The sequence below is a fragment of the Anolis carolinensis genome, chromosome 1 (genome assembly GCF_035594765.1).
Source record: "Anolis carolinensis isolate JA03-04 chromosome 1, rAnoCar3.1.pri, whole genome shotgun sequence".
Classification (NCBI taxonomy): Eukaryota; Metazoa; Chordata; class Lepidosauria; order Squamata; family Dactyloidae; genus Anolis; species Anolis carolinensis.
Window position 1 is genome coordinate 11,713,378 of NC_085841.1, and position 72,089 is coordinate 11,785,466.

The following is a 72,089-nucleotide window of genomic DNA, read 5'->3' on the forward strand; positions in this document are numbered from 1 at the left end:
AGGATGTTCATCACGAGGCAGTTTTTGAGAGTCGCACGGTGGCAGTTGCTTTTCCATCCGAATGTGTTCCAAATAGTCACAGGCTATACACAGCCGCATTGGGCATCCTTTGCTCTGAAAAACACAGGAGGAAAAATGTCCCACTCTTTTGGAGGGTTTATTTGTTTGCAGAGGGAAATGGGCCCCAAAGGACTGCAAGAGAATAAAATGCAAGAATATTCTAGTAGTGATGGGTTCCAAATGGCAGCGTCTTCAGGCTGAGGTTCCTGCCAGTCTAAAACCACCATCCAAAATTCTTCTTAGTGTCAAATCAGAAAAAATCGGTTCCTTTCCAGATGATAAACCTACACAATTTCAAAATCACCTCATACAGTTTAGATATTTAGAAGTAACAAGTTACAAAAAAGCAAGAGTTAGAAGTTGTCTGCAATGGTATTATGTAGTACAACCCTGATATCCACATAGGGCACATTCTAAACTTACTGTAAAATAGGAAAACATGGATAAGAATGAATCCTTTTGAAATGATTGGCTTTTGCTATAAGTTACTGTAGCATCACCCTGGAAAACCTAGGAAATGCCTACAGAGGACATATTTTGTCAGATGTGGTTAATCAAATCTCAGATCAGTTTATTTTCATCCTGAATAAAACCAGGAAGAAGAGGAACGAAATCAGTCTGGAAGAACCCCCAGTTTCCTTGTTAAAGGTCATTCTTTTCTCAATCCTAAGAGTGCTCTCACACTATTTGACTTCATTTGCATCTTTTGGGTGTGCTTTAGTTGTACAGAACCATATCTACAGTTTAACTTTCTCAGAAAATTGTCTCTCTATGAATTTGTCAAGTCCTCCATGCAATTTTATAGCATGCCAGAGTCAGAAGTCATTTTAATGGTGTTTTATCATATCCATGGTTTCAGGTAACTGTGGCCTGGGCAGGAACTTTTGTAATGTTTGTGTTTTTCAATTGCATTGTAACCCGCCTTGAGCCACAGGGAGCTAAGAAATAAATAAATAATAATAATAATAATAATAATAATAATAATAATAATAATAATATGCAGACTGTGCAAGGAAACCGACGAAACCATTGATCATATCCTCAGCTGCTTTAAGAAAATTGCACAGACAGACTACAAACAGAGGCACAACTATGTGGCCCAAATGATTCATTAGAACTTATGCCTCAAGTACCACCTCCCAGCAGTAAAGAACTGGTGGGATCACAAACCTGCGAAAGTATTGGAAAATGAGCACGCAAAGATACTGTGGGACTTCCAAATCCAGACTGACAAAGTTCTGGAACACAACACACCAGACATCACAGTTGTGGAAAAGAAAAAGGTTTGGATCATTGATGTTGCCATCTCAGCTGACAGGAAAAACTCAGCTGCTATCAGGACCTTAAGATTGAACTTCAAAGACTCTGGCAGAAACCAGTGCAGATGGTCCCAGTGGTGATGGGCACATTGGGTGCCGTGCCAAAAGATCTCAGCCGGCATTTGGAAACAATAGACATTGACAAAATTACGATCTGCCAACTGCAAAAGGCCACCCTACTGGGATCTGTGCACATCATCTGAAAATACATCACACAGTCCTAGACACTTGGGAAGTGTTCGACTTGTGATTTTGTGATACGAAATCCAGCATGTCTATCTTGTTTGCTGTGTCATACAATAAAATAATAATAATAATAATAATAATAATAATAATAATAATAATAATAATAATAATATCCCACACAGATACAGGGGTCTTACTGAATTCCTGCATAGATCTTCCAACTCTATGGGGGTGGGGGAGCAACTGGAAGTAGCAAATAAATAATAAACATTACAAGGAGCAATGCCACAAGTAGATCTTCAAACAGTTTAGTGAATAATGAGAATTACTTTTGAAACATTGTGAAAAAAAGTGGGAAGGGGTTATCTCTAAAAATTAGCTTTCTAAACACTACCTACAAAGAACACAGTTAGAGCAGGAAAACAAGCATTTGGGTTCAAAACCATTAAAAAAAAAACAAATGAGGTTTAGCTGCATAATTTTAGGTAACCCACAAGTAAGATATGAAGGCAATAACCTATCTTTGATTTTTCCTCTCACCAACTGAAAATCAGAGATACAATGAATTGTGAATGATTGCCCCACTGCCCAGGCTGCCATTACTGCAGGCAATGGTGAATAGATAGGATTGTGTTGCAGCTGAAGCCACTTACACACAGCTGAATAAAATCCCACATTATCTACTTTGAACTAGGATATATCACAGTGTGGACACAGATATTCCCGTTCAAAGCAGAGAGTGTGTATTATTCTGCCTTGATATTCTGGGTTACATGGCTGTGTGGAAGGGCCCTGAGGCTACCATGACATGGAGGGTGGGAAGGCAGGAGGGGACAACGGCTGCCATGCTATATCCTCAGGTCACCCAAGCCCAGGAAACACAATAGGTCCAAAGTTGGGGGATGGCCTTGACTTTGGTTAATGTGAGGCACAACCACATGTGACCACGACGGAACTGATCCAAGCCCACTCCAACCCGTGGTCAGTGTCGATGTGCCCCTAGTATAAAAGTAACATATTGGAGACACAAGATCAAATTACTTGAATGCACACAACAACAAGGATTGCTCCATTGAGTGTGACAAGGTTCTAGCTATGTAGTTGTATATTCTCAAATGTTCAGTCTAGTGGCCCTTCTATACAACCATATAACCCAGGATATCAAGGCAGATAATCTACAATATCTGCTTTAAACTGGATTGCCATATAAGTAAAGGTAAAGGTTTCCCCTGACGTTAAGTCCAGTCGTGACCGACTCTGGGGGTTGGTGCTCATCTCCATTTTTAAGCCAAAGAGCCGGCGTTGTCCGTAGACACCTCCAAGGTCATGTGGCCGGCATGACTGCATGGAGTGCCGTTACCTTCCCGCCGGAGCAGTACCTATTGATCTACTCACATGTCCAATTTTGGGCACCGCAGTTGAAGGGAGATGTTGACAAGCTGGAAAGCGTCCAGAGAAGGGCAACTAAAATGATCAAGGGTCTGGAGAACAAGCCCTATGAGGAGCGGCTTAAAGAGCTAGGCATGTTTAGCCTGCAGAAGAGAAGGCTGAGAGGAGACATGATAGCCATGTACAAATACGTGAAGGGAAGTCATAGGGAGGAGGGAGCAAGCTTGTTTTCTGCTGCCCTGCAGACTAGGACACGGAACAATGGCTTCAAACAACAGGAAAGGAGATTCCACCTGAACATCAGGAAGAACTTCCTCACTGTGAGAGCTGTTCGACAGTGGAACTCTCTCCCCCGGGCTGTGGTGGAGGCTCCTTCTTTGGAGGCTTTTAAACAGAGGCTGGATGGTCATCTGTTGGGGGTGCTTTGAATGCGATTTCCTGCTTCTTAGCAGGGGGTTGGACTGGATGGCCCATGAGGTCTCTTCCAACTCTACTATTCTATGATTCTATGATTCTAACAGTGGGTGCTCAAGCCGCTCCCGGGATTTGAATCTGGGACCTTTTGGTCTGCAAGTTCAGCAGCTCAGTGCTTTAATGCACTTCACCACCGGGGCTCCATATAATTGCCATATAATCCAGTTCTACATTTTATATAGTTGTGTGGAAGGGGCCTACAAAAGCAACCACCATGCAGTCCCCATTGCATAAAGGATTGTAATGGTCTTGTATCTTTTGGGATTCAGATTGCTGGTGATTACTAAATATACATGCCTCTGCAAATCGATCTCCTAAGTCAGGCAGCACCTGAAACATAGGGTTTCCAGGATGCTATGGGTTGCAGTGCTGGGAAATCTCAGCTTTCTCTCAGGCCCGGGCTGTGGCGCAGGCTGTTGAGCAACCAGCTGCAGCCAGTGCAAACAATCACTCTGACCAAGAGGTCATGAGTTCGAGGCCAGCTTGGAGCCCCGTGTTTGTCTTTGTCTTTGTTCTATGTTAAAGGCATTGAATGTTTGCCTTATATGTGTAATGTGATCTGCCCTGAGTCCCCTTCGGGGTGAGAAGGGCAGAATATAAATACTGTAAATAAATAAATAAATAAATAAATAAATAAATAAATAAATAAATAATGCTGATACAAGTAGTTGGAGCAAGACCTTGAGGTGTCTCCCTAGTTTCCTGTCTCAAAGCACGATCAGGACATTGAGGACAGTACTGTAGTCATCATTGACCAGTGCCCCAGTCTGCAGTGCTTCAGAAACCCTTCCTTCCGCCTTGCTTTTGAGGTCAGATAATTCAAGGATCACATTGGCAGAAGTAGCTTCAGTGATGAAGCTCCATCATTGGAACCACAGCTGATGATGCAGAATCTCAGCTGATATAAATAAATGTAATTGTAGAGCACTGTGATGGGACTTGTTTAGGAGAAACACCTTCATTTCCCATGTCTTGTACTTTACTTTCTAATTAGAAAATACACAAGGTAGCATGCAAATTTAGTAAAAAAAAATAACTTTGAGAATAACATTTAGAAAGTAGATTTCTTCATTAGATAATTTTGTAGCCTTCTTGTTATAGCACATTTTGGAAAAATCTATAAATCTATTTAAATAACTTTATTTAAAATAATCTCACTGAAATATGTTTCATTTTTTGGAATAAAGAGAAACACACGATATAAATTCTGGCTTTCTTATATGCTAAAATATGTAATTCCCACAGTAGAATAATAAACAAGGAGAATGCATATTCAATAGAAATCAATAGTTGGTTCATCAGTAGGGAGGCTTTCGCATTCAATTGTCTTTGAAGCTATTTTTTCCTGCTCTCTTCTTGTTACATATATTTTTTACACTTTAGGTGTGTATGCAAAACCCCATTTTGCCAATAAAGTCAACTATAACAGGTATTACATTCCTTTTCTCACAAGGTTTTAATGATAAGTCCAAATGGCACCCGGGTGCCTGCAGAATGCATTAAAAATGCAAAACTTTACATATAAGTCTTTTATTAAAACTTTCCATAATTGGGTAAAATTATTTCCCCCACTGGGTTCGCTTTCAGTGTGGCATGCAATTAGGTCGCTGTCACAAACATAATTACAGGTTGTTGGTTTGGGTTCCTTTCTGTCTTTTTTAAAGTCCTAAAAAGGGGGAAATATGGCATTTTGCAAACATAAAAAACTACAAATCTATCCATTTGCAACTATGAAAAGCAACCACAATGAAAAATTAAGCAATTATCAAGCGGAAGGGGAAAAGCAGTTTGCGTTAATTTCACTCGCAGATACAATATTGCAACTTAGCCTGAAGAAACGTTAAGAGGTACTGAACGGGAAAGACAATGTGTTTTTTTATTGGTGGCAAACACAATATTTTAAGAGAAATGCAGTCTTGTAATATGCCCAACTCCCCGACTCTCCTCCTGCTGGATGGGAAATGTTGTCAGTAACTGGAACATTTTAAGCTACAATATATGTAGCTTAAAATAAAAATAAACATTTGAAAGTTCCTCCCAGTTAGATAGATTTATAGAAGTTTTTGAGCATATTTTAGTGTGTTTAATTTTTGTGTTTTGAAATTATTTTTGTGAGAGTTTGTGCAAAAAAATATGCATATGATATGATTTAGTACTAAGATGGGCAACTGCCAGTGGGCAATATTAGTTCATGATCCCTCTATGGACCAACTCACTTACCAGAAACCTGTGTTTTATTTACAGTATTTATATTCTGCCCTTCTTACCCCAAAGGGGACTCAGGGCGGATCACATTGTACACATATAAGGCAAACATTCAATGCCATATAACATAGAATAGAGACAGAGACAGACGCAGAGGCAATTTAAACCTTCTCCAGCTTCCAGCTTCCTGAAGGTATGCTTGATTCCAGCCACAGGGAGAGTAGCTGCTTCATCATTCACTGCGACTGCAACTTCCTCATTCCATAGGAGGCTGGATGATTTTTATGGTGTCATAAATTTGCCTCCCCACATATAAGTGGTACCTACATTTCCTACTTGATAGATGCAACTATCTTTCGGGTTGCTTCGGTCAGCAACGAGCAGGGGCTATATTTTATTTTTAATTGTCGGGTGCTCACCCCGATACAGGCTGGCCTCGAACTCATGACCTCTTAGTCAGAGTGATTTATTGCAGCTGGCTGCTAACCAGCCTGCGCCACAGCCAGGTTTTCCATTGGATTTTGAGCAAAATAGTGCCCAGAAGAAATGTTGCCCAACCAGCGTGACCAGAAGCTATGCTAGTTGGGGAACTTTGGGATTTTGTATTCCAAAGAGTAATTTTTGGAAGTTGTTTGCAGGACGAGGCCTCTGGATTATTTTGGGCCACAATTTCCAGTTTTTAGAACTGATGAGAAATGCTGATCAACAACATCTGGAAGGCCACCGACTGCCAATCTTTTTGAAAATAGAATTGCAGAAGGAGCACATTGCTAACTGTACTGTTTTGCATTTTGCCTCGCATGTGCGACTGTTGAGAGTTTGCATCTCTGTGTGAAACACTGCAGGCAAGCAATGGATGATGGAACCAACAGCAGCTTTTGTTCCTGCAAACCCTTTCCCCCCAACGTTCACAGAAGCAGGTTAAACACCTGTGACACATGGGGGGTGAGGACTGCTGCAATTTGAGCATGGGTAGCATGGAGATGGCACTTCACAACTTGTCGAGTGATTAGTTGCCTCTTCACTGCCGGCGAAGCACGTAGGGGATGAGCTTTGCCTTCACCTGCAGATGTTGCTATGGCAAGAAACGGAGACACAGGCAGCAATGACAACAGAAATGGGAAGAAGGGGACAAAGGGAAAGGCGGGAAAAGAAGAGGAAAAGTCTGAGAGAAGCCCTGTCAACCTAGACTCCTGCCAAGTAAGTGAACAACTGCAGAAGGGTAGAGTGAAAATGAGACAGGTGTGGGAAAAGTCAACCATAAGTTTTGAAAACTGGGCCCTCCTCCTAAAGTTAAGGTGCTTGATAGAATCTAAACCATAGTTTTTAGGCTAATGTCTATTTTCAGCATCAGATAAGTGAGTTGGCAGTTTTGGAAGGATGGCCTTGACTTTGGTTAACATAGGGCAAACCCGCATGTGACCACGAAAGAACTGATCCAAGCCCACACCAACCTAAGTGATCAGTGTTGATGTGCCCCTAGTATAAAAGTAGTACATTGGAGACACAAGATCAAATGACTTAAATGCACACAACAACAAGGATTGCTCCATTGAGAGTGACAAGGTTATAGCTATGTAGTTCTTTGGGAGAGCCAAAGAAGATGAAAGGTAGAAAGCACAAAGTACCACCACACACCAGTTTATCATTCAAGTGGAAAGTCCCATCACTGGACATAACAAACAAAACACCTTTGGAAAAAAAACATAGTGTGTATATGTGCAAAATAGACAGGAGCAGAATTCAAAACGATCATGACAGACTAGAGAGATGGGCCGAAACTAACAAAATGAAGTTCAACAGGGACAAATGCAAGATACTTCACTTCGGCAGAAAAAATGGAATGCAAAAATACAGAATGGGAGACTCCTGGCTTGACAGCAGTACGTGTGACAAAGATCTTGGAGTCCTTGTGGAAAACAAGTTAAACATGAGCCTACAATGTGATGTGGCGGCGAAAAAAGCCAATGGGATTTTGGCCTGCATAAATAGGGGTATAGTGTCTAGATCCAGGGAAGTCATGCTACCGCTCTATTCTGCCTTGGTCAGACCACACCTGGAATACTGTGTTGAATTCTGGGCACCGCAGTTGAAGGGAGATGTTGACAAGCTGGAAAGGAGATTCCACCTGAACATCAGGAAGAACTTTCTCACTGTGAGGGCTGTTCGGCAGTGGAACTCTCTGCTCCAGTGTGTGGTGGAGGCTCCTTCCTTGGAGGCTTTTAAGCAGAGGCTTGATGGCCATCTGTCGGGGGTGCTTTGAATGAGATTTTCCTGCTTCTTGGCAGGGGGTTGGACTGGATGGCCCGTGAGGTCTCTTCCAACTCTACGATTCTATGATTCTATAGTGTGAGAGAAACAATGAGAGAGGAGCAATGGAGGCAGATAGACAAAGATGGGCAGAGTGCCTTCTTGTTCGATCCAGGTACTCTCCTCACCCTCCATTTCACCACATCCTTTACAGCAGGAAGGAAGAATACACTCTTTCCTGCAGCTCTATGTGGTACAGACGGACATCCCAGAACCTTCTTGTTCCACAAACATTGGCTGCTAAATGCCAACAACAAATATAACATGGGGGCAACTTTAATAGTGATTTCCCCTCCGCCCTTTAACCAAAAGCTCAACTCACCATATTGTCATTGGCATGGGACAAAGAACTATACGAAACTCTCATGCCATCCTTACCCTTTCATCAAATCTCGCAAAAATATCACTTTGCCCTTTAGCTTGAAATGCACATTATTTGCCTTCAAGTTGTTTCTGACTTACATGGCCCTAAGGGGAACCTATCACAAGGTTGTCTGGGGCTGAGGGTGTGTGACCTGCCCAAGGTCACCCAGTGAGTTTACATGATGAATGAGAATCAAACCCTGGTCTCCAGAGTAGTAGACCAGTGCTACGCTACACCACACCACACTACACTACACCACACCACACCATATCACACTACACTACACATCACCCACTGGGTCCTCACATCACCCACTGTTTATTTCCAATGGGAATGTAAACGGCACCTAACGTCTAGTGACAGCAAAACACACATATCTCGCAGTGTTAATCTTGACATTAGTTGGCTTTAGGTGTCCTTTGTATTCCCACTGTACAAGGGCCAAGCAGGACAATTTTGACACAAGGGATAAAAAGCCACAACATTTTAAAAATAGCAATTTCCAAGATAGGCAATCAATGAGAGAGAGGATATATTTGACTCCCAGAATTGACCTTATGGTCACTACAAATAGCTGAAAGGATTGAGAGAATGTGAGGCGGCTGAATTACAGTTTGTTAACACCTTTTGACACTCTTATCTCCTGGTCTTAATAAAGACTATGGGTGCTTATCTCCCTACCAGTAGTAATTATCTTTAATGTGGTTTTATATCTATTGTTCTCCATCCATGATTTTATGTTCTCTTATACGTAGGCTGCACCCTGAGTTCTGCAGATATCAATAGGGCCTCAACATTTCACTCTATCCTTTGACGCCAGTTGATGGGACTATATATATTCTAGCTCTGCTATCAGAGCACATCCCTTCTGTTTCCCATTGTAAAACTGTTTTATTCCCTGCATTGCACCACTGCCCATGTGGTAATATATCCACTACTTTTTCTCAATGCTTCTGGGGCTCACTGCCAATTACTTTTTCAAGATTCTCTTTTACAAGAGCTCATGTGCTGCTAAATGTGGTAGTGTCGAAGTAGACATTAAGGAAAATACATGTCCCTTATGGTTACATCACCACACACACAATAAGATTTGCTCAGAGATATTTTCCTCATGTATCAGATTTTGAAAGTCTCCCATAATAAAACAAAACATGTTAAATGTAAGATGCATATCTGAGGCAACCCATGTGCTGTGACAAACAGACAACTTCTGCTACTTGGGGAAGCACCCAGGCAAAAAACTTTGCAAAGTATATTCTCTCATTGGAGCCCCCAGTGGCACAATGAGCTAAACCCTTGTGCCAGCAGGACTGTTAAACAACAGGTTGGCGGTTCAAATCAGAGAGAGCAGGTGAGCTCCCTCAGTCGGCTCCAGCTCCCCATGCAGGGACATGAGAGAAGCCTCTCCCAAGGATGATAAAACATCAAACATCTGGGCATCCCTTGAGCAATGTCCTTGCAGAAAGCCAATTTTCTTACACCAGAAGCAACTTGCAGTTTCTCAAGTTGCTCCTGACACGAAAAAAATCTCTCATTGGAGTCTAGACTTCAGTGTTTAGATCAACCAAGCTTCATTTTTTAGACATCATTTTCCTCATAGACCCCCTCATAGCATTCTATGTCACTATCTCAGACTTCATGCATTCAACTAAGCTTCTGAACAGAGTTGCCTCCGACTCATACAAGGTGTACAGGTATGATGGGAGTATACTGCTGGTGACACCAGTGGAAGTCTCACTTACATTGCTGTAAGACCTTTCTCAATTGTACGTATGAGCAGTAGCAGACAACGACAACAACATCACAGCATTCTCCACCATCATTCATCATCCTCTGGCATAGGTAAACCAGGAAATGGGGCCTTGATTAAGTTCAATACAAGTGTGGCACAGAACCACCAATATCTGTACAGTAAGATCAGTGGACAGAGTCTTGCGACCTCATCACATTGAGCATCCCCTTTGCAGCACTTTGGGGATGGGGCCTGCCAAATGCCATTTACCCTCCAAGTGCCGACAAAGCGTTTGCAAGATGCTTCCTTGGCAACTACAGAGAGGTGAGTGGTTTTTTTTTTTTTTTTTGATAGCTCCAACAGAGAGCCCTTCCTCCCATGTTTTGCCGGCGACTGTCAGAGAAACATCACAAGGTCTAGGGATGTGTGAAGAAGTCATTAACCTTCTTCCATGCCATAGGGATAGTCAAATGAAGAGGGCTGAAGCAATCTGTTGGACATAAATATAGAGGTATATCAGCTCAATTACATCAGAGGTCTGGGATAGGAAATCTGAAATGGAAAACATCAATCTAATGGTGTGACCCTAAAAACCTCCAATCTGGTCATCAGTGGCTGCTTGAGTTAGTGGAAAGGGTAGTGGATATTGCTATCCAGCTATTTTGCATGTTGGAGAAAACCGTTGTTCAAGGAGGTACTAAATATTTATTTATTTATTTATTTACAGTATTTATATTCCGCCCTTCTCACCCCGAAGGGGACTCAGGGCGGATCACATTACACATATAAGGCAAACATTCAATGCCTTTAACATAGAACAAAGACAAGACAAACATAGGCTCCGAGCTGGCCTCGAACTCATGACCTCTTGGTCAGAGTCATTTGTTGCAGCTGGCTGCAGCTGGCTGGCTGCTCACTAGCCTGTGCCACAGCCCGGGTCCCCTTTACAAGTTGCTAATATCCCCCTTTACAAGTTGCTAATAATGTTTACACTGCTGAAACTCCTAGAGTAAGTCCCAAGCATGTTCTGACCCATCTGTTGACTGTTTCACAATGGCATGTCCATTACACATGCAATCAAATCCAACCCCGAAACTATACCTGCCACCTGTCTGGATTTTAATTAGACCTTGCCAACCTCACACATATACTGTGTACTCAGCATTTCTTGGGATGACAGGATTTTCTATTAGCATACATATACTTGTCAGTGTAAAGTTCTTGATCCTTTCTATAACCTTCTCCTGGTTACCAGCTATACCCAAAATAGTTCAATCTCTAATTAGTCCATCTATTACCTGCTAAAATGTACATGACTTCACTTTATTATGTAGAATTGCAGTTGAATGGTTGTCCGTTTTACCTGTAGCAGCAATGATTTGATGAAGACGGCTTTGAAGCAAAGTGAAATATAGACATTTCTGCTCACAAGCTATCTTCTACAGGCAAAAGTACCATGGACTTGAAGAAGAAAAAAACTCAGCCTGTCAAATCCTCATTAGGGAAAGCAACAGTAATATCATGAAATGCAGAACTGAGAGGATATATAGTCGATCAATAATCCAACATTTTCAGGCCAAATACTATATTTTAGACCAACAGTTCTCTCTCTCTGTGAGTATGTTGTGTGTCTTCAAGTATTGTTCTACTTGTTTGTAACCCCAAGGTGAAACTATCATGGGATGTTAGTGGCAGGATTTGTTGAGAAGGGGTTCACCATTGTCTTCTTCTGAGGCCAAGAGAGTGTGACTTGGTTAGGTTGCTTCATAAAGATTAAAATCCTGCTCTACCTGAAACCTAATCTAAACCATTGCACCACGCTGGCTCTCCAGGTAGACTTATTCCTCACAACACAACATTATAGGTCTCATTCTTAAGACGCTGATGATCTTGAGCATCTTCAGAAGTATAATGTATTGATGGGTTATACATTACTTATCATTTTTAAAGATTTCTGATGCACTTGGCCAGCAGAAAATTATAACTTAAATGCACCACAGGGGAAAAATAAAAGCATCCATTTACATATGTTGAAACCAGTTTAGGCATCTGTCATTTATTACTCCATATATGGTAAAAGCTTCACTTTGCTTGCATGGAAAATCCACGCAACAAGGGCCAGCGATTATGCAAAGTCCAGAACATCTGAGAGACAAGAACTTGGGAATCACTTGTGTTCTGAGAGAAAAAGTTTTCTCATTCTTATATAGTTGCTAAACAATAACTGGATGGCTTCCAGGATCAGCCAAGAGGGTCAACCCATTAATCATTCACCTGATATTGGAAACCAGGGATGAAAGAGCAGATCACAGAATCCTGCTTCTTTTTCCATAGCTGTGGAATAATAGTCAGATAGTTCATGGATTTAACTTCAAGGACAATCTGCGGCGGCCAAGAAGGCACAGTTTCACCAGAAAGGTGGCCAGCTACCATTGCACTACAAGAAGAAAGGTATTGTGAGAAAACACCTCTTTGGGCAAGATCCTCAAACTTTATATGCTGTTTATGATATAAGCCTATGACCTGAACATGATTCTGGTCTTCACAGTGTCCCAGAATGCTTCCATGTTTGAGCAGTGCTATTGCTGCTATTATCATATATCAAAGAAGTAGTCATAGAATCATAGAATCATAGAATAGTAGAGTTGGAAGAAACCTCATGGGCCATCCAGTCCAACCCCCTGCCAAGAAGCAGGAAATCGCATTCAAAGCACCCCCGACAGATGGCCATCCAGCCTCTGCTTAAAAGCCTCCAAAGAAGGAGCCTCCACCACAGCCCGGGGGAGAGAGTTCCACTGTCGAACAGCCCTCACAGTGAGGAAGTTCTTCCTGATGTTCAGGTGGAATCTCCTCTCCTGTAGTTTGAAGCCATTGTTCCGTGTCCTAGTCTGCAGGGCAGCAGAAAACAAGCTTGCTCCCTCCTCCCTATGACTTCCCTTCACGTATTTGTACATGGCTATCATGTCTCCTCTCAGCCTTCTCTTCTGCAGGCTAAACATGCCAAGCTCTTTAAGCCGCTCCTCATAGGGCTTGTTCTCCAGACCCTTTATCATTTTAGTCGCCCTCCTCTGGACGCTTTCCAGCTTGTCAACATCTTCCCTTCAACTGCGGTGCCCAAAATTGGACACAGTATTCCAGGTGTGGTCTGACCAAGGCAGAATAGAGGGGGAGCATGACTTCCCTGGATCTAGATGCTATACCCCTATTGATGCAGGCCAGAATCCTGTTGGCTTTTTTAGCTGCTGCATCACATTGTTGGCTCATGTTTAACTTGTTGTCCATGAGGACTCCAAGGTCTTTTTCGCACACACTGCTGTCAAGCCAGGCGTCCCCCATTCTGTATCTTTGATTTCCATTTTTTTCTGCCGAAATGAAGTCTTTGTTTACTATCCAATTATTTATCCATAATATCCAACACAAAACATTTTTAGTGAGATTGCACATCCAACCTTTAATTATTTTTGAAATAACATGTAATTCTTAAAGAATGATGTTTCACTTTCCATATATGAAAAAGAGCCTTCCTTATCTTGAAGGCCTCAATCTTGTATTGAAACATTCTTAGATATTTTTAACAAATTATCTGAGGTTGCATAGAGGAGCTATGAGCATTAGACTTTGACTCTGGAAAGCAACATTTTGTTTCCCACTTAGCCATGGAGACCCACTGGGTCACCTTGAGTGAGTCATGTTCTCAGCCCCGGAAAACCTGTGATAAGTTTGCCTTAGGGCCATTATGAATTAGAAACAATTTGAAGACACACAACAAAAAGCTGGCTTTAAAATTCTGGCCTTTAGTATGCAATTGAGGTTTTTTTCCCTCAAGTACATGTACATAAGATGGAAGTCTTTCCTTCTAGTTCAGTGGTTCCCAACCTTTGGGCCTCTAGGTGTTTTGGACTTCAGCTCCCACAGTTCTTAACAGCTGGTAAGCTAGCTGGGATATCTGGGAGTTGAAGTCCAAAACACCTGGAGGCCCAAAGGTTGGGAGCTACTGTTTCAGTTTGTGAGTTAAAAGTCACTACCCCATCAACAGCTATGGGGAAAAAATATTTCTAGTAGATACCCTCAGCCCAGCAAACCAACATACATCTCTCCTAACCTCATTGTATTGTTCAGATGGTATCGAAAATCAGTCTCCAAAAGTTCTTTATAGGGCCAATGAGGAAACTGTGGGGAACGAAACCAAGAAGATGCTGCCAGAACTGAGTGTGATACAACTGCTATCATCTAATGAAAAGAATGGTGTGCCAGTTGCTTTTGTGTTGGGTGAGATCCACATGTAATATCATTTTAAACCTGTTCCTGTGCCCACTTGGGACAGAGCTTTGGATCAGCCATTGGCATGTAAATGAGGTTAACCAAGCAGAAAGTATGCAGCCAGGAGCTCCATCATGGTTGGCAACACAGATGATTGGATCGTTAATTCTCTCCAAAAAGGGCCACCTCCTTGTTAGCAGAGTGTCAGACTATTGGCTTCACCTTGGCCTCTTTTTACCATAATTTACCCAACCAATGAAGTTGTACAGATGATACGTGCCAAGGATGAGCTGTGACTCTAGACAATAATGTTAAACATGAGAAAAGTGGAGGAAAGGAGAGGAGACCAAGAGAAAAATAAATAATAGACCTCCTGAAAAAAGAAAGAAAAACCTTGGCTCATATTTGTGGCTGGGCTTTTATGTATATAAAAAGTACATTATCGCTGAATGAAAAAGGCCCTCATAAAAATATATCCTTCTTGAAAAGTATTGTTGCTGACAGGAGTGACCTCTGTGAGTCGGCATGTTTACCCATAATTCATAATTAACAAAGACATTAGAACAGCCGCTGGAGGATTCTGGGCTTTATTTCTTTCTAACTGGGCAGTACTAATGTTGGAAGTGCTCCCAATCCAGCGATTTAACATTTCTGGGAATCTCGGCAAGGCAGCAGAAGCCTCCTTATATAGTTCGTACTTTAGGGGTTTGGTTCGGCAGAATATGGCTGAGATAATTATTCAGCACTTGTTATTGCTGTGGTTTCGCACCTGATCCCCGAGCCATTAGAACACTCGGCAGGTTATTACAACTATCAAACATCAAGGTCTCTTCTCTCTCTTTTTTTTTCAGAGTCTTTCGGCTGCAACATGATCATTTCCCCCTCATTTAAACCCTCAATCTGCATTACAGGAATGCTTTTGGGCAAGACCTGGAGATCAACAGAGACTTAAAATGATAATAAACCCACTCTCTCTTCAGACTAGGCTCTTCCTTTAACAACTCAAAAAGGGAGCCATGATTTAAAATTTGCTGTACATTGCACGAACAGTAATACAGTGATTGCCTGAAGTGCTTGGGAACAAAAGTGTTTTGGATTTATCTGTTTGCATATATGTACATAATGAAATATTTTGGGAATGGGATCCAAGTCTAAACACAACATTCATTTATGTTTTCTATGCACATTATACGTATAACCTAAAGATAATACTAACTTTCAGAATTGTGTCCATGTGTCCATTGGACCATCCAAAAGAAAAGGTGTCACTATCCCAGCCACCCAGGTAAGCCATTTTGGATTTTGGAATGTTTTGGATTTTGGAATTCAAAGCAACGGATGCTACATTTCCTGGATTTGGAAGACTGTTAGCTGATGCAAGTATCTAGACCAGTGGTTCCCAACCTTTTTTTGACCAGGGACCTCTTGAACAGGGATCACTTTGACTAGGGACCACTGTCCAACATAACCAAAAGAGTTATGAATCAGTTTTTGTTCAACTTTAGATTTGGTTAGGTTATTCGGGGTGCGGATTCAGAAAATTGCATTGGATATACCACATCAGCTCTAGTTTCTGATACAGAACATATGCCATCCAGCAGTTGTCATCTTCTCACCCACAGAAAACCATATTTAATAATCTAGAGCTGATGTGGTCTATCCAATGCAATGGTTAGCTCTGCGGAAAGGAACAGAAATAAAATAAGTAAATAAAGAGGAAGGAGGCTCACGGACTGGCTTTTCATTCCCACAGCCTACTGCTGGGCCACAGCCCTCAGGTTGAGAACCACTGATCTGTTGGCTTCCATGTTAGTGAGCCAGTGATTTGGTTCTGAGATTAAGCCTGAACTGTAAAGGAAATACAGCAAGATTACCTTATCCATGGGATATGACTAAAGACCATTAAATCTCCTTACTTATGGTTACACACAGGAGTGGTTCAACCATAAGGCAATTTAAGCAGTTGCCTTGGGCACCATCATCTGGGGGGCGCAGTTGAGGCACCTCTTGAGGAGGCTCCAAGTGCCCTAAAGCCAAGGGGTAGATGAGAGGCAAGAGGTGGCCGGCATGGCTCCCTCTTCCCTTCTCTCTCCCCTTCCCTCCCTACTTCTCTCTCTCTCTGAGGTGTCTGAAGGATATGGGGCAGGGCTAAGCAGCCCCATGGCGCAAGTGGGACAAGTCGCCAGAGGCCTCAACGGCTGCGGCTTGGCCCGCCTCCGCTGCCTGGCCCGCCTCCACGCAACCTCAGAGGTTGTGAAGTCTGTTGGAAACTAGGTAAGTGGGGCTTTATATATCTGTGGAAAGTCCAGGGTGGAAGAAAGAGCTCTTGTCTGTTTGAGGCTAGTGTGAATGTTGCAGTTGGCCAGCTTGATTAGCATTTAATGACCTTGCAGATTCAAAGCCTGGCTGCTTCCTCCCTGGGGGGCATCTTTGGTTGGGCGGTGTTAGCTGGCCCTGATTGTTTCCTGTCTGGATTTCCCCTGTTTTCAGAGTGTTGTTCCTTATTTAGGCTTTTCCTTAATTCCTCCTTATTATCCAACATTTTTGCTTATCCAATGCTTTTATTTTTCAGTGAGTGGGGTTTTTTTTGGGGGGGGGCAAAATTCTTTTTGCTTACACTTGAAAATTACCTAGGGCCGGCCCTGGTTACACATACCACAGAATTCCCTTGGAGAACCCAGAGATTACTAGAAAGGTATTTGCTAGGTCCTTCACCATAACTCTATGGTACCATAGCAAATTCCAAGAAAGACCGTTTCCTTTAGAGCAGTGATTCTCAACCTGTGGGTCCCAGGAGTTTTGGCCTACAACTCTCAGAAATCGCAGTTTACAGTTTACCAGCTGTTAGGATTTCTGGGAGTTGAAGGTCAAAACACCTGGGGACCCACAGGTTGAGAATCACTGCTTTAGAGTATGGGAAGTGCAACTGTGGATATTTTGTGGCTATGGGCGTCTTTATGTATCCAATATGTTGAACCCTGTTCTCCAAATAGCTACAGTACTTTTGATCATTCCTTGTTTCATCCATTAAATTCTGAGTTAGCACTTATGCAAACCCCCTTGATTATATCAGTTTATTCTACTTACTCTACAAATAAGTTACAGCAAATTGCTTCTGCTGATGGCACAGAGAAGAATGGGTGACTTGGAAGGTGCTGAATAGACTGTGCTCTGGAATCACAAGATGCAGAGCCCATTTTAAGAAATGGGACTGTAAAGAGGAGTCCATGACATGTGAGTGTGGAGAAGAGCAAACCACAGATCACTTATTACAATGCAGTTTGAGCCCTGCCACATGCACAGTGGAGGACCTTCATACAGCAACACCAGAGGCACTCCAAGTGGCCAGCATCTAGTCAAAGGAAATTAAGCATAATGCCAAGTTTTTAACTTTGTTTGTGGTTTTTAATACATTATAGCTATATTCTCAATTTGCTTCTGACACAATAAATAAATAAATACCAATAGGATTTGGGTTATAGAATTAAGTACAAATTATGTTCCAGTTTTTTTTAATTAAATGCAGAAATGGGATACAACAGATATAGGAATGATAATGTTCAAAACTGAAGGTACCAGGAAAGTGTGTGATCCATCCATCCCTAGTTTCCCCCTTGTGTATGCAAGGTCACTGTAAATAAAAACCACAAAGGGTCTTGTGGCACTTTAAAGGCTAACAGATCTATTATGTCATAAGCTTCAAGAGATAGTGGACTCTAGTCCATGAAAGTTTATACCGTAATAAATCTGTACAACTGTAAGGTGCTACCTTTGTCTTGTTTTTACTTCACCAGAATAAAACAGCTTCCTCACTGGGAACTGTAAATTAAGACCACCAATATCCACCTCTGCAGAAAGAGTAACAGAATGTGGATACTTTTGTGAAGGTGAGAGCAGGAATCCAAGGTGAGACATCTAATGATGAAACTGAGAGGTGAAATGACTGCCATCTTTAAACAAAATGGAACAAACTTTGTTTCTGCTACTCCAGAGAGTAGAACGCAAGCAAATAGATTGAAATTACAAGAAAAGAGAGTCCACCTAAACATTTGGAAGAATGGCCGGAATTCAGTAGAGGACTTGTATCTACATAAACCGTGGTGGCACAATGGATTAAACCCTTGTGCCGGCCTGACTGCTGACCTGAAGAACTGAGATCGGCAATTGGAATCTGCAAGATTGGGTGAGCTCCTGTCTATCAGCCCCAGCTTCCAATGCAGGGACATGGGTGAAGCCTCCCACAGGATGGTAACATATTTGGGCACCCTCTGGGCAATGTCTCTGTGGACGGCCAATTCTCTCACACCAGAAGCGACTTGCAATATATTTTCAATTCGATTCTGACACAGTAAAGAAATCTACATAAGTGGATTTGAATATGTGAGATTTAGAAATGAACAGTTTTATAATGTCCATATTCATCAAGGGCTGCAATGATGTTATTATGGATGATGATGATGATGATGATAAAATTTCTTACCCACCTCTCCTTGTGACTTGAGGCTGGTTACAACATCACTTAAAATACATAATCATCTAAAACATATTTCTATAAAATATTAAAATACACAGAACAAAGATTAAAATATAGTTTAAGAATCATTATTAAAATTGGCTGGGTAGACCTGCCAGAAGAAATAGGTTTTTAGATGGGTTTTAAATTCTGACAACTGATCTCTTAACTGACAGATTTCTTCTGGCAGGTTGTTCCACAGTCTTGGGGTGGTCGATGAAAAGGTCCCCTGGGTGACAGTCACCAGTCAGTTTCACCAGTCAGTTTCTGGCAGGCTGTAGCAGATGCCACCCAGAGGAACTCAGTATTTGGGATGGATTGTATGGGAGAAGGTGATCCTATAGGTAACCTGATCCCAAACAATGTAGAACAGCCAGTGGAGTGACTTTAGTATGGGTGTAATATGTTTATTCCTAGATGATCCTGCAACCGATATACCAGCCAAAGAGAGATAGCTAGTTTACTCAGAGAAGAGAACTAAGAACCATATGTTACCTTGTTTAGAACGGCTGGAAAGTGGTCCCAATGCATCTTCCCTAAATGGGCATTAACTCCCCAGTTTTAAAAAAAAGCACTGCACAAGCAAAAACAGAAATGCCATTTATGATTATATTCCTTTAAGAGAAAAGAATGATAAAACCGAGGATGCAGTCTGTACTTTCTTGGATGTGTCCATTTCATCAGTTTTACAATAGGCTCTTAACCAGGCAGCTGTTTTGTTTAAAAGAAATCTAAAGGTAACCGTATGCTATACTTATGAACAAGGGAATAGTATCTTTCCCAGAGCTTTGTTTTAAAGAGCAATATGCTGGACAGTGAAGAAAACTGACAAGAAGTAAAGTAACTCATTTGGAATGTGGTGCTGAAGGAGAGCTCTGCATGTACTATGGACTGCCCAAAAGAGGAATGAATGGCTCTGAGAAGAAGACAAGTTTGAACTATCACTAATATCCAAAATAATTAAACTGAAGCTATTGTGTTTTGGACATATCATGAGATAACATGATACAGTAATGTTGAAGGCAGAGGGGAAAGAAGGAGACTACATAACAGATGGATACATTCATGATCTGAACAAGTTGACTTGGAGGTCTCTCTTTCATAGGGCTGCTATAACCCTTGAGAGCCAACGACAACAACGACAATGACAACAACAACAACAACAACACTTGCAAACTTACAAATGGCCTTTGTCAGGAGCTTTTCATGGCTTCTTATTATTGTGGAATAACTAGGGGGAGGTGAAATTATGAATACATTACACATTCTCTTATAGCATAACTGTAACAGTTTCAGAATTTGATATGGATTGTTATCCTATCATCAATATATTTTCAGTATTGTATGCATGCATGTTGTATAACATATGCAAACATGTTATACAGTACTACCCTTGTATTCGTGAGAGTACATTCCTGGAATTCATGTGGATACTTGAAACCACAGTTAATAGCAAACCCTATTGAAATGAAGGGCTTCTGCTCCAGGAATGCCATAGAGTCATGTTGGATGACATAGAAAATGCTTTAAAAGGACACATTTTGTTAAACATGGATAAGTGAAACCATGGATACCAATTCCACAGATATGGGGGATGTACTATATTGTATTTTCAGGCATATTAGCTACAATATTATGGTACGGTTTGGTATGTGGTCCATGGGAGTTACATCACAAATTATCACACTGTGTGACACCAACCTTGGTGATGTCACTGGTCATAGGTCTGTATTCCATGGACACCACTGCATGAACCTGCTATACTTCTGCATTCACAGGGATAGTGGATATATACTTCAGGGCTGCCCTTGAAGAGAGCTCAGAAATTTCAACTAGTTCAAAGACCTGCAGCCAGATTGCTTACAGATGCTGGATACAGGGAGTGCACCACCCCCCTACTACAGCATCTCCACTGGCTCCCAATTTATTTCTGAGCCGGATTCAATGGGTCTTACATATAGATAGATAGATAGATAGATAGATAGATAGATAGATAGATAGATAGCTACTCTGGGACTTTAAGCTGAATCTGGGGATCTGGGGGAGGAGTGCCTCCCCATATGACAGCTGATGTGTGCCAATGGGTCTTTAATAATAATAATAATAATAATAATAATAATAATAATAATAATAATAATAACAACAACAACAACAACAACAACAACAACAACAATAATAATAATAATAATAATAGCTACTCTGGGACCCTAAGCTGAGTCTGGGAGAGGAGTGCCTCCCCATGAGAGCTGATGTGTGTCAATGGGTGTTAATAATATTATTATAAATAACAATAGCACTCTGGGGAAGACCAAAATGTTTTAAAAGTTGGTGGGCTAAAAGGGGTCAAAATGCCCTCTGTGTGTGGTGATTTTCACCCCTTTAGTCCAAAAACCAGGGTGAGCCTCAGAAGCCCTCCCATTGCCGGCAATGGCACAAAAAGTTTTGTGTTTTTCGTTAGCCAGACAAAAATTCGCGTCATATAGGTGCCCCATTTTTGTTAGTGGGAACCAAATATGAAAATGAGATGACACAAATGAAACGACACAAAACGAACAGCAATTCCATACAAAAGCACAACACTAACTGTCACCAAAGGTGATGTTTCAGTTTCAAATACAGTTTGTCTGCCTCGTGCAATAAAGTCCTGTTTGTGTGCTTCATGACCATTGGATATGAAGCAATCACTGCTGAGGGGAGCAGCAGGAAGGTATGGGAAATGGGACACAATTGCTCCAACCCTTTCTCCACAAATGAATTTCCAAGCAAATTGAGTACTATTTGTCAAACACTTTTCCCCCAGCCTAAATGAATGGTTCAAGGTGAACATATATTTTTTTCAAACAAAAAAAAAAGAGAGAAAGATATATATTCTTCAGAGCCCTTTGCCTCTTGGTGCTGAGCCCTCCCACACATATTAATTAGTCTTCAGCGTCACTTGTGAAAGCCGCCTCTTTGGAGCTGCTGGTTGCAATTGGTTCGTGACACTTCCCTACCCCCGTGCCCTGTTCGTTCTTCATAATTAAAACTGGGGGAAGCAGATGGAGTGAATAATTATAATCAGAGCCTCTTTTTTATTTTACATCTGAGAAACTCTCTTGTACAAAAGAGCCTTATAACGAGGGCAGGGCTGTGCATTTTGCGTCTCATGCATATGTAGTATGGTGGGAACAATGATTCAGAAATCTTCATTCTCAATTCTGTATCTTTTGTTTTGGCAGCTATGCTCCAGCTCTTAAAGGTGGCCTCCCCTTTCCCAATTTCCTTCAAAATCAACCAAACCAAAGGAAGGGACAACCTGATCCTTCTCCCCTTTCTCGCTTCCATTTAATCAATCTTAGTACCACACTTCTATCCTCCAGTCTCCTTGTAGTGGCTGCTAAAGCACAGAGAAAACTTGCTGGCACAGTCTTGCAAAGTGACACCGCAGGGCCTGGATGACTTCCAACTAGCCGGGAACCACAGCCAAGAAATGCCAATATGGATAATGCAAACAAGGGAGATTTGGGGCACATTTCGATTTCGCCATCTGATTTAATTGACAGAATAAATGCACCTGTCATCGGGTAATATTCTTGTGATTAGTTTTGGCTGCCGTGATGAAGCGATGCTCAAAGAATGTCAGAACAACCTGTCCTGAGACTGCAAAGACGGTGGTTTCGAACTGGGGAAGGTCAGCAAGGATGCAACTAGTTATGAGAAGAGAGAATTTATTTATACTTGGTTTAGAGAATGGTTTTGTTACAGTCAAAATAAAACTTTTCGATTACCAGAAAAATTTGCCTTCCAACTGTCCCAATTTGGGATTGCTTTGATTATCACACTTTTCAACTGTTGTTATAATGTCTCTGTTTTTCTCTCCTCCTTCCACTTTCCCCCTTTAGGTTAGATCTACGCTGCCATATAATCCAGTATCTAAATCCAGATTGTCTTCTTTGAACAGGATTATATGAGTCTACACTGTCATATAATCCAGTTCAAATAAATAATCTGGGTTTAGAAAGTGAATTATATAGCAGTGTAGATGGAGCCTTATACCACTGCTTACTTCAATTGCTGAAAAATGAGTTTTAAGTGCAAAAGGAGTTTGAATTTGGCTAATTTAACAGGGGAGAGTTGTGAGGAGGAATCTTGAACTTCTCAATAGTGTCAGGCACACATAAACTGCTTCAGTCACTCTGAGTTTTCTGTTCTTTCTCTCTGTTTCTGCCTTACTTCTTTCTTTCCAGATTTTTCTGAAATCTGTTTAAGTTTTTATTAAATATTTTATTAGCTTGTTTACAGGAGCCCCGGTGGCGAAGTGTGTTAAAGCACTGAGCCGCTGAACTTGCAGACCGAAAGGTCCCAGGTTCAAATCTCGGGAGCAGAGTGAGCGCCTGCTGTTAACTCCAGCTTCTGCCAACCTAGCAGTTCGAAAACATGCCAATGTGAGTAGATCAATAGGTACTGCTCCGGCAGGAAGGTAATGGCGCTCCATGCAGTCATGCCGGCCACATGACCTTGGAGGTGTCTATGGACAATGCCAGCTTTTCGGCTTAGAAATGGAGATGAGCACCAACCCCCAGAGTCAGACATGACTGAACTTAACGTCAGGGGAAACCTTTACCTTTTACAGGTGGTAACAGCACATGGGATGTTTACATGTTTTTCCTTTCTGTTCCTTCTTATTAATAAGTGTCTTATTGAAAAATAATTTGTGGCCACTTTATTGCCATTTTAATTTTTTTTCCAAACTTTTAAGAAAAAACAGCAACCCATGGCTTCTTCATTTTAGCAATAACGCTACTTCACTCAGTTGCTGTAAGCAACACCATCACCAAATACTACATCTTTGGTCCAGACTATCTGGAAGCCATACCTTCCCATATGAACCAGTTCAGGTTTTACAATCTGTGAGTAGGGTGTTTTTCTCCCATCTTAACTCTGCTCCAGACTTCAATTAAGGACGTCAGACAGAGCCTCCTTGGAGCCTGTTCCTTGGAGAATTGCCTCCCAAGGAAGGCACACTTGTCTCCTCTCTGCTTTTTTTTGTCTCACCAAGCAAATACATTTTTATTTAAGCTGTAATGTGTCCAGAGGAAGGCATCCAAACTGGTAAAAGATCTGGAGGCCAAGACCTATGTAGAATGGCTCAGGGAGATGGGTGTGTTCAGCTTGGAGAAAAGAAAGCTAAGAGGTGATATAATAACCATGTTTAAATATTTGAATAGCTGTTCTTTTGAAGTAAGCTTGTTTTCTGTTGCTCCAGAGCCTAGGACTTGGTGCAATGGGTTTAAATTACATGGAAGATATTCCACCTAAACATTATGAAGAATTTCCTGATTAGCAGCTTTTGCCATTTATTTATTTTCAGTCTTAATATTCTCAATCAAATGAAACTGAAGGGAAAGATAGCTTTTCTTAGATCTCTTAAAATATCAACACAGCTGCTAAAGTATTCTCAATGAGAGGAATTCTGAAGTTTTACACTGGCATAGCATTTCATTGTGCTGAGTGCACGAGTGGGCAAAATCTTGCTTGTGAGATACATGCAGCCCAAAATGTCAAACAAATGGGGGGGGGGGGACAACAACAAAGTGGCTCACAATTTAAAATTACAATTAAAATATACAACAAATGAGCATTAAAATAATTAAACTATGCAGAGTATTAAAACAATTCAAACTTCAAATTAAAAGAATAAAATGCAATAAAAATAAAATACTATTTAAAACAGTTCAGTTTGAAGCAAAGGTCCCCTGTGCCCCCTAGAGGGCATTAGGAAGCATGAGAGGTTTAACACACACACACTTGTGTATACATTGATTTATCTACAAAACTATATATATATATATATATATATATATATATATATAGAGAGAGAGAGAGAGAGAGAGATGGAGAAAGACAGAGAGATGGAGACAGAGAGTCAGAGAGAGATGGAGAGAGTTTTGTAGATGATACTATACATCGGGTTGTTGTGTGTTTTCCGGGCTGTATGGCCATGTTCCAGAAATGTTCTCTCCTGACATTTCACCCACATCTATGGCAGGCATCCTCAGAGGTTGTGAGGTATATGGGAAAACTAAGAAAGGAGGGTTTATATATCTGTAGAAAGTCCAGGGTGAGAGAAGAATTCTTGTTAGTTGGAGGCCAGTGTGAATGTTGCAATTAATCACCTAATTAGCATTGAATAGCTTCATCTCCTGGCTCCTTCCTGCCTGGGAGAATCCTTTGTGCAGAGTCGTTAGCTGCACCTGATTGATTCATGTCCACCCAGAGGAAAGGTGTTCTTACCATACATCAAGGGAACCACTGTCCACATAGGCAAACTGATGAAAAAACACAACCTACAAACTATCTACAGACCCACTAAGAAAAGCCAACAAATGCTACGTTCAGCGAAGGACAAGAGGGATCCTCTCACCTCTGCAGGAGTCTACCGTACACCATGCAGCTGATGGCCAAGGGACCATCAAACGCAGCATTGCCCAAACACGAATCAAGGAACACGAAAGGCACTGCAGACTAATTCAACCAGAGAAATCAGCCATAGCAGAGCACTTGATGATAGTTCTTCTGACCAACAGAATCACAGTTAATCTTTTGTTGTAGTGCCTCCACTGGGTTTTTAACGAGAATGGTAAAACAACACAAACCAGCTAGCATTTTTTTTTTAAAAAAAAGATATCAAGAAGAAGAAGAAGAAGAAGAAGAAGAAGAAGAAGAAGAAGAAGAAGAGGAGGAGGAGGAGGAGGAGGAGGAGGAGGAAGAAGAAGTAGTAGTTGCATCATCCTTTTCCTCACACCATTCTGGAAAGCTGTGGCTGAATAAGCCTGGCTCAGAACTATGGAAACTATGGAACTAAAACCCAGTGAAAAATTAGCCTGTGCAGCAGACATGTAGAAACGCTGAACCTGAATCCCAGCTCAATGTTATCCCTGCTTGCCCTGTGTTGTCTTATAATCCACACAGACAGCAAGGACATGAACTACAAGTAAGTTCTCCAGCAGCCTCCTCTGTGCTTGGATATGGAGTTGGAGACAAATTTGAAAAGTTACTATTTGAATTAAAGTTCTTAAAATCCCACAGCCTTTGGCCAAGCTGTCTGGGGGATTCTGATACTTGTTCTGTGGCAAACAGAGATATATGTGTGAAAGTCATGACAAGAGAAGAAGGCTAAGAAGATGTCATGAGAAGACTTCTGATCTAAAAGAAGGATCAGTTGGTCAGAAGACCAACCAAGGCCACATTCAGTGTGAAGGAAGGTCAGATAAGCAGGGGAGAAACTTCCAGGATCAAGAGGATGGTACAGGATATATGAGAACACAAAGGATGTCTAGATCCTTGCAAATATGTGCCTGTGGAAGATAGCTCAATGAAGAAAATATTCAACCAGAAGTTCAGTTGATTTATATGCATACCTCAAAAACCTGATTGGTTGGGATCTTGTGTCATGGAACTCCTACTAGAATGGTAGTTTTAGAATCACTGCCTGGCCGGCTGCAGTGATGGTAACAAATAACCAAATGAAAGTTGTATCACCTTTTAAACTGACATACTGAACAAATAGCAATGGGTTCAAATTGCAGGAAAAATGGATCCACCTAAACATTAGGAAGAACTTCCTGATGGTAAGAGCTGTTCAGTGGAATATGCTGCCTGCGAGTGTGATGGAATCTTCTTCTCTGAAGGTTTTTAAGCAGAACTTGGATGTCCATCTGACAGAAGTGCTTTGATTGTGTGATCCCTCATGTGTCAGGGATTCCTCTTCTTCAGAAGAGGGAGGGGAGCAGGAAAGTGTTCATGAATCTGAGGATGAGTTGGAGTCTGAGGAGGAGACTTTGCTAGTATCCTCATTCCAGGAGAGGCGAAAGGAAACAGAGCGGAGACGTTGTTCAGCTAGATTAGCTGCCAGAAATGCAGCTGAGTAATTAGGAACTGCCCTAGCAGCTGTGAGGGGATTCAGGGCTATAAAAGCAGAACCAGGTGCAGCCAGCTCTTGCTGGTAACAAACTGACTCTAATGCCTTCACTCTCTGTGTGCCTGCTCCAAGTCTGCATCTGGATTTATGCCTGTTTCTTTGTCTGAAGTAAGACTTCCTGGCTTTCTTTTGCATTATTTCACTGAGTGTGCTGTACTTTATGTTTTGCTGAAGTAAAGCAGTTTTCATTTACTTACCATAGTGTCTTAAGGCTGTTCTCGAAAGACAAAACAGGACATCATGGCACAGGGTTGGACTAGATGGCCCTTGAGGTCTCTTCCAACACTATAATTCTATGATTATAATAGAACTGTTTCCATATCCTACATTTTGGGTTTTTCATCTCAGGACCTTATGCTGAGATTCTGGTTCTCTCAAATACCATATTCTCCCTTATAAATCTGTTGTGGAGGTCCTTCTCTCTGTCCTTGTTTCCTCACAGCTTAACATGGTAAGAAGAAGCAAGAGGTCTTTCTCTGTGGTTGCTTCCAGACCTTGGAACTTCCTTAGATTAGACTGGCATCTTCTGTACTCTGTTTGTAGACAGATAATCTTTCTGTTTCAACAGCCATTTGAGGACCGATCGTACATGTCTAATCTCTGTCCCAAGACTTTTTGCCACTCAGCACACAAGACAAGATGTTATCCCAGTTTAAGACATTGCCTGGACTGGTAGCTGAGTTGATAACCAAGTGGTATCTTATACTAAACCTGATACCATGAGCTAGTTTAGCAGAGGTAGAAGGAGGAGGTATTGCAGAATAGGTACTTGTGTCATTCAACAGAGTGAAACATTTGAAGAGCTTATGATAAACAGTTAGAATACTACCAGAAATACCCCTCAATATCTGTTGTCTGAAGCAGTTGTCCTTCCCTGTCTGCCTAATGGTAGAGTTGGCTCTTTGGGTCATGTAGAAAACTTGCAAAAAGGGCTGCCTAGATAGAGGTGGTGGAACTGAGAACAATGCAGTATTGAGTTAACTTCCACTTACATGTCCATTGGATGACTTAGAAGCTGATCCTAATCAGGTGGCATCAGGGACAACCCATCAGCCACTTTCAAACTCATATGGGGAGAACTGGGATGTCAAGTGCCTTGGGGAACAGGTTGGGAGTATGGCAGTTGGCATGGCAACAAGAAATCTGAAGGAATGTATGGAAGGAAGGGCCCATATGTGGTGAGCAAATCTTCCTTCTACAGAAACAAGGGGGAAAGAAGGTTTTCAGAGCCCTGCGAAGCTGAAAGAGATTTCTATTATGTCCTCAAGAGTGTCAACGGAAATATAAAAAGATGGTTTTAAGTTTTTATTCTCTTGGTACAGAGCAGAAAAGGTGAATAGACTTACCTGCATTTCCTGAAAAATGAATTAAGGCAAGGGATATGAAAATGGATAATAATAATAAAAATCCCTTACTTAACTCAAAGACTTATGTGCCCGCTTTCAGGCTGGGTTTTAATCTTATTGTGCGCATATTCAGCGTGAATCCATTATCTCCCATTTGCCATATATCTGCCCCGTTGCATCATTAAATCCGAGAGCAAGCATGGAAATGTATAGGGTGAGATTTATCAATGATCATGTTGTTTTACTCTTCAAGTGTATACACAAGCCATTACAGAATTCACTGGTGCGTGCTCGGTAGCAATATGTATTACTGTAGATATTAGTAGATAACTATTTATAATTAATCCTGGAGGAATAGAACTCCTAGAATGAAGATGCGGCAAAGGCGGGTTAGTGGAGCTGAAAAGGAAATTCATCAAGTTCATCTGTTTCCATGGAAGTTGAAGTGGTTGGTCAACGATGGCTCAAGCCATGCCTCCCCATTAAGCCCTCAGTGCCTATGATAATATTAGCAGCTGCAGACTTTCTATCATTAAATGAAACCTTTTCCAACAGAGAATGACAAGGTGCATCCTTCTTAAGCATAGGTTCATTTATGCACATATAGCCCTCCTTCCTCTCTGCTAAATTACCTGGCATTTGGGCTACTGAAAATTATTATGTAGGGGAAAGGAGAATACTCCTTTCTTGTCACAAATAGTGACACAGATCTATCTTACAATATCCACAGTGAGGCATTTGGACAGAAGAGTCTAACTCCACCAGCCATGATATAGATCAGAAGATCAGCAAGAAGATCTAGCACAGGAATCATTGCAACTGCCAATATTCTGCATCACTGTCTATGTTGACTTGGGCTGTTGAGACTTGCAGTCTAGCAATATCTGGAAGTTCATATGATTACTTCTTCTACTTTAATCTAACTGCTACACATAGGCAAAGTTGGGCGGCATTGACATTTTGCCAAGGACATTTTCTAATAATCATTTAAGCCAAATGATCTGCATAGGCCAAATAAAGCAAACTCTACTACTACTGTAGTGTGGAGCCCACATGACATATAGCTAGTTTCCCGCAGAAGTGCTGCTTCCAGTTGAAAATCAGGCACCAGAAAAATCATAATTTACTTCAATGAAGCTCCAGAGCAATTCTTGAAGTGTGGGCAGCTGGATTGGAGTGGGTTCAAGTTGATGCAGTGTCCACAGTTCAGGAAGAACCACCACTGTTTTGCAGGTCAGAGGCAACCTCAAGCTCTTCAGCAGAACCTTGCTGTTGACTCCGCTTCTTGGAGATCAAATGGCTGGTTGCCCCATTGTAAACTCTGCTGAGGAGCTCTTTTTGGTTGATGAAACAATGGCAGAAGCAGTGACCTTGAAGTTGTAGTTTGGAGAGGCATCGCAGAGAAGTCCTTGTAAAACTTCATTTCCCACAATTCCACAGCATTTAGCCATGGCAGTAAAATTTGTGTTGAACTGCATTATTTCCTTTTTTAAAAAAATTATTGAATAATTGTGAATTTTACATATTCGGTATTTAAAACTTCTTGTACATTCTTTAACAAATTTGCAGTACAGAATTATATATATCATAGCTCCTATAGTATTCTCACTCTCTAACTATATTACATATTCATATTATTTACCTTTTGTTACCCTTCACTAGTGCTATCCCTGCATTATTTCTATAGTGCAGATGCAACCTTATCTACCAGAGAGTCTCTACACATACACGGTCTCTATCCTCATGGAGACATTCCATTCTATGAACAGCCACCAAAACCAAGACGAAAAAGTAGGCAAGGCATTGAAGTTAAGGCTAATAGATGTGGTTGCATTTTGAACAATAGATGTTAGCCCCAACTTTTAATCATAACTAACAACACAGTGGTACATTACCACCAATGTAAGCAGTGGTAAGTAAAGGTTTTACCCTGACATTAAGTCTAGTCGTGTCCGACTCTGGGGGTTGGTGCTCATCTCCATTTCTAAGCCAAAGAGCCAGTATTGTCCATAGACACCTCCAAGGTCTTGTGGCCAGCATGACTGCTGTTACACCCCTGGGCAGCGAGAGCACTGAAAACCAACACAGAGGCCAATACAATATAATATCTTTATTGAAGCAAATAAAGTTCCAAAAGAAAATAAGCAGAAAAGTTGAACAAGCAATTGACCTTTCAGGAAAGATCAAAATTAGTCCAATAAGTGAAAGTCTTATGTCCAATATTAAAGTCCAAAGTCCAGAAACCAAAACACACTCAAACTCAGCTTGAGTATTGAGTGGGGAAAAGGAGCAAGGTAGCACAGATGAGTTCTCTGGAGTAAATGTCCAAAAGCAAGACTTCAAGGCAAGGCACAAGCTGGATGTGCTGGAGCTGAAACGCAGTCCAAACTTGGGCAAGAAGGTAAACCGGCGTCCGGTCTACTCAGGAGTAAGCATGCCGTCAGACCGCTTGGGATTCAGGAGCTAGAGACAATGATGTTTCTCAGTAAGAAGTAACGTTGACACCGCAAAGGAAAGTTTTCAGCGCAATACTTTTATTGAAGTTCATAAGCTCCCCCAAGCCAGGTGCCTGACTCCCTAATTCTTCCCAAGAGAACTGAGCTTAGCCATAGTCACCACGCTCCGCTAATCTGGCGCTTCACCTCAAGCTTTGTCTCTGCAATCTCTCTGTTTTCAAAAAAGCCCTGCGATCAAATGCTAACCCGTCAGGAGAATCTGGGAGAGCCAGCACTGTTTCAAGGGCATCCTTAATTGGCGCTGGCTCGGAAATGTCAATAGAAGGCATCTGGAAAGGCGTTGAATCTTGCTGACGTGGGAGAAAACCAAAGTCTTCTTCGTCCTGGTCAGCAATGGCCACAGGGTCAGGGGCCAAAGGTGCCTGAGGTATCACAACTGCATGGAGTGCTGTTACCTTCCTGTTAGAGCAGTACCTATTGATCTACTCACATTTGCATGTTTTTGAACTGCTAGGATGGCAGAAGCTGGGGCTAACATTGGGAGCTCACTCCACTTCCTGGATTCAAACCACTGACCTTTCAGCCAGCAAGTTCAGCTGCTCAGCAGTTTAACCCACTGCGCCACCGGAAGCTTCGGTTAGCAGTGGTAGCAAGAGGAAAATGTTCATGGGTGCAACTGTTATAAGGAAAGTAAGGCATTTGGAGAAATAGGTTGTTTGGAGGTAGCTCAATTTGTCAGCTGTCCTCCATCACTACTGTACAACCTTGGAAAAATGCAACTGCTGGCATAGTGCCTCAACAGCATTACAAACAAAGCAACTAAATCAAGAAAATAACAAAAATAATGACATGAAATAACACTGAAATAACAGCAACAGATTAAACAGTTCTTAAAGTACAATGCCACCATCTCATCTATAGCAGACAGGGGAACAAAAGAACAAAAGTTTGCAGCTTCTTCCAAAAGCTTACAAAGAGGGATAGGAATATCCTTCTCCACGGGGAAGGTGCACCATAGATGGTGGAGCACCACATAGAAAGGGGGAGAAAGGCCATTAAAAGCAGTGCATTTCAGAACAGTAGCAGTTGCAGATTAAAGGCAGCAAAGAAACGTGTGGCCCTGTCACCCCATGGTGTCATCTTCATCCAAATCATCCCGAGAACTATTAAGACATGGAGCCACTCATATTGTATATCTCTCTACCTGCCTCTTGGCAAGTAATAAAAGCTTCAGAAAGGAGTGTTGGGCCTCATTAAACTGGGGGAGGAATGGTGGAGAAAGGGTGAAACCACCTCCCCTTGGCCAGTGGTCTCAATTCATATTGTCTTACCCAACTTTGCTTAATGGGAGAAACATTGGGACAACAACTCAAGGGTCAACCATGTCAAGCGGAGTTTTGTTCCCCACGTTTGAGATACAAGGAAGCCATTTCCTTTTTGCTATTTCATGGAAGGAAGAATGGGGGAAACCATAGGGGAAGATGCTGTTTTTTTAAAAAAGCCTATCCAAGAAGACAAAAAAACCTAGCAATATAGATATATACAGTATATAAAAAAGAAGAATAGGAAATACAAGTTTCTCCTCACCCTTACATCTTTTTACTGTGGGAAATACTTCCTAATAATAGAAAGATCTGTCAAGGTCACTGTGCCTTTTGTACCTCATCTTCTGCTGTCTCTTATTTTACACATCCTACAACTAGATGTAAGTACTGAACCTCTTCACACTAGGCGCTGTATGTAGGACAAGAAAATTGACATAAGAAAATGTAGGTTTTAGTGCAAGAGATTATGAGGGCAATCTGAAATCTATACAGAGAGCGGGAAAAACATATCGGCAAACGTTGCTGCTTTACTTAGCATGGTCAATAAAAGGACTTCATAGTTATATTTTGTGGTCAGCTCACATTACTGGAAACAGGTTTTTCAAAAAGCTTTCTACTGCAAGCATACAATTGAAGCCACAGTCGGGGCCAAATAGACAGAAACAGCCCAAACCGCAAGTGGTTTTCAAATTCCTAACAAGAGAAAAGGTGAGAAATCATTGTCTTTAATGGCCCCCATGCCTGTTACATCATTCTGAAACAATTGCTGTCTCTGGGCAGGAATTGGCATCAAAATGTTCTGAACATCGGTGCAATGGGTCATATTTGCACACACTGGATTTCAACTGTGCATGCATCTAAGTGTAGGTTTGAACTAGCTGGGAATCATCTAGAAAAGGAGGGACATTTGGGCTACTTTTTTAACTGTATAGGAAGAAGGGAGGGATATCAGATCTCAGGGCCTAGTCCCACATCTCCAGTTTTCATGGGTCCGCCTTGAGGTGAAAGAGGAGGGTGTGATTTAACAGTCTTGCTGGGCTCAACTCCAGGAAAGAAGAAAGAATTGTGTGCAAATCTCCAGCTTGGCTAGTACAAAAGTAGCTTGCTATAAATTTGCAAGGCTCAATTGATTTCCAGAGGTTTTCCAGAGTAGCTATGTACAGTCAGCAATCCACGTTCACTGGCATTAGGGACATAGGCCCCTTCAAAAGTGGGGGAAAAATGTGTGTTGCACCCCAAAGCTCTGAAAACCACACTTGAGCCAGATTCACAAGCAAAGCAATTTAAGGAAGTATATATATATATATATATATATATATATATATATATATATGCAAGCAAATAACGAAAAGAGTCAATAGAACTAATACTCCAATAATATTATGTACTCAACAGTTCAGTAGATAGTTCATCGAAGTCTTATAAAGTTGTAATCCACAAACAGGACTTGAATAATTCCAACAAAGAGTCAAAGTAAATTGGTAGCCAGGAGTTGCAAGGATCAGAGACAAGACACAGTAAAAACCATCAGTTATAATCCACATAAAAGGCAGTCATTGGAAAGCAGCAGGAACAAGATTAACAAGGTAAGGTATACTCAAGAGTCACAAGGCACGATCCTCAACTGAGAATTCTGGAAACAGCATGGAAACAAGGCAAGGATCAGGAAACTGGAATGGAGATGCTTCTCCCAAGGATGGCAATGTTGACACCGCAACGAAAACAGGGAGTGAGGTACCTTTAAGGAAATCTCAAGGCTACCGAGCAATGAGAGTCAGAACATTCACAGCTTCACATGGGAAAGTATTCATTAGAGCCCTTGAGAGCCAAGTGTTTGTCTCCCAAGCTCCAAGTCCTGGGGAGGCCCAAAATCCGAATCAGCATCTGAGTCTAACTCCGTCTCCTGTGGACGGCCAGATCCTGACGGCTGAACTATAACATTGTGACTGATTTTTGACCCTCTCTGGGAATCTTTAGATCACCCAGCACAGTTCTAAGGCCAACTTTGAGTAGAGTAGCTTTCTAGAGGGACCATATTAAACAAATCTGTGAATAATCCAATCTGCAAAAGATAAATCTGCAAATGTCTAGGGCCAGCTGTGTTTATTTTGTCAGCTTTCTCCTTCCTCCTACTCATTGTACTGCTGGGGTGCACCCTTCACTTTGCTTTTCATCCAGTTTCCCACTAAAAGCATGGAGATTAGATTTAATTTTCATTATTCCACTGTCCCAAGTCAGCAAGAAGGGAAAAATTATTTCATATTTAGCTAAGATTTCTGTCTTAATTTCCAAACAGGAAAGTACAAGGGTTGAATGAAAAGTAATGCCCCCACTTTCGTAACTCCTCAAGAGATGGCAGTACTGGTATGTGGCAGGTACTGACTTGTTCAGTAGACTCTCCTCTACAGCTCCATTTGGCGGGAAGCCTTAGCATTGAACAGTTGTGTTGTTAAAGTGCGAAGTATGGAACCCTGAGCAGACGGTCAGTCAATGAGACTTAAGCAACTTGCAGTCATTGAATTCTTGGCAGCAGAAGGTGTCATCCCAAAGGAGATTCAAGCTGTTTCTGGCGGTTGTGTTGATGCGAGTGCTGTGCATCGTTGGATGAGTAAGTTTAAAGATGTTGAGGTGGGAACATCTGACTTGCGTGACAAACAAAGAGTTAGACATCCTGTGACAGCAACCACCGAGTTTCACAAGCAAAAGGTTGACAGATTGATTCAGGATGACTTTTGTATCACTCAGAGAGAAATTTCAAGCATAATCGGCATTTCACAAGAATGTGTGGGTCACATTATTGCTTTGCTTGGCTATCGGAAGATATGTGCATGATGGTGTGATGACTCATGGGCCATGTAGTCCCGTTCCTAGTGCTGTTGTGACAGATGAAGAGGAAAACTTGGGTTTTCCACCATTTCGGCCAGAAAAGGAACTTTCCCAGCCAGAAATGGAGCCCTTGCACCTGCAGGAGGTTTGTCTTCCAGAAATCTGCCAAACAAGCCCTGAGTCAAAATCTCCCCCTTTTTCTCGCCGTAATTATTATCTCCAGCAAAAAGGAGTGCAGCAGGCTAATCGCAGGAGCTTGAGAATTGCAGCAAAGCATTCAGATGATTAAGCCTGCTTCCATGAGAAATTTTAGGGAGTCATACATCTGGACACAGAGATTGACTTTCGTTTCTGGTTCCCCAGAGAAGTGTTCTCTGGTGGGAAAACGAGGCCCTATTTAGGTTCCTTGCTCCCGAAGGAATCTTGCGGAGTCAATTCGTCAGCTACCGGAGCAGCGTGTGTGGACAGCTACTCCTGCTCTCAAGCCTTTGTTCCTGTTCCAAGCCTTCGTTCCCAGCCTTGTTTTCTCCCCGGATCTTGCCTTGTTTCCCGGACCTCGCCAAGTAATTACCACGGATCTTGTTCTTGCTCCTCGTTTCCTTGTTGCCTTGAATCAAGCTTTGTGTTCCAAGAATCAAGTTACTTTCTAGCCTTGCTCAAGTTCATGGACTAAAGGACCTTGTCATCTCCCCTCACTTTGCTTGGCAAAGTGAGTGTTTCGGTTATTGGATTACAACTTTGGACCTTAATATTTCATATTGGACATTGTTTCTTGGGACTAATTTTGACCTTTCCTGGAAGGTCTATTTCTGGACTATTTCATACACTTGCTTTTATTAACTTTATATATTCCTTCAATAAAGATATTAGATAGATTCTGGCCTCTGTGTATGGTTATTGGTGCTCTGCAGCCTGGGTTGTGACAGTTTGACTCCGCCACCCTAAGCACCAATTAACCTAGGCCAGAATGTCTACCGGAACCGTGCCGGGTGGCCAGCCACTCAGCTACACCATCGACAAGGACGAAGTGGACCGCATCCGTGACAAGCTCAATGTGCAGGATGGGGAAATAAGGGGTTTGAAGGAGCGCGGAATCCGTCTCCCGGCCATGGCGTTGCCAACCAAGTTTTCTGGAGAAGCTTCTAAGGTTCATGTTTTCCGTCGCCAATGCCAGGCTTATCTAGAGGCCCGTGCTGCCGAGTTTCCCCAAGAAGACATCAAGGTGGCGTGGATTTACAGTCTCCTAGACGGGCCAGCGGCCAACTGGGCGACGGCACTGTTCGACCAAGCCTCCCCACATCTAAGATCAGCGCAACACTTCTTGGACCACCTTAAGGCGACTTGGGGGATCGAGGACAATTTGGAGGCAGCCGGCCACAAACTCCGGCGCCTCTCCCAAGGAGACAGACCCTTGTCCAAGTACATAGCCGAGTTCCGAGTGCTGGCCCATAACACCGGCTGGAACGATGTAGCCCTCAGAGGACAATTTCGGGAGGGTCTCAACATTGAGATGCTGGAGGAAATCTCCAAGGTGGATCCTCCACACTCTCTTGAAGCACTCATTGATCAATGTTTACGAGCTGAAGTCATGCTTACCAATAGAAAGCAATGGATCCGAGGCCAGAGCGGTAGGGCTGGAGCGAAACCTCCCGCTCCCACCGGCGTCCAGCCGCGTCCTGTGTGGAGACCCCCGCCACCAGCCCCATACCCCAGAGGAAGCGAGGAGGTGCCAATGCAGTTGGGCAACGTGCGTCCTAGATTAGATGCCGCCGAGAAGGCCCGCCGCCAACGCCTGAATCTCTGTTGGTACTGCGGAAACGGGGGCCACTTTGCCAGAGAGTGTCCAGCCAAAGGGAAGCCCGCTGCTCGTCTGGCGGCGGCGTCCTCCACGGAGACGAAGACATCTGAGGCGGCTGGCGCGCAGCCGGCGGGGGAAGCCAGCGACCGGGCGTAGAGAGGCTCGCCAACCCGGTCAAAAACCCCACTCAAGAGCCGCCAACCGGGGTCCTATTTCTCCTAGTGGTCACCTTGTGGTCGGTGAAAAAAGGACCCGTCATGGTCCATACCATGATAGACTCAGGAGCCACAAACAATTTCATTGATAGAGAGTATGCCGACTCTCTGGGATTACAATATCATGATTTCAAGAACGCCCGTGTGGTGCAAGCCATCGATGGCCGCCCCCTCAAGACAGGTCCAGTAAGCCAGTGGTCGGAACCCACCAGAATGTGGATAAGGGAACACATGGAAGAGATTTCCTTCTTCGTTACCGAGGTACCCCACTTCCCTGTGATTTTGGGAATTCCATGGCTGACACTCCACGACCCAAGCATCTCCTGGTCCAACAGAGAACTGCAGTTTGCTTCAAAATATTGCCAAAACCATTGCCTTGTAGCCAAGGTCTGCCATGCCACAGACGCTGAACCCATCATCACCTTGCCCAAGAAGTACTCAGAATATTGGGATGTATTCAATGAAAAGGAAGCCGAGAGACTACCCCCTCATAGACCTTATGACTGTGCCATTGACTTGGTGGAGGGGGCCCCGATCCCGCGAGGACACCTCTACTCCCTGACTGAACCAGAGCAAGAAGCTCTCAGGGAGTTCTTAGAGACAAACCTCCGCAAGGGGTTTATTAGACCCTCTCAATCCCCAGCCGCTTCCCCAGTGATGTTCGTGAAAAAGAAGTCAGGGGACCTACGCTTGGTGGTGGACTATAGAGCATTGAACAATATCACTAAGCGAAACCGGTATCCCCTGCCTTTGATCTCGGACCTCTTAGACCGGCTTCGAGGGGCTAAGGTTTACACCAAACTGGATCTTCGAGGAGCTTATAATCTAGTCCGCATCAGGGAAGGGGACGAGTGGAAGACTGCCTTCCAGACTAAATTCGGTTTATTCGAAACCCTGGTCATGAATTTCGGTTTATGTGGAGCTCACACATAACGTTTCAACATTTTGTCAACGATATCTTTCAGGATTATCTAGACCGGTTCTTGATCATCTACCTGGACGATTTTTTGGTGTTTTCTAGATCGCAATCAGAACATGAGAACCACGTCAGAATGGTGTTACAACGATTGCGGGATCATGGACTTTATGCCAAGCTGGAAAAATGTGCTTTTGATCTACAAGAGGTAGATTTCCTGGGTTATCGTGTCTCGCCACTAGGGCTCACCATGGACCCGGCCAAGGTAGCGGCAGTATTGGAATGGCGGGCGCCAACCAACAAGAAAGAGGTGCAACGCTTCTTGGGGTTCGCGAACTACTACCGCAAGTTCATTCCAGACTTTGCCCGCTGGTCTGACCCAATCACCAGCTGCATCCATGGGAAACAGCCCTTCCGCTGGACAGATCAAGCAGAGAAAGGGTTCCAGCAACTAAAGAAATTATTCACGTCCCAGCCAATCCTTCAGCACCCAGATCCTGAAACCCCTTTTGTCGTGCAGGCGGACGCCTCCGATGTGGCGATTGGGGCTGTACTCCTACAACCAGTGGGAGATCATCTTCACCCTTGTGCCTTTTACTCCCGTCAATTGACCGCACCAGAGAGAAATTACACTATTTGGGAAAAGGAACTTTTGGCCATAAAGGCAGCCTTTGAAACTTGGAGACATTGGTTAGAAGGGGCCAAATTTCCCATTGAAGTCCATACTGATCATCGGAATCTAGAGCATCTAAGAACTGCCCGCAAGCTAAATCAGAGGCAACAACGCTGGGCTTTATTCTTTGACCGTTTTAACTTCCAAATCCATTATGTAACCCCAGCCCAGACCAAGCAAGCAGATGCTCTGTCACGGAAACCGGAATATGCTGCAGGGCGCAAAGAGACCTTTGAGTCCCAGCTGCTACAGCCCGAGAACTTTGCCACGCTCACAGTGGGAAACACCAAATCCACTCCCATTGAATCAACTCCCTCTACTCCAGGGCCCCTTTGTGCTCAGGAAATCAGGGCTAGTCAGCAAGCAGATGCCTGGGCACAGGACCAACTTCGCCAAGGACTACATTTCCCCTTTTCGCTTAAGGATGGGCTACTTTGCTATAGAAATCATGTTTACATCCCTCCAGGACCGGGCAGGGAAAAAGCACTTCGTCTGTGTCATGACTGCAAGCCAGCAGGGCATTTCGGACTATTCAAAACCATGCATTTGATCCTAAGAGATTTCTGGTGGCCCAAGATCTGCAAGGATGTGGAAAAATATGTCAACACCTGCCCAGTATGCCAGCGCTCCAAGACAAGAAGGGAAAAGCCCTCAGGGCTTCTGCATCCCCTCCCTACCCCATCTCGCCCATGGGAAATAATCTCTGCGGATTTTATCACTGATCTACCATCTTCCTGTGGATTCACCATGATCCTAGTGGTGGTGGACCTTTTTACCAAGTTAGCCCATTTCATTCCCTGTGATGGCCTTCCCACGGCCAAAGAGACTGCAGATTTATTCCTTCAACATGTCTTCAGATTGCATGGATTGCCCAAGAGTTTGGTCACAGACCGTGGGTCCCAATTCACCTCTCATTTCTGGAAAGCACTACAAAAACTATTGGGCATAGACTCTCGTTTATCTTCGGCTCACCATCCCCAAACGGATGGGCAAACTGAGCGCACCAATGCCACTTTGGAACAATACCTTCGCTGTTATGTGAACTACCAGCAGGACAATTGGGCTTCCCTGTTACCGCTGTCAGAGTTTGCCTACAACAATGGGGTCCAGGCTTCAACTAAAGAAACCCCGTTCTTTGCAAACTACGGCTTCTATCCACGTTTCTTTCCTCCTGTCATTGAAACCTCAGAAGTTCCCGCAGCAGAGGACTGGCTGCAGGAACTCACAGCGGTGCAACAACTTTTGCTCCAGCAACTGGACCAAGCCAAGGAGGACTATAAACGCCACGCTGACAAACATCGCCAGCCGGGCCCCGAAATCAAGGTAGGAGACCGGGTTCTTCTGTCCACTCGCTTTTTGCCCTCCCATCGCCCTTGCCGGAAGTTAGATGCCCGTTTCATTGGCCCCTATCCAGTGGTGGCGCAACTTAACCCCGTGACTTTCAAACTCCAACTTCTGCGCTCTATGCGCATTCATCCAGTGTTTCATCGCTCCCTGCTCCTTCCGGCGGATGGTGTGCGCCCTGATGCAGACCGGCCGGCCCCCACTCCTGTTTTGGTGGATGGGGAGGAGGAATTCGAGGTTCAGGACATTTTGGATTCTCGCTTTCACCGCCGCCGCCTACAATATCTCATTGACTGGGTGGGTTTTGGTCCCGAGGAACGCTCTTGGGAAGACGCTTCCACAGTCCATGCCCCCGATTTAACCCGCCGCTTCCATCAGACCTATCCCACCAAGCCGCGGCCTCGCGCCTCGGGGAGAGAGTCCCAGTTTGAGAGGCGGCTTGAGGAGGGGGATAGTGTGATGACTCATGGGCCATGTAGTCCCATTCCTAGTGCTGTTGTGACAGATGAAGAGGAAAACTTGGGTTTTCCACCATTTCGGCCAGAAAAGGAACTTTCCCAGCCAGAAATGGAGCCCTTGCACCTGCAGGAGGTTTGTCTTCCAGAAATCTGCCAAACAAGCCCTGAGTCAAAATCTCCCCCTTTTTCTCGCCGTAATTATTATCTCCAGCAAAAAGGAGTGCAGCAGGCTAATCGCAGGAGCTTGAGAATTGCAGCAAAGCATTCAGATGATTAAGCCTGCTTCCATGAGAAATTTTAGGGAGTCATACATCTGGACACAGAGATTGACTTTCGTTTCTGGTTCCCCAGAGAAGTGTTCTCTGGTGGGAAAACGAGGCCCTATTTAGGTTCCTTGCTCCCGAAGGAATCTTGCGGAGTCAATTCGTCAGCTACCGGAGCAGCGTGTGTGGACAGCTACTCCTGCTCTCAAGCCTTTGTTCCTGTTCCAAGCCTTCGTTCCCAGCCTTGTTTTCTCCCCGGATCTTGCCTTGTTTCCCGGACCTCGCCAAGTAATTACCACGGATCTTGTTCTTGCTCCTCGTTTCCTTGTTGCCTTGAATCAAGCTTTGTGTTCCAAGAATCAAGTTACTTTCTAGCCTTGCTCAAGTTCATGGACTAAAGGACCTTGTCATCTCCCCTCACTTTGCTTGGCAAAGTGAGTGTTTCGGTTATTGGATTACAACTTTGGACCTTAATATTTCATATTGGACATTGTTTCTTGGGACTAATTTTGACCTTTCCTGGAAGGTCTATTTCTGGACTATTTCATACACTTGCTTTTATTAACTTTATATATTCCTTCAATAAAGATATTAGATAGATTCTGGCCTCTGTGTATGGTTATTGGTGCTCTGCAGCCTGGGTTGTGACAGATGGGTACCCAGGATGCTGACGCCTGAAATGAAAGCATCAGAGACTGGATCTCTCCACTGTATGGCATCCTCCATACAGTCCAGATTTAGCACCGTCTGACTTCTATCTGTTCCCGATAATGAAAGAAGATCTGCAGAGACATCATTATTCTTCTGATGAAGATATTGAGAGAACTGTGAGATGTTGGTTGCAGAAACAGAGTGTCGACTTCTTCCGTGATGGTTTCAAAAAACTTGTTTATCGTTGGCAGAAATGTATCCAATTGTCTGGTGATGATGTGGAAAAGTGAATAGTGGTAGTTAAAGAGCACATTTTAAGGATGATTTCTGCGTTTGATTTATTAAAATGTTCCCATCCAAACTCAAATAACGAAGGTGGAGGCATTACTTTTCATTCAACCCTCGTATATTCTCTATGTGTCTATATTTGAATGTCAATCAGCAAGCAATTGTGGCCAGTACTGAAACCATACTGCTTAATAGCATCACCAGTGTTATCTCTAGGTCTCAGGTTCTGAAATGGCAACTCTAATATCTGGTGTATTTTAAAAAGCAATGGGTTGATCCCCCAGATGAGAGGTGAGGTGAGGGAAGAGAAAGAATTTTATTGGGACCTGGCGGTAAGTTTGCCCTTTATAAGGGAATGGGATGCTGTTACATCTTGATGTACCCTCATTGCTCATTGAACTTCCATGGTTCCATTTTATGCAACTCTGGGATTTGTAGCTTACTGAGAATGTTCTAAGTGGGACAGAAGCACATGGGCATTGGCCAGGGCTTTAATAATCTAGAAATGCAATTACATTTTTTTATTTATGTATTTACAGCCTTTATATTTCACCCTTCTCACCTTTAAGGGGACTCAGGGCGGATCATAGAACACATATACAGCAAACATTCAATGCCGTTATACACAGACAGGACAGACAACAGATAAAGGTATATAGGCATTTCCCATCTTTGGCATCCTGAAGGTTGTGCTGGATTCTGACCACGGGAGTGGGGGGGGGGGTGCTGTCACTCCATTCTCCATGTAAAAGAGCCTGTTCACAGACTTCCTCTTTTTTTGATTGCTGGCATTTTTCTGGTATTTCCTTTATTGTGCTATTAAAATACCTCCTTGTTTAAGTGGTACCTATTTATCTACACACCACTCTTTTTGATCTGCCAGGTGGGCAGTGAGCTGGGCTGAAGGTTGGATGCTCATGAACTGCCAACCTTTCGATCACTGAGATTTATTGCAGCTGGCGGTTAACCTTCTGTGCTAAAGTCCGGCCCTATATTTTCTGAAAAGTCCTTGCTGTATGCCCACTTGCCTCTGATTTTCTTCTCCAGTCACCACACTCAGCATTATCTGTTTGAAAGCATTAGCATACTCCTCTAAACTACTGGATGGGAGCTCTGTAGCACAGAGTTTTAAGTACCCCCAGAAAACTACAAATGCCAGAACATAATAGAATGAAACCATTACACTTACAATTATATCAAATGGAAACAGGTGTAGTGTAGATCAAAACCAGAATTTTTAAAACAAAGTTTTGTAGGTACGTTTGAAAATAATAATCAAAATCATGAATATTATGGCTATAAAAAGATGGATTAATTGAATAAATGTTTCTCTTTTAAAAAAAAAAAGAACAAAAATTACTGCATTCATTTGAGTCTAATGCACCATCGAATCTAATGCACACCTCAATTTTCAAAACCCTGAAACCAAAAAAAGCATATTCTGCTGAATGTAATGAGCTGCAGCAAAAAGTGCACTCTTTGTAATTTTCCCCAAAAGGTGTGCATTACATTTGCTGCATGCCTAGAATTTCATTTTTAGAAATTCTAAGATACCAAAGCTTCCAGCAATGGAAAAGATAACATCTATGCTGTAGAATGAATCCATTTTAATTGCCTTGGCTCAATGCTATGAAATTATGGGGCTGTACATTTATAAAATCTTAAGCCTTCTCTACCAAAGAATGATGATGCCTTACAAAACTACAAATCCCGGAACCACATAGCGTCGAGTTGTGGCAAATAAATTAGAGATGACTGTCCCTCAAATCAAAGCTCTAGATGCTCCTGAAGAACTTCCCCTTTTGCTTTGGCTCAGCACTAAGAATGCTATATCTGATCTGACCATGGTGGTCCACGCCTTAGTTACCTCTAGACTGGATTATTGCAATGCACTCTACGTGGGGCTGCCTTTGAAGACGGCCCGGAAATTGCAACTAGTTCAGCGCTCGGCAGCCAGGCTTCTAACAGGAGCAAACTACAGGGCGCGTTCCACGCCTCTGTTTAAGGAGCTCCATTGGCTGCAGTTTGTTTTCCGGGCCCAATTCAAGGTGCAGGTTATCACCTACAAAGCCCTAAACGGTTTGGGACCCACCTACCTTAGAGACCGCATCTCCCCCTATGAACCTGCACAATCTCTTCGCTCTTCGGGGAGGCTCTCCTCTCGCTTCCACCACCTTCGCAGTTGCGGTTGGTGGGGACGAGAGAGAGGGCCTTCTCCGCTGTGGTCCCCCGCCTTTGGAACTCACTCCCGAGGGAGATTAGACAGGCCCCCACCCTCCTTGCCTTTCGAAAAAGCCTTAAAACCTGGCTTTTCCAGAGGGCCTTCGACGACTAATTCTTGGGGGTTGATTTGTCTGCCCTTTTAATTTAATTAGAGAGTGTCCTACCATGATTATTGATACCTTGTCGAGCACTTCTGCTACGAAGCTACCTTCTTCATGTAGCCCTCTATTTCGGCCCAGAACTGTTTTACCTCCTTGTTTTTAACATGTGATGTATGTTTTGATTGTATGATTGTTTTTCATGTTTGATTTTACAATGTGTAATTGTCACTGTTTTTACTATTGCTGTGAGCCGCCCCAAGTCCCCTCGGGGAGATGGGGCGGGATATAAGAATAAATTTATTATTATTATTATTATTATTATTATTATTATTATTATTATTATTATTATATGATGCGATTCTAATGCACAGCCTAATTTTGATGAGGCAATTTAGCCAAAAAAGAGGCGAGCATTAGATTAGAGTAACAGAGTAATCTAAAATTGACACAGCTAATAAGTGCAACAGAGAAGGACACAACAAATGCAAACAAATGAATAAAGAAAACAATTGGAAGAATTTAATTCACTAAAGTTTACAAACAACTTGGACACATACTTAACAGGTAGAGCAAAGGTAAAATCTCATTAAAATTATTTTTCTCACAAGATTTTTGAAACTTTCTGGTTCCTGGAGTGTTTCATGTGGCTAACATATCTCACAGAAAACAATATGGTAATCCTGAAACAAATGAAAATAAACTTCATAATTAATACTTGGAATTGTACGTAACTGTGTAAATCTATATTGTTGATTTTGTTAACATAAATAATTAAGAAATATTATATTTAACATATACAGTACGGATAACCTATAAAATCAACTAATGTTTTTACCTGGAGAATCATTTCCAGGAATTTACCTGGAAACCTGCTCGTGATCCCGCCTGCGTCGCAAGTGCGGTTGGTGGGGACACGAGACAGGGCCTTCTCTGTGGTGGCCCCCCGACTCTGGAACACCCTCCCCAAGGATCTCAGACAGGCCCCTACATTGGCAGTCTTCAGAAAGAACTTGAAGACCTGGCTGTTCCAATGTGCCTTCCCAGATTAATAGGAAATCTCAAATTCCAAGTCCCATAAGCACTTTATTAGAACTAAGATTGTATATCGCACTCTGCACTTGCCCTATAAGCCTTATATATTACCTGTCACATCAGCACTTTTAATCTTGTACCCATTACTCTGGCCCGGCCCAGTTTTATTGTGTTTTAGCGTATTGTTTGCTGCTTGTTGTTTATACTGTTTCAATTGTTTTTAATTTGCCTTTTGTTTTGTATTGTTATATTGTGTGTTGAGGCCTTGGCCTTTGTAAGCCGCATCGAGTCCTTCGGGAGATGCTAGCGGGGTACAAATAAAGTTTAATAATAATAATAATAATAATAATAATAATAATAATCAGCTGATGGATATCAAGAGCAGTGAACAGAGATTGGGGAGAAAACAACACTCTACAACACCTAGAATTTCATAACCAAAATTCTTGAAGGAATTTCTTGGAGCTATTGTCCCAAAAGCAATTTTTTTTTTTACACTTTACTAATTGAATTGAGCTGCATTCATACTTCTTATAGGATGAAACTATAAGCTTAAATATGGATTGCTAAACCTCATTTTCTGCTCCCCATGAACAAAGTTCATTCAATTTTTCAGAAACAACCTACAGCTCCATCTGGTACATCATGATAATAGGTATTGCTCAGGTATCCTGATACGTTATTATAAATTCTCATCAGTTCATAACTGGAACCCAAGGTAACTGGCAAATCAACCACATCTATTTTTGAGCAAGACCATCTCTTAACAACTAAGTTGGTTCAAAGTTTTGCTTTTAATCAGAAACTCTTCAATCTGGTATCTCATGTCTGACCTTCGTTTTAGAAACCAGGTCTTCATTTTGAAGAAATGTAGCTCAGAACTACAAATTGCAAAGTCTTGGTATTCTAAGAACTGAAACCACCCCTGTTAAGCATTGGAATTTTGTCTTCAATTTTTTTTCCAAGCTCAGCAATAAGGTGATGATTAGAGATTTTCACTTTTTTGAAAGGTCTGAGATTTTTCAAAGATTTTAGCTTCAATAGTTCTAATAATTCGGTTCTAAACCAGTCCGGATTAAACGTTGTGAACTAGAATTCTTGGGAGTACCTTCATCTGTTTCATAAACATGTTTGTGAGTACCAAAATCACTCAGCTATGAATAAAAATGCTTTTTTTTAACTTGAGATAATAATTCTCTAGAAATCTTTAGGTCCTCTATGGAAGTTGACCACAAAGCCATACTGATGGCTCTAGAGATTCTAGAGACAATAAATCATATCAATAAAATCCATAAAAGTGAAACATGAAAATGTGTAGGGTTGGTGATAAAGTCAATAAGTGGACAATAAAATCTGTAAATAATAAAATTTGTGAATAATTAAATCTATAAAAATTAAACCCATAAATGTGGAGAACCAACTGTCTCCTGGTGACATTGCTTAGGTTGACATACATTAGGGATAAGGTCTACTGTGGGGTTGCCCTCATTCCTTATCCGTTCAGGTACAAATGAATCTTTTGATTCAGGCATTTGATCAGGTCTCAAAAACTACTATTCTATACTTATTTTTCCTGGTCATTTTATGATGCTGTTGAAATTGATAGGGCTATATTTTGCCAATCTGCTATGGCTTTATTGTTGGGTTTGGGAGTTTAATTGGTTGTTTTATGGTGATTTATAATTATATTGTTATGTTCAGTGCATTTTATTTGGATTGTAAGGGTCACTGTCATCATGAGTATGAAAATATTTCACATCTGTCTGTTTGTTGTGTATTTGTAACAAAAGATGGCATGGTGAATTTTCAAAATTGTCAAGCACTGAAAAAAGATTTTTAATTTTTCTAAAAAGGCTGTGTGCAATAATTCCATGAATTTAAAAAGAAATGAAATAGGTGACAAACAATTAATTTAATTTTGACTAGTGAATAGGAATAATGGTAATTCTTGAGCTGTGTTCTATCTTGTTAATGTGGTTTTAAAGACGTATTATTTCCCTAATGGTCAAGATGTTTGTAACTTCTTTTCATATAACAATAAGATAAAGGTCATGTGACCATTAAAGAATGGTGGTTGATTGCCTTACACCACACTTCTGCTGAATACCAACACTATGCAAACAGTTGTGTATCTGTCAAGATGCTTGGCTTAGTGTTCTGTTGTACAATGCTTTGTACAAACCCACCGAATCAAGTAGTATATTGGCAAAGAGCTCTATGTCCTAATACTCAACTGTATGTCTGGGACCCTATTGGTTAGTCTCCATTAGAATAGATTCAATGAATCCATTTCTGAATGATAAGTCAACAAATAGGCAAATCCAATCAAGTCAATGGCTTTCTCTAGTTGGAACTCATGAAGCTCTTCCTTGACCTGAGTCTACTGGGAGGAGGCTGATAGTCATGCAGTGGGTGGCTTTCACAAAGTTCGGCCTTATTTCTCTCATAGTTAGCAGCAACTTCCCGTTGCACATCAGGGGAGGGCAATGCCAGCTAGCTTATAGCTTCATGAAAACCACCACTCCTCTTGATGTTCTTCCAGCAACAGCAAGGGTGTCCCTCTGGGCAGCTAAACCAGGCAATCCCAACTGGATGGCCCCCCATGAGGGTCTTCCTCCAGGGGCAAACCAAGAATGGGGAACTTGGAAGTCCCTGAACAGACTCAGAAGCGGAGTGGGCAGATCAAAAGACAACTTGGCAAGATGGCACTACCTGGAGGAATCCTCCACCTTGTGTGACTGTGGAGCAGAACAAACAACTGACATACATATGTATGCTTGCCCACAATGTCCTGCCTCATGTACGGAGGAGGAGTTGTTTAAAGCTATGGACAATGTGATTGCTGTTGCCCGCTTTAGACTACTTTAGACTATTAGACTGTTCGTGATTATTTTATCGCTTTTAAACTTATTTATTATGCAATGCTTTTGACACGAAATAAATACATAAATCTAGTTGGAACTAACAAGAGGATTTAGAACTATGTGACATCGTTACAGTTGGGAAGCTCTTTTTATGCAACCATGAACAGAATGCATCCACAATTGAATGGTCAAAAAAGTACAGACTTCTGTGTAAGTGAAGTCATATGGTTGTATTGTACAGGTTTGAACTTTGGAGCATCACTCTGGAAATCAGGATTCAATTTAAACTCAGCCATGGAACCACATTGAGGTGACCTTGAGCAAGTTATATACTTGCAAGTTATGAGCCTGCAGTCATGCAGTTAGACAACTGTTGTGTTGCTCTATCCTTTGGTATAGTCCTAATACTGTGCAACCAATTTTGCCTACTTACTGTGCCACTCAGACTGCTTATTCTATTGTACAGTGGGAAACACACACACAATTGTTTCTGCAGTCAAGTACACCAACCAACCAATAATTATTCCATTTAAGAAAGCAAAACTGGAATCCTATTTATTATTGTAAACTAGACGAGATCCTCCAAACCAACTCTTCAATGATGAGTCTACACACAGTAAACCCAACTGAATCAACATTTTTGCTCTAGCTGGGACTAATAATAGGATTTAGACTAGCCTTTAGTTATTCTTCACTTATCTCTGAATTTCCTTATTTTTCTTTCAACCCATCATCTTTTTTTTATGATGCCTATGAGATTGTAACTTTGATTATCACATTCTTTATATAGTCCCCTGTAGAATTTTAAAAACAGAATTAACAACAAGCAATAATATTATTCAGCTCAAAGATCATGCAATTAAGAGAAAAATAAAAGAGAAAACAGAATATTGTTTCCTTTAGTTATGAGCATCTTAGTACCTAGGTACTGGAGCCAATAGGAGATGTACTGTTGTGTCTCATAAGATAAAATGTCACATAGGATTGTAAAATAAAATAGCTGTTGAAAAATATTTTTTTACATATAAAATAAAATAAGGTCTTAATCCAGCTGATAGTTCCAACTAGAGTCAACCCTTTGTATCCATGGCTAAATGGTAAATTCACAGTTCTATAGATGTCACTCAGAAATGGATGTGTTTTCATTTGGAGAAGCGCTTGAATTTAAGCGAATGATTACATTAGGAGACAGATGAAAATAAACAAACAAACTCTAGATTATCAGATGCCACCTATCAGAGTTGTGGAACTGGAAGAAATAAAGGTTTAACTGCAAAAGAAACACACAATGTTCTTTGTGTAGTTTAAGGGGCATTTGAAAAATTCAGATTCGAATAAAGAGGAATTGCTTTAATAATAAGAATTTTATGATTGTTTATAGATAGCTGAGGAACTTCCACTATAGGTCTTATTAGAAGACTTGGTGACATACATCAATTTAACCACACATGTTTATATTAGGATTATGTAAGTGTATAGAATGTGATTTGGTTTATGAACCTCAGTTATATTGTTGGCATAATGGTAAACAAAGGTGTAAATCCAAGTGTTAATTTCAACAAGTGTGAACTTGGAAGAAACTTGGTAAGAAGTTGAAATTGAAGTTCTACTTGTTCAATTGCCTACATTAGTTTCGTAGCTAAATTTAGGGCAAAATATTTAGGATAACCATAGGCAAATAGTTTCAATAAAAATGTGCAACAGAGATAGGAGTGAAAGAGAACACAATAGAAAATTGGGAATCTGGCATTTAGAAAAAATCAGAAGGCAATGGAAAACCAGGTACGAAGCAGAAGCAGTCTCTTGCACAATTTCAGCACACTATATACCATCCTCTAACCTCCCCCATTGCCTGCTTTGTAATCGGATCAAATACTGATCAAATTCAATATTTTCAAAGATAACCCAATATTTGGTGCAGCTTTAATTTAAGCTATGTTGAGAAGAAGAGAGAAAATCCATTCTTATATTACAATATTGCTCCAAATTCAATATTGGACTAACAGTCTCCCATTACTATGGTAGGACTTTTCCCTCTATCCCTTTGGATACCCTTTACAGAAACCAGAAACCATACTGTTCTTAGGGTTTCATGATGCAAGACTGTAAATTAAAATAAATTATAGGGCACACGGAGGGAGGACAGAGAGAAGAATTATGTCTATTCCAGTTCTGCTGATATCAGCTCAGTCAATGGACAATCATTTGGTTCTAGTTACTTATAAATTGCATGGTTACTTAGAAATAAGACATATTAACTGTATTTTGTAGGTTTTAAACTGAAACCATGGTCTGCTTTATGAAAAAGATGGTTGACTTGGAAAGTTAACACCAGTTTTGTTCTCTTTATTGTGTCACGATACAGAATGGTACTTAATAAGACAGTAGATTTAGTTAACTGAAGGCCTTCAAAATAAATTAAGGTTTGGAATAACACTCACAATGAATGGAAATGCAATTTAGTTTAATTTTCTTAACTAAGAGTTATTCCTGAGATGAATAAACTATACTTTTCAGCACTATTCAATGTCCATGTAACACAGTACTGAAGACACAATTGGAGCTTATTTTGTTCTGTAAGAATTTGTCATCCAGATTTTGAGACGCTTTTAAAAACAATATTCTTCAATGGACTCATAGATGACTGGATAGATATAACACATCCATAACAATGATAAGAGTTCAGAGTCTTCTTATATTGTAGTGTTAGCTATCCTTACAGAATACGGAGAAAGTCCCAATATAAGGTTATCAATTAAAATGTGATAAATGAATGCAACAAAAGGCTGTTTACAGTGGAGATGATACAAACATTAAAAACAGTCAGAGCTTGGGAAAACATGGAACTCTCTCATTGGAAAGAGATATTTTATATAATTTATAGTATTAGAAGAAGTCTTGATTTCATCCTAAAGCAGCTTTTCGCAATGTGATGACCTCAAGATATGTTGGTCTATTCTGACTGAAGAATTATGGGAAGTGTAGTGCAACTTGGCTGGATGACACCAGCTTGAAGGCAGCTGTCATAAAGCCAAGAGCAGTGGTTTTGTTAACCTTGTAATTCAACCTCTCAATCTATTGCAGCCTTCCTTGCTCAGTTTCAGTTCAATGTAACTTCTCCTACTGATTGCCTACACCAGATAAATTACAATATTTTGGATAATTGGGTTTGTTTGGTCATTATTTTGCTTCTCAAAGACAAAATGTTAGTACGACATTTCCTTACCAACTCTTTGTTTTCTTCTTTTGAGAGGTATTTCTGTTCAGTATCTCTTTGGAAAATTCTGAATTTTGTTTACGTTGCATTTATCTGAAGAAAATTCTATTTCACATTGGATAGTTTCAGTTTTATTGTTCATCTTCAAATATCAAGCATGCTGAAAGATAGAGAGTATATATATATATATATATATATATATATATATATAGTTTTTTTTAAAAGAGCAGTGTATTCAATATAGGCCATGGCGAGACACAATAGCAAGTCTAGGCAAGCTATAAAAAGAGCTCTACTATAGACGTCTTAACAGAACCACATGGATTGAGAGCATTGCCATGACAATCCCAATTACTACAACTTTATTCTTGTTATAGTCTTCTAACGGATTTTACATGTTCCAACATCAGATGCAAATAATCATTATAAGAATCAGTGCACGTGTTGGAAAATATACAACCAAATTCCCTTCTTCATCTCTGGTTGAAGTTACAAAGTACATGGTCAATGGGTCTAATTTGAATGAAATTTTATGGGCACTCAGAGGTTGGTATGAAGTAAGGAATTCTCAACGTTGACCTCTGGTAGCCTCTCTATAGAGATCTTAATAGAAATATGTTTTAAATTACAGTATGTTCCAATTACTGTACATTTGTGGGACGGTGTGAGCTCCCTCTATGGGCTAATTTAACGTCGACAAATTCCAATAATTCTTTTCTTGTAACAAAGACTCTGTGTAGCCTAGTGGATAAGGTGTCTGCCTAAGGTGTCTAAGGTTGTGCTCTTTTGAGCGTGAGCAAAATGGCTGCCATAAGGGTGTTTGAAGCTTCCGCATTTGAAGCTGCCACGTGTGTTTGAAGCTCCCCGGTTTGAAGTTGCCGAGTTTGAAGCCGGCGCGTGTGTTTGAAGCTGGCGCGTTTGATGTGGCTGAGTACGTTTGTAAATTTGAGGCAGACTTTAATATTGTTAGACGGTAGGGGAGTCCTTTTCAACCTTTTCCCCATTTCTCACTTGAACTTTTTAAAAAGTTTCATTTCAACTTTTTTCAAAAAAAATCCACCCTATTTTAACTACTTATGTCAGGCGAGGAATGCTGCGATTCACAGCCATTATTGTAAGGAAGCTGTTAGGTATTTTTAGTGCTGCTGGGACCATAAGAATTTTTTGAGTGACTTTGACTGCAGACAACAATGTGGAGAATAATCCTGACTGTGAAAAGTGCTGTTGGGGCTGCAGAAAAGTACAGAATAATTTTGACCAGGGGCAATCATGGCAGCTTTATAGAAGAAGAAAAAAGCCCAGAGTTATGGCTGGGTTTTGAATCTATGAGTTGCGGGGACTGGAATGAAACAATTGCTGGCAGAAGAAGGTGGAGGTACATAAGAAGTTTGACATAGTGTGCAGTTAGCCAGGAATCTTGAGTTTTTATTTTATTTTTTAAAAATTATTTTGATGGACTACCAAGAAAAGACTTCCAAGTAATGCATGATGGGAGTGGAGAACATAAGTCCTTTGGACAGTAGGGGGAAAATGTGACTGATGGCATGAGTTGAAAATGCTTGAAATGCTGGGGGAAAACCTTAAGGAGACAACTGCTAACTCTATCTAGAAGTTGGGAGATAGATAAGGTATTTCTCTCCCTGGAAAAGTCACCAATCACACTCTGTGTTTGAGGCATGCGACATTTCTTCTGGAGTGCACTCCAAGTGCAAGCTACCAAGAAATGACTGGAAGCAAGAAGAAGGTGAAATGGTGGTGGTTTCTACAAGAAATACACTGAAAATATGTTTTACAATCCTGATTGTTTCAACACAGATAAACCATGGTTCTTACCATGTTGTTGAACGTAGCCATCAGTTAATATTTGTATTGATTGTACTTTAAAATAGAAATAGCTACTACTGATAGCAGAAACATTCAAATTGCTCAACTATTTCCCCCTTGCTGTCTTTAACTATCCATTAAACTTGCTATTATTAGCTGAATCTGAACAGAACTATGTTGTTGAAGATTTTTCTTCAGGATTCCCATGTAGTGATTGAAACTGAGAGGCTAGAATTTGCTGTTAGGATTTGCCCGATATGGGGACGCTCCAGAAATACCTTTTAAGGTGCTTATTAAAGATGGATTGGAAAATCATGTTCCAGTTTCAACTTTCCTGAGTATAATCTTTAGCCCACATTTTCCCTCAACTCCGTATAATATTTCAGATCTTGTGCCTAGCCTAAAGCAGAGGCAAACGGCTCCGAATATCATTCTAGTCCTAGAGCAAAGTATGCCTCTTTCACAGCTTGATCTCTGTGCAGTAATTTAATCTCCTTGTCACCGGGCTCTTATTGTCTTTCACATTTCTTTTCTCCCCGCTGGACCTCAAAAACCATGCCTGTGTTCAGACAATCCTCCGATCAAATGTTCATTATTTTCTGAGCAGTTTCATTATCTTGCAATGGGAGAAATGCTTACTTATATTTTACATTACAAAGAATGGATGAACAATGCTATATTATGTCAGTCCCATGGACTCTTCCGAGTTGGTATAACGGCAAAGTGTTTGCCGCTTGCAGTTGGCTCAGCTCATTATAATTTAACATCGTCGGAACTTTTCCCCTCCTCCATATTCTTTCTTTGTGAATTGCATTATTATTTGTTACTTCATTACCTTTTGTACTGTTTTGCTCAGTGCTCGGTTCTTTTCTGTCCTTCAACAAGAATCACACCAACATGCTTTAAAACACACACACATACACACAAACATGAAAAATACCGACCGCCTGCATTGTTAAGTTGCCTTAAAATTGAAGCACTTCCATTTTCCTCAGTGGCATACCTTGTAAAATATAACAGGAACGCGCTGGATTTCTCGCACCTGTCTTTCAGCTCAATACCCAAAGCAGTCGGAGTCTGAAAACCCCAATGTAGATTGTTCTTTTGCTTATTCAGAACATTTTTTTGCCCTCTGCTGGATTACTAAACTCACAGTGACTTCATGGGTTGCCCAAACGGCTATCTATTTTATAATCTCTGCTCCAAAGAAACCCCGGTTGTAATTTCAGTTTTTTCTCTGCTTCCAGGCATAGTTCATACTATAACCATTGTTCAGAGTTTGTTGTCATAGATTTGCCATTGTAAGACTTTTATCCTTCGGAGCTGAATTGTTTTAATTTATTTTATAATAATAAATTGTTCTGCCTGTTTTAATTTTTATCACTTCCTCCATTTTTATTGATAGTATGCTTATTCTCAAATCAGAATGCCTTATTTTTTTCTATTAAATTTTTAGTTACATTTCTATTAAATTTTTAGTTACAAACAATAGCAACGAATCATCCCCAAATGTAGGAACGTGATTCCGAATTTTGCAGCTAACTAATACAACTTTTTTATTCAAGAATGTGACTTGGAGTAAACTAGAAATGCAGAGCATATATCCCTGTAAAGGAGACATTGGATTAATGTAAATTGAGAAAATAAAAAATAGAAAAAACAAATAATAACAATAATTATACAACTTTTTTTTATAGACCACCCTTTCTCCCTGGTAGGACTCAAGGCGGTTTCCAACACATACGGCAAGCATTCAATACCAACAAAGAAATATATAACAAATTACATCACAGAAAATAGAACAGCCTTTACTATAAACTTAATACCAAATTGAAATTAAATAAAAAATAACTAAGCAATCCCAACAGACATAATCGCGTAATATTAATTTAAACAAGGTAAAAATTTAAAGCCACTAAAGCCTTATTAAGAGATAAAATAGTTTCCAACAACTAACAAGCTGAGGTCAATTTCAATATCTAAACAGGATTTATTAGTATATCTGGACGATGTTATATATCAAGACATATTAATCTTCCTCCCCTCCATATGCCAAAGGAAGATGAGATCAATTATGGCATAAAGCATTCTTGTTGAACTTTGTAAATGATGGGAAAATATATTAGTCATATATGATAAACAAAGGTAAGAAAAAGGGTGAGAAATGCAAAAGGCGGACCTGTAAGGTAACTAAAACACCTGGAAATATTGTCTCAAAATAACCTTTTCCAGAAATAAATACAAAACAATCTTGTTCCCATTGAGATCCACATGAAGATGAATCCTTCCTGGTTTAATATCTGAAAACTTGTTTTCCTTTTTTCCTTTTTATTGCATTTAGTTTTGCTTCTAAATCTAAATTTTAGCACTTGGATCTTTTAAAAATTAGGGCTTGGTTCTTTTAGCAGTAGTTTATAGATTGTAATATGCCTATAAATGAACAATTAAACTTGCATTAACTGTGTGTGAGTTTTTTAAACAGCCTTTCAAATCACTCTGTCCCCTCCTACCAAACACACGAAAGCACACACAATGCATTGCATTTGACATAGGCTGCATAATATGATCCTCAGCCATTTGAGTCTTAAAAAGCTCTACCCAGAGGAGATTTCTAACATGAAGATGGTCACAATTAAGGGATGAAATTCCTAAATTCCTTCAGTTTATAGCAAACATTTTCAAACCTTCTTACGATTAATTCTTTTCTAGTGTCAGAGGTATTAGGGGATTGTATTTAAAATTTGAGCTTTAGTTATTAACGATTAAAAAGCATAGTTTTGTGTGTGCAGAAAATGTCTTTTTAGACCTATTCAAATAATAACTATTGTGTGATTTTTTTTTGTTCCCTCCTGCAGCTCATATGCAGTGTTTCCTTCTCTCTTTTTAAAAACTCACATTCTTGATTCACTGGCCTTTTTCTTCATCCACCTTTCTCATTTTCTGCAGCTGAATGTCCAACTACCATCAGACGTGTGTATTTCTTAATTTACACAGACCAGTCTTTAGTTTCATATAATCAGATTCTGTCACCTAAGGAAGTAACAATAGAAACAAAGCTGAATTAAGGAGAAACTGGGTTTTTTTTGTATAGAAAATCCCAGCTTGATATAGATTGAATTCTATGGCCATATCTTTTCCCACCCATTAATTTTGTGAGATATAAATTATTAGAGTAACTCAATAAATTGATTGCATGAGAAAATGTCAGTGATCAGGAATTACAGTACAATGTACGAAACTGCTATACTGGGTGAGGTTATTTGATCCTATTGTGGAATATTGTCTTTACTAACAGCTTCTAGCTAATGATTTAGAGCAGGATTTGGCAAACTTGAGCCTTCCGGGTGTTTTGGATTTCAACTCCCACCATTCCTTACAACCTCAGGCCCCTTCCTGAGGCTGTTGGGAATGGTGGGAATTGAAGTCCAAAACACCCAGAAGGCCCAAGTTTGCCCATGCCTGATTTAGAGGCAGTGTGGTTAGCAATTTTAGAATTAAGACTCCAAAATACCACGGTTCAAATCTCCACTTTGCAATGGAAACCCACGGGGAGATGTTGGGCAAGACATTGGGAATTCTCTGGACAACTCTTGCCATGAAAACCCTGTGACAGAGTTGCCTTAGGTTTGTCATGTTGAAAGTCACCAACAACAAAATCTCATGATCTCATGTCTGAAACTGCCTGAGGATTTAAACTAGGGTGGTCCAAATGACAAACCATTCTGCTAGAATTCATCTGAGGTCTGTACCTGAAATTGTACAATTATCAGTAATAATAATAATAATAATAATAATAATAATAATAATAATGATAATGATGATAATAATAATAATAATAATAATAATAATAATAATAATAATAATAATACAGTGTTCCCTTACTACTTTGCGGTTCACTTTTTGCAGATTCGCTGTTTCACAGTTTTTAATAAACTCTAAAAAACTATTATAAATCATAAAAAATTACAATTTACAGCCTAAGGAAGGGAGGAAGGAGAAGCCAAAGGGAGAGAAAACGAGCCCAAGTGGCAACAGAAGGAGAAGGAGGTGATTTATCAACACACAATTGGTTGATAAAGACTTAAAATAGTGTATAACTACTAAAATAATGTATAAATATTAAAATAAACATAGTGCCCCTATTTCACGGATTTTCACTTATTGCGGGTGGTCCTGGGACGTAACGCCAGCGCTAAGTGAGGGAACACTGTAATAATAATAATTTCACACAAATAGGTTTTGAAATATAGAACAATATTTAAAGAAAACTAACAAACCATAACTACAATACAATATAAAGGGGAAAAAACATCTAACGCACAATGCTATATGCGAAGCTATAATGCCAACTACAAGTCAACTATTGAGGATCCACTGACTGCTTCACTCCACACTTTGATTTGTTACTACAGATAGCCAGCTTTGTTCGCAGGTACTAATGCATTTTAGGAAGATGGATTTTATGTGTATTGCTTTTAAACTTATTTATTTACCTTATTTCTACCCCGCCTTTGTCTACCCTGAAGGGGACACAAGGCGGCTTACATATGGCAACCATTAGATGCCTTAAAATACATACAACAGAGACTAAAAATCAATTAAAATTTAAAATTAATACATATTAAATGTTTAAAAACATCACATTTAATATTAAAATCACATCATGCGAAAATCATAATCAAAGGCCAAGCAACATGCAATTTTTTTGCTGTTTATACTGCTGTTTATATGTGATACTTTGAAGTGTTTCTGTGAGCAGCCACGAGTCCCTTCGGGGAGATGGTACAAATAAAAATTATTATTATTATTATTATTATTATTATTATTATTATTATTATTATTATTATTATTGCTACATAGAATGGGAAACAAAAGACCTCCATCTTCTCAGCTAGTGATTAAAATTAGAATAAATCATAAACTCCCTCTATTAAAAGAAATCTTATTTCAGCATGTAGAATAAATATATCTCTAATAATTTTTGAAGCCAAATGCTCATATACCTCTCATAACTTTTGAGATTTGATACTGATTTGTTCATACAGTAGAGTCTTGTTTATCCAACCTTCGCTCATCCAACGTTCTGGATTATCCAATGCAGTCTGCCTTTTAGTAGTCAATGTTTTCAATCCATTGTGATGTTTTGGTGCTAAATTCGTAAATACAAGAATTGCTACATAACATTACCATGTATTGAGCTGCTTTTCCTGTCGATCTGTTGTATAACATGATGTTTTGGTGCTTTATTTGTAAAGTCATAACATAATTTGACGTTTAATAGGGGTTTCCTTAATCCCTCCTTATTATCCAACATTTTTGCATATCCAACATTCTGCTGGCCCGTTTACGTAGGATAAGCGAAACTCTACTGTACTTAAAATGGTTAATTGATCCATATTTGATAACTCACCCAACTTCATAGACCAGTCTTCTTGTGTTGCTATAATAGCGTCCTTCCATATCTGAGCATTCAAATGTCTCCTTGCTGTAATTCTATGTGAAGAAGACTGGCATGTTTCTTTTCTAATTCATCTTTTATTATTATCAGCAGATAAAATTCAGATTTCATTACTAATTTTTATGTTAAAAATTTTCACCTTTAACTTTTTTGCCTGGATTTTCTGCTATATTTTTGCTTTTGTCTGTTTTACACTGTTCTACAATCATTATAAAGTTGATTGATTGATGGGCTAGTGTGCTATTATTAAATTTTATCTTTTGTCTTTTTCATGCATTTGGTCAAAATTTTTAATAACATAATTTTTACGCATGTCTATTATGCATTTTGTCTGCCTTTTTTATTCTAAATTACAATAAGCAGCCTTCTGCATGGATGGGGCAGAAGTAGTCGCTGTGAGGACTCATGGGCCTTGTAGTCCTGTTCCTAGTACTATTGTGACAGACGAAGAGGAAAACATGGGGTTTTCGCCGGTTCAGCAAGAGCCGGAGTCTCTTCACCTGCAGGATGTTGATGTTTGCCCTCAAGAATTCAGCCAAACAGGCCTTGGGCAGAACTCCCCACGGTTTCCCAGAAAAGAATCTTATTCCAGAGAAAGGGGAGCCAGGGAGGCCCAACGGAGGAGTTTACGCTTAGCTGCCAAACATCAAGCTGATTAGGTCTGCTTCCCTTGGGAAATTCTAAGGAGTCACACATCTGGACAGAGTTGGGTTTCGTTTCCCGTTCTCTAGGGAAAACGAGACCCAATATAGGTGTTTGGCGCAAGGGATTCTTTGCGGAGTCAATTGATCAGCTAGAGGAGAGAGATCGTGTGTGGACTTCGTAATCCCAGTTCCTTGCTTCCCGGATCAAGCTTCAAGCCTTGCCCTGTCTCACGGTTTTATCACGGACTCTGTTTCATGCTTCATGTTTGCCTCGTTTTCAGTCACGGATCTAGTCAAGAATCAAGTTTATTTCCAGCCTTGTTGTCAAGCTTCATTGGACTTTAAAGACTCTGTTATTTCCCCACACTATTGCTTGGCAAAGTGTGTGTTTCGGTCAAGTGGATTAAAACTTTGAACTCTAATATCTTATATTGGACAATACATTTCTGGACTATATTTGACCTCATCTGAAAGGTCTGCTTCTGAACTATATTCTTCACTTGTTTTTATTGATTTTATATATTTCTTTAATAAAGATATTAGATAGAGACTGGCCTCTGTGTAAGGTTATTGGTGCTCTGCAGCCAGGGTCCTGACAGTCGCTATAATAATAAGTGCACTATTACTACGCTTCCATGTTTCTGAATTTCCAAGTGGATATGCAAAAAAAATGAACATGTTGAGTTTCAATACAGATATATCAGGACTACATGCTAATCAGCTTCATTTCAATTGTCATGGCTCCATCGTATGGTAACTTAAGATTTGTAGTTGAATGTAATACTTAGAATTTTGTGCAGACTGCCACGAAAGCACTTTAATAAAGAATTCTAATCATATTACGAAATCCAGGATTTCACAGAATTATAAAGTAGTATAAAAACGGGTTTAATTGTAAGGTATTTATATTTCAGAAGAAGGCAGAAAAACCTCTAAGTATGCTTTGATGAAGAAAATGGTATGAAATTAATGGGAAAACCCTATGAAATTCAGATATCTTGCAGGTGCATGCATGACACACAGTCCATTTAGTTACAAGTTGCAGATAATACAGTTGTTAGAAGGATCTGCCCTTCTCCAAACAAAATAGAAGTCATGGAGCTACCTTGTACTTAGTCTTGAGATCTCCTATGTGGAATAGTGTGATTTCTCACTTATAGCACCAGACTGAATCCAGCCCTAGGCAAATTGAGGATTTAGAAATATAGCATGAATACAATGACACTAGCTATTTATTTGTCTCAGTATATGGTGTTCAGATAGATATAGAATGATATGGGGCTATGTGCCTTCAAACCTTGACTTATGATGATTCCATGAATTACATAGTGTTTTCTTAGGCAAGGAATACTCATAGGTAGTTTTGCCAGTTCCTTCCTCCCATATATACCTACAGCACCTGGTACTAGTTGGCCATCTCCCCTCCCAATCAGAGCTGACTCTGCTTAGCTTCCATGATCAGACAAGATCTGATGCCTTCAGAGAATGTAGGCCATAACATAGTGACCTACTAAACAAACAAAAACGTTCAAGCTGCTATCTTTCACTCAGGGATCACATAAGTGTTTAAAGACTCTCAGTTTTCTGAAACCACTTTGGAATTATGACACGCACTGGAAATATTTTTGTAGGGATGGACGGTGGCCACGGCTGCAATTCATTTTCCCTTCAGAATAGTGTCAATATCCAGATGTGGAGATAAGCTATACTAGAACTGTGCAACTCTCGTGAAGGATTGAAACATTATACAGTGCATGTCAGTTAATGGGTGCCAGTTTGCAATGTGCAACTGTAATGTGAAACTAGAATGCAGACTACCTCTCCGTCTTCCACAGTGAGCAATGTTGTACCATGGGGAATAATTTGTCCCCATACATAATATGAGGAAAGTGAGATATAACATTTATTATAGTTATCTTCAAATATCTAAAGGAATGTCACGAGGAAGGAAAAATCTTGTTTTCTACTGCTCCAGAGACTAGAACATGAAACAATAGATTGAAATTACAAGAAATGAGATTCCACCTAAACATTAGAAAGAACCTTTTGACAGTAAGAGCTGTTAAACAATGAAATTGAGTACCTTAAGACGTGATAGACTCTCCATCTCTGGAGGCCTTGAAAAAGAGGTTGGATGGACATCTTTCAGAAATGCTTTAGTTGTGTATTCCTATGTGAACAGAAGCTGGACCAGATGGTTCTTGGGGTCCCTTACAACTCAAAGGCCCCATCTTCACTGCACAAAAATGTGGTGTGGGGAGTACATCATCATGAGGTGTGATTGGACATCTCATGATGAGACAGATTAACCTGGAACAAACCAGGAAATCCAGGTTTATTTTAGATTAAAAAACACCTCCAAAGATTTGGATCTTTGCAGGTGTGGGTGTCTAGAGACTGCTCTCAAGATTGCCATCTGTAATCCTGGGGAAAGTTCACACAGCTATTCTGTCTAAGCAACCCACAGAGGATGGCTGGCAGGGCTATCGTCCTCTCCTTAGTTCACTTTTTTGTCTTTGAAAGTGTAAAAATAGGCTCCTTACTGAGTCTGGGGGCTTCTCCTTGCTCCATGATCTGATAATGACAAGGAACTTCCAAGAGGCTCTGTGGTGTCTCTTATGTTATTACATTTTAAAGGCAAAAAAAGTGGACGGGGGGAAATTGGTATGGGTGGGAACGTGGCCACCCTCTCACCAAAAAGGCAAATTTTTGGCCCCATGTGAGTAGCAAATGCGTAAAAAACTGGAGGTTTAAACTCTGGTTCCCTGCGCATTTTCTGCAATATAGAAGAGCCCTAAGATTCTACATTTCTGTGACTTATGCAAAAATATATCACTAACAAGACACTAGCATAAATGTAGGAACATGTCAACACCAGTTGGCATGGCATCTATTTATTCAGCTGACTGGAAGCAAGTCCCCAGTATTTGTAATCCATTTCTTTCCCACCTCTGTCTACAGACAAAGACTGAATCTGGAATCTTTTACATGCAAAGCACATTCTCAGCCATTGAGCTTTGCCTCTCCACCCCAAAATTTGTCAACATTGTGCATGCAGGATCTTCATTAACGGTTTCATTTGTTTCATAAAAATTGTTTCTATTTCCCACTAAAAAGGAAAAAAACCATTATTTAAGAACTCCCCTTCAACCTAACAAATACACAATGCACATTTTCAGTTTGCTTTACTTATTATCTTATTTGCTTATAATATTTGCTTATTATTATTATTATTAAAAAATGAAGCACCTCTGAAGCCTGCAATGCATTATTTGGTGTCTCTCCAAATTCATTGTTCCTACATATCTTTGAAAGTTTGCTTTAGTCACAGTTTTATTTGGAATATATATAAAACTCTCGATATAGCCTGATCTTACAAAAAAGAAACATTTATGGACAACTGCACCCAACATTTCCCACCAAACACAACTAATGGTTATCCCGGCTAGGAGATTTGCTGTTTACTAGTTAAAATATTCAAACTTTGCACTATAAACTACTTAACCGTCTTCTAAAATTGTTGCCCTTTAGATGTAGAATCATAAAATTTTTAAAAAACTGAATATTATTGCAAAGACCACTAACCCAACCTCCTGTCATTCAAGGTTGAGAGTGCTAATGCCTGGGGCACTGTTTTGAAGATTTTTTTAAAAGGATAGTTTTTTAAAAAACACATTTTAATATTTTGAATGTTTAATATTTTAATTTACAAATTGTTTAATTGTCTTTGAATCTGTGTATTTGTCCCGACTTTTGTATTGCTTTTTATCTTGTATTGTTTTCAGTATGTTAGCCACGTTGAATACCATTATTGAGAGAATGTCAGGATATAATAATACAGTAGAGTCTCACTTATCCAACACTCGCTTATCCAACGTTCTGGATTATCCAACGCATTTTTGTAGTCAATGTTTTCAATACATCATGATATTTTGGTGCTAAATTCGTAAATACAGTAATTACAACATAACATTACTGAGTAATGAACTACTTTTTCTGTCAAATTTGTTGTATAACATGATGTTTTGATGTTTAACTTGTAAGATCATAATCTAATTTGATGTTTAATAGGCTTTTCCTTAATCCCTCCTTATTATCCAACATATTCGCTTATCCAAGTGTCTGCCAGCCTGTTTAGCTTGGATAAGTGAGACTCTACTGTAATAATATACTGTTTTAGGAAACTAAAAATGTGATTATTCAACTTCTGGATGAAAACCTCCAAAGAAGAAGTGCCTAAAATCTTTGTGATAGTCTATTCTACCAACACAGAACTTTTCTAGTATGAATCCCACCCCATATTGTTATGTTGATGATTGAGCTACTTATAGGTTCTGTCATCCTGATATTGTCATTTCCCCAACTAGAAGGCTTTATGCATTACATAGCATCCTCTATCTCAGACATGGGCAAACTTTGGCCCTCCAGGTGTTTTGGACTCCAACTCTCACAATTCCTAACAGCCGGTAGGCTGTTAGGAATTGTGGGAGTTGGAGTCGAAAACACCTGGAGGGCCAAAGTTTGCCCATGCCTATTCTATATGCTATACAATATATACAATACCCTATAGATAAAATTATATTACAGGTTTGCAGAAATATTTACATCCAGTTTTACTGAACCATTTTAATAAGGAATCAGATAAATTCTATTCAATTCTTTTATAGACAAGAAGTCATTACTTTTCAGAACCTTAAATCTCATTTTCCCCTTTTCCTTGTTGTTGGATTATCCATTTAATAGAGCTGTTCCCTGTTACGTTTTATATGTAGCCTGACTCCGAAAGCTGGGATCTGTCTGGAATGTGAAAAAAGGGAATAATTTATATTTAATTGGTCTAAACCTACCTTTCCTAGGTCAATAAGAAGAGGGGAAGTGGCGGCATTCATCAAGATAAAATTATCAGCTGATTAATCAGTGTTCTAATTACTGCATAGTTCTTTCCCTTTTCAGTTTTAATTACGAAACTTCATTGTCTTTTCCATATGGCCATCCTGCATTCACAGTGCACTCTCCCCCTCCTCCTGGTGAGATCATTAATATAAAAAATGTACATTCAAAGCACTACTGAAAGTTTAAGAGATTGCTATAAGCCTCAGAAAAAAAAGGGGGGGGGAGAAAAAAGCCAACCAAGTTACATATGCAGGAGAAGCTTGCTCAATTTATTAATCCTTCCTTATAAAAATAAGGCTAAGCAGAAATTTACTTTTGATGATCAAAGCAAGTTATTTTTTATTTTAAAAAATCTTTAATGGTAGGCTTATTCACATGGCCATCTGGATACAAGTTAATGGTGGTGAAAGTTGCTCACTGTGTCTTGAATCCATCGGCATTCCAGCTACAGGAGTTCATCACCGCAGAACATTCATTCAAGAGTCCTTTTACTGCCAATATAATTTACCTGATACAGTAAGAATCTTGCAACCTATACCAGCACCTAGTGGAAATTGGCTCCTCTAGGCATTTTCTAGATCCTCCAGGGATTCTATGATATGCTTTGCCTAGAATTTACGATACAGTTTCATTGGAAGACCAAGAGAGTATACATCTCTCAGAATCTCTAGAACAGTGGTTCTCAACCTTTGGGTCCCCAGATGTTTTGGCCTTCAACTCCCAGAAATCCTAACAGCTGGGATTTCTGAGAGTTGTAGGCCAAAACACCTGGAGACCCACAAATTGAGAACCACTTCTCTAGAATCTCCAGCATAACTTCATTGTATGCTGTGACTAGAAATAGGATAATTTAATGGCTTTTGGTCATAGCCATAGTTTCATGTAACCAGGATCCAGCTTGGAATGTATGCCTAGCAGATACAGTGATCATACCATATTGGTCATCTGCTAGAAAAAAACTTGAGCTATGACTCACTTCTGCTCTATTATTTATATTATTATTATTATTATTATTATTATTATTATTATTATTATTATTATTATTATTACTATTATTATTTTATTATGACACAGCAAACAAGATAGATATGCTGGATTTTGTATCACAAAATCACAAGTTGAACACTTCCCAAGTGTCTAGGACTGTGTGAGGTATTTTTGGATGATGCGCACAGATCCCAGCAGGGTGGCCTTTTGCAGTTGGCAGATCGTAATTTTGTCAATGTCTATTGTTTCCAAATGCCGGCTGAGATCTTTTGGCATGGCACCCAATGTGCCCATCACCACCGGGACCACCTGCACTGGTTTCTGCCAGAGTCTTTGAAGTTCAATCTTGAGGTCCTGATAGCGGCTGAGTTTTTCCTGTTGTTTTTCATCAATGCGACTGTCACCTGGGATGGCAACATCAATGATCCAAACCTTTTTTTCCCACAACTGTGAGGTCTGGTGTGTTGTGTTCCAGAACTTTGTCCGTCTGGATCCGGAAGTCCCACAGTATCTTTGCGTGCTCATTTTCCAATACTTTTGCAGGTTTGTGATCCCACCAGTTTTTTACTGCTGGGAGGTGGTACTTGAGGCATAAGTTCCAATGAATCATTTGGGCCACATAGTTGTGTCTCTGTTTGTAGTCTGTCTGTGCGATTTTCTTACAGCAACTGAGGATATGATCAATGGTATTAATAGTATTATTATTATTATTATTATTATTATTATTATTATTATTATTATACCTTTATTCTTTTATCCCACTACCATCTCCCTGAAGGGACTCGGGGCAGCTTACACATAGCACAAAGTGCCAAAACAGAACATAAAATAAAGCACAATTTGAAAATACAGCTGAATAAACATATAGGTATGTTAAGGTAAAGGAAACGTTTCCCCTGACATTAAGTCTAATTGTGTCTGACTCTGGGAGTTGGTGCTCATCTCCATTTCTAAGCCAAGGTCATGTGGTAGGCATGACTGCATGGAGCACCGTTACCTTCCCGTCGGAGCAGTACCTATTGATCTATTCACATTTGCATGCTTTCGAACTGCTAGGTTGCTAGGTTGGCAGAAGCTGGACTTAACAGCAGGAGCTCACCCCGCTCCCTGGATTCAAACTACCAACCTTTCAGTCAGAAAGTTCAGCAGCTCAGCGGTTTAACTCACTGCGCCACCAGGGGGCCCATATTAAAACAACATAAACTCAATTAAAACCGTGTTCATCAACCAATGGCGGGACCCAGGGAAAGAATACCTGATCTCTTTCACAATACCCAGTTGTAGGTTTTTAATTATGATGGCTGTTTTCTATGGAATCCTGGGATTTGTCATTTGAGGAGGTAGTAATAATGCTGGTTATCAGAGAATTTGAAGCAATTTTTTAAAACTACAAAGCCCTGGATTCCATAGGATGGAGCCATGGCATTGGGTGATATCCAAATAAGAAATAACCATACCTTTTATAGGAAAAAAAAAAACCTATATATATCCAGTGCGAAATAGGATTGGAGAATTTCTATGTTGGTCTGGAGGACATGAGTTCTGACTCCTTTATCCCCCTTTCTTTATTTCTCTTGCATAAACTCCAGCATTTCACAGATGAATTGTTCACTTCCAGTCCCAGCATAACATAAGGTTTCATCAGAAGACCTAGCGATTCCTAGGGAGGTATCCTCTCTAGGAATTTCCTAGGTCCTTCAATGAAACTCTATGGTAATCTCTATGAGAAGCATATCATACAATTATCTGGAGGATCTAGAAAATGCCTAGAAAGATTATTTTTGCCCAGATGCAGGTAAGCAAAACTGAAGGTATTACTGTATTAAAAAGAGTAGTTTTTTCAGGCTCAGAGAGTGTGCCTTTTCTACTGGATGCATGATTGTCACATGTTCCCTTTAGTTTTGAATCATTAAAATGTAGCCTGCAACGGACAGGCAACACTGATTTGGTCTTATTCTTCTGTTGATATTAGCTGCCCTGGGGATCTCATTTTAAACTTGGAAATATGGGATATAAATACTGGAGAAAAATATATTGATGGCATAAAATGAATAGCAGCAATAAGAATGAAACAGGTTCCTGAAAAATAAGAGGTCAACAGGCGCATGGTTTTTAATCTCCAGATCAGGCGGCAGAAATATTTAATTACAACTTTGCCCGTGGGACTTATGTTTTAGCACACCATAAGAACCTCTGCTTCCCAATGCATGGTCACATTGAAGTCCACATACCCTTTTCAGGTGCTCGTGATCATTCACTACGTCTGTTCATCACTATTTGCAAAATTTTCTTGATACTTGGTAATACAGAATGTAGAATCCTAGGATTGGAAGAGACAACAGGACCCATCCATTCCAACCCTCCATCATACAGGAATACTGAATTAGTTGGTGCACAAGCTTATATTACTTTCCTATATTAGTTCTGATTTAGAAGCGATATCCTCACAATACTACAAAGATCTTGAACCACAGCATTTGGTGGACCCGTCCATCACTATAGAGAAAATAATGGTGTTTACATCTGAAGACAAAATTAACAGAGTTCTTATTATAGTGTGGATCATGTGAGAGCAGGTCAACCTTAAGGTACCCAGTTCCTCATCTCTACTCATTCATTTAAAATAATAATAATCAAAACTCACATTTGGAACCAGAGGTTTACACATATTTTATGCTACCACTTTATACAAATGCTGTCTCAGTATTTATCTTATTATTTTCAGAACAATGCACTTTTTTTAAAAAAGAAAAGGCTTATAAATACTTTCTGTTAGTCACTTTGGACCCCAATCTCAGGGAGGAGGAGAAAGAGGAATCAAAAGAAAAACCAACTCCTTTCCTAAAGCAAAGTTTTGGGGAAAAATGGATGAAATGCTTTTAAAAAAAGGTAAAGGTTTCCCCTGACTTAAGTCCAGTCGTGATCGACTCTGGGGGTTGGTGCTCATCTCCATTTCTAAGCCAAAGAGCTGGCATTGTCCGTAGACACCTCCAAGGTCATGTGGCCGGCATGACTGCATGGAGCGCCGTTAGGGCTTACAGCTTGTAAAAAAAATTAGTTAAATATTATTTATCATAGATACACAAACAACAGTTTAGTAAATTAAACTATAAGAAAAGGTGGTTTTGCTAGTTCTTTCATTCAATGAACAAACCTAAGACCCATCCATCAATAAAATATTTAATGTGCCGATAATTTAGTTTAAGTCAAGGATATGCTTCCTTGTGTGTTTTGTTATCTGTTATTTAAATATATTACTTTAGGCTTGCACCTTCGGAAGATAATAAAGCATATTAAAATTATGATGAAAATTAAGTCCTCTTTCATTGTCAAGCATACACAATTAGGAAGGCTATTGTTGTTGTTGTTGTTGTTGTTGTTGTTATTCTGCTTTTCTCCAATGGGTGGGACTCGAAGGGGCAAACAATGGTTAAAACAACAGAAATTACATAACACAAAGGCAAAAATAAAACAGAAAAGCAAATAACATGTTACAAAGGCAGTGGTTTTCAATCTGTGGGTTCCCAGATGTTTTGGCCTACAACTTCCAGAAATCCCAGCCAGTTTACCAGCTGTTAGGATTTCTGGGAGTTGAAGGCTAACATATATGTGGGAACCCACTGGTTGAGGACCATTGCTCCCATTTGCTGCTCCTTTAAGCATGGAGCCCCGCCGGAAATAGTAGTATATTGGGCTCGGGCTGTGGCGCAGGCTGGAGAGCAAGCCAGCTGTAACCAGCTGCAATGAATCACTCTGACCAGGAGGTCATGAGTGCGAGGCCCCCTCGGAGCCTATGTTTGTCTTGTCTTTGGTATATGTTAAAAGGCATTGAATGTTTGCCTATATGTGTAATGTGATCCACCCTGAATCCCCTTCGGGGTGAGAAGGGCGGAATATAAATGCTGTAAATAAATAAATAATAAATTGTGCAATGGGAGCCAGAAAGCTCTGTGATTAAAGGGGCAATGAAGTGGAGTATGTTGCCGATTCTTCCCTAGTCTGATTAGGTTAGGTTTTTAGAGTAAACAATGAAGAAGTTCCTGCACTCTTAATGATTGTGTGAAAGAGACAATTTCAGGAGGAGTTGCTTATAACCTGGTTGTATGACATGCAACACCTCCTGAAACTGCATGTCGTACAATCAGGTTATAAGCAACACCTCCTGAAATTCCCTCTTTTAAATGGGTTGCTCTCAGGGCGTCTATTTCTACGGACAAAAATATATGCTACTGTTCCACCTAATAGGGAGTGTGTTGTCGAAGGCTTTCATGGCCGGGATCACAGGGTTGTTGTATGTTTTCCGGGCTGTATGGCCATGTTCCAGAAGTATTCTGTCCTGATGTTTCGGCCACATCTATGGCAGGCATCCTCTGAGGTTGCCTGCCATAGATGTGGGTGAAACGTCAGGAGAGAATACTTCTGGAACATGGCCGTACAGCCCGGAAAACATACAACAACCCTAATAAGGATTGTTTCGTTAGCAATGAAATGTCCCTTAGAAGAAACCACAAATGAAGTCCCATCTGTGTTCTCTCTTGCACTTCTTTGAATCACCACTCTTTTTAACAACAAAAGAGTCCAACAATTAGTTACCAACGTTGTGTTCTTCTCTTTTGGATTTAAAAATTCCTAATAACTTATTTTTATCCTATTTCTTTTTTTAAAAAAGCCACATCACTTTGATTGCCCAGTGGCATCCTTGAAGCCTTTCCCTTCCAAGTATCAGATAGGCAAGGCAGGTGAGTTACTGAGTTAACTGACAAGTAATGGAAGGGCTAAGTTTGGAAAAAAAGTACGAGTTATTCAATGACTATTCATAAAAATGTTTTAACTTGCCTCCTGATTTATAACCCAACAATTGTTTGTTTCCTTTTGATTTTTATTTAATTTTTTTTCTTGATGGCAGAGTTAATTATATGGCAAGGTTTGCTGCTGTGGGTTTCACTCCTAAATGGCGATTGACTGACTGTTTCTGGTGACAATCACCCCGTGTGGGGTTTTTATGCTCTCACAATAGGGCTCTGCAGCTGGAGGGAGGTGCTCAGCCATTTGCCCAGGAGTAGCAATGGCTTCCTAATGTGAGGGCCTTTCCCCCCTTTCTAGCCACCCTCCCACGGTAGCTCTCAAGGATACCATTCTTCCTCTCCGCAAACTTATAATTAACTCTCTGTGATACCAATGGAAGTAACTAACAGCTTCTCTAAAGGAGAATATGGCTCCCTATTAGTCCCACTCCATGTGCGTGTGTACAGAAAGAGAGAGAAATTCAAAATGGCTGATGTTCCAGCCTTCCTTCAATTAGAAAATTGAGTTGGGTTGTTGCCAATAGGACTATTTTGGCACATAAATCATAATTGCCCATCGATGCTACAAGTGTTACAGGGTGGGGAGGGGATGATATCTTACAAATTTATAGAACTGGGAAATTTGCCTAGGCATGAAAGTACATTAGGTGGAGGCCATGATGGGAATGAAAACAATTCAGTTGTGTTTGCAAAGTCAATTTCACAAGTTGGCCCCACAAGAAAGAAATAAGCGATCTGAGACATAGTTGTGTCCCGCAATTCGTATCCTTTCCCAAACCTGCTAATTCTCTTGGTCAGGAAAGTACCACATGAAAATCATGACTCTGTGAAATGCCTGCACTATGTTGATCCATTTGAGAAATATGCACCAAAAATTACATTTCATCAATGGATTTTTTTTTTGGAAATGTGTGCAATAGAGTAGTAAAGGTAAAGGTTTCCCCTGAGATTAAGTCCAGTCATGACCAACTCTGGGGGTTGGTGCTCATCTCCATTTCTAAGACGAAGAGCCGGCGTTGTCTGTAGACACCTCCAAGGTCATGTGGCTGGCATGACTGTATGGAGTGCCGTTACCTTTCCATGGGAGCAGTACCTATTGATCTGCTCACATTTGCATGTTTTCGAACTGCTAGTTTGGCAGAAGCTGGGGCTAACAGCGGGCGCTCATTCTGCTCCCGGGATTTGAACCTGGGACCTTTTGGTCCACAAGTTCAGCAGCTCAGTGCTTTAACACGCTATGCCACCAGAGGCAATAGAGTAATAGATACAAAATGTATGCATTATGAAAAAATGCATCTGAGGGAGAAGACTTAATTTATGAAAGTGTATTCTACCAACATTGTCCCCTCACTTAGTTTCTAAGTTGCTACAAGATCCCTTTGCAACTGATATTTCACAGCTATGAATTTGAATTATGAAAAAATGTGCCAGAAGCATATGATATTTCCATGCTGACTCAAATAAACAAATAAACCCCATAAATCTATGTGGAAATAGGATGGAGCAAACTCGCTCCAAAACATCTAGCAATCCATGTGATACTGTTTGATCTTTCCATTCCTAAAAGATATCCACATTGCAGTGACAAATAGGCCTTCCATGTGAAGAACGCTAAATGAAGAACACAATGAAGCACTTACTTATAAGTGGCAGACAAAGTTTTAAAATATTTAATTAGTATGATTAAGAAAGTCTTTAAAAAGTTCTTCAACTCTATTTTTCCATAGATTTTTTTCCCACCTGGTTAATTTTTCTGCAGAATGACTACTTCCTGTTTCTTGTCTGTATTCAATGTATTAGGAATTCTCCACCATTCTGGTTTTGTTTCATGTTTAATTCACAATGTTATACTGACCTCATGAGTTTTGCCATTGGGTTCAATTCCAACTTCTTTTGTCATTTATTTATGTCTATCTCATCATCCATTGTGTCTACCCCATTGAATACTAAAGTTAGGATTGACCATGTCATCGTATTTCCCATTCCTATGTATGGCTGTGAAAGTTGGACAGAGAAGAAAGCTGATAGGAGGAAAACCAACCCAATTGGAATACAACACTGGAGAAGAGTTCCTCGGGTACTCTAGACTCCTAAAAAGATAAATCAGTTGATACAAAGGCAAATGAAGCCCAAACACTCCTTATAAGACAAGAGGATTAAACTGAGACTGTCATAAATTTGGCCATAAAAAGACAATAAGATAAACTACAAGGTAATAGGGAAAAAGGAAGACGGTGTTCCAGTAGGGCTGGATTTATACTGCCATATAATTCTGAATCCAGATTATCTGATTTGAACTGGATTATATGGGTCTACATTGCCATACAATCCAGTTCAAAGCAGATAATCTGGACTCAGAGACTGGATTATAAGGCAGCATACATGGGCCTTAGATAGACTCAGTCAAGAAATTCATGGCTCTCAGTCTGCAAGACCTGAGCAAGAATACTTAGGTTGAATTAAAGGAGTTCATGTGATCACCACATGGTGTCATTGTTCTGTTGTTATTGTTGTTGTTGTTATTATTTATATTGCACATATGGGGAAAGACAGATACAAATATAAAATCATATGATACAATTATAAAATAGGTTATCTGGTCATAATATAAAAACCAATAACATATAAGCAAAGCAAAGTGATAAATATCATTCTGGAAAATTATGATGATACTAGCAGATATGAGCTGGAGAACCATTTCACCTTACTG